This window comes from Phaseolus vulgaris, chromosome 9 (genome assembly GCF_051622355.1).
Source record: "Phaseolus vulgaris cultivar YP4 chromosome 9, ASM5162235v1, whole genome shotgun sequence".
NCBI classification, from domain to species: Eukaryota; Viridiplantae; Streptophyta; class Magnoliopsida; order Fabales; family Fabaceae; genus Phaseolus; species Phaseolus vulgaris.
This window is the reverse complement of record NC_143506.1, coordinates 22,634,320-22,706,408: the sequence shown is the minus strand read 5'-3', so window position 1 is coordinate 22,706,408 and position 72,089 is coordinate 22,634,320. Positions and strand designations below refer to the sequence as shown.

The 72,089-nt window shown below is 30.5% G+C and overlaps 4 protein-coding genes across 4 annotated transcripts; 2 read left to right on the top strand and 2 right to left on the bottom strand.

Moving 5' to 3' along the window:
* The first annotated feature begins 28,205 nt into the window (after nt 1–28,205).
* LOC137823014 (uncharacterized) lies at nt 28,206–34,276 on the top strand. The gene is made up of 3 exons (XM_068628084.2): nt 28,206–28,356; nt 28,846–30,472; nt 33,951–34,276. Exons 2-3 carry the CDS (start codon nt 28,929–28,931, stop codon nt 34,129–34,131), a joined length of 1,725 nt encoding a protein of 574 aa, XP_068484185.1. The 5' UTR covers nt 28,206–28,356; nt 28,846–28,928; the 3' UTR covers nt 34,132–34,276.
* Nucleotides 34,277–34,923: 647 nt separating this feature from the next.
* On the top strand, nt 34,924–35,851 carry LOC150025217 (arabinogalactan protein 41-like). The gene is made up of 2 exons (XM_090295542.1): nt 34,924–35,201; nt 35,606–35,851. The coding sequence occupies exons 1-2, from the start codon at nt 35,084–35,086 to the stop codon at nt 35,677–35,679; spliced, it is 192 nt and encodes a 63-aa protein (XP_090151668.1). The 5' UTR covers nt 34,924–35,083; the 3' UTR covers nt 35,680–35,851.
* A 2,675-nt stretch (nt 35,852–38,526) lies between these two features.
* Nucleotides 38,527–48,019, bottom strand: MTM1 (manganese tracking factor for mitochondrial SOD2). Its single transcript, XM_068627805.1, has 10 exons — nt 47,398–48,019; nt 46,920–47,009; nt 46,591–46,719; nt 46,396–46,455; nt 46,123–46,293; nt 45,034–45,136; nt 39,955–40,046; nt 39,718–39,870; nt 39,167–39,225; nt 38,527–38,837 (listed from the first exon to the last, which is right to left on the bottom strand). The coding sequence occupies exons 1-10, from the start codon at nt 47,590–47,592 to the stop codon at nt 38,702–38,704; spliced, it is 1,188 nt and encodes a 395-aa protein (XP_068483906.1). The 5' UTR covers nt 47,593–48,019; the 3' UTR covers nt 38,527–38,701.
* Nucleotides 48,020–63,534: 15,515 nt separating this feature from the next.
* Nucleotides 63,535–65,507, bottom strand: LOC137821881 (ethylene-responsive transcription factor CRF4). The gene has a single exon (XM_068626674.2). It carries the CDS (start codon nt 64,905–64,907, stop codon nt 63,882–63,884), a length of 1,026 nt encoding a protein of 341 aa, XP_068482775.1. The 5' UTR covers nt 64,908–65,507; the 3' UTR covers nt 63,535–63,881.
* Nucleotides 65,508–72,089: the final 6,582 nt, after the last annotated feature.

Genomic DNA, 72,089 nt, shown 5'->3' with positions numbered 1-72,089 from the left:
AAATGTTTATATTTGTAGTCGAGTTTCGCATTGCAAACTATTCGTGATATTGTCATATGAGTAATCTTTTGACAAAGGATTTTCATGAATCCTAAAACAATAAATTTGAACATATAAATGTCCAAGTTGGTTATAATGTATAAAATGTCTGAATTGGTTATAATGTATAAAAGTTATATCTTCATAAATCAAACTTATGTGAATGACTCCATTTGAATGTAAAATAAATTACTTTGAAAATTTGTTGAAAAACTAAATTAGTATTACGAAAACGATTTCATTTGATATTTCAAAACTTTAAAATGAATGACTCAATTTTGCCATTGAATTCCATATAAGGTTATTGTTAGATTATGTTTATAACAATTTTTTTTTATCAGTAACTAAAAATATATAAAATAGGGAGGATTGGGAATACTCCAACCCTGTAACAAAATATAATTTTTACTTTATATTGTATAACAAAAAAACCCCAACCAGATTGTATCAATAGGTTATCCAATAAACAAAACTAGACTGTTTTCCCAAAGGAACCATATTTCCTTGAGAACATCCTGCATTTCAATGGTCAATCAGCCAAAAAAAGTCATTATCCCTTTCAAATATTAAGAAATTGTGTCGCCACTACTATCCTATTGCTCATCCCCCATAACTATCCACTACCAAAAAAAAATCAGAATTATTTATAAATTTTGGGTAATGATTCATTGACAATCCCAAATTTTTTATACAACTCCCAATACTATTATTTTAATATTTTTTATATCATTTAATTACAAGTTTACCCTTTATTATATATATTTATATCTAAACTCATCACATTAAGGGTTGTATACAACTCCAAGCGTTGTCAAACTATCATTTTCCATAAATTTTTACCCACAAATCTGAATACGTAGGTAAATTTAGCATTATCTACAGATATTACCCACAAACAACATTACCTACGAATATTAGCCACATATTCTGAACCCGTAGGTAAATTCAACATTACTCACGAATCTCTATTACTTGTGAACTATCACTCAGGGATCTCTATTACCTACCAACTATTATCATAATAAATATATACATAATATTAAAAATATTATTTATAATATTAATAATATTAAAAATATTATTTATAATATTAATAATATTAAAAATATTATTTATAATATTAATAATATTAAAAATATTATTTATAATATTAATAATATTAAAAATATTATTTATAATATTAATAATATTAAAAATATTATTTATAATATTAATAATATTAAAAATATTATTTATAATATTAATAATATTAAAAATATTATTTATAATATTAATAATATTAAAAATATTATTTATAATATTAATAATATTAAAAATATTATTTATAATATTAATAATATTAAAAATATTATTTATAATATTAATAATATTAAAAATATTATTTATAATATTAATAATATTATTTATAATATTAATAATATTATTTATAATATTAATAATATTATTAAAAAATTATATTATTATTAATATAATTTATATTATTATTATTATTATTATTATTATTATTATTATTAATAAGTATAAATTATATTAATAATAAGTATAATAAAAATGATAATATGACCAAAGAACTTGTCTGATCTAGTGGTTAATGTTTCTTGCTTTCAACATTAATAATAATAAAAATAAGGCATAAATAATAATCATAAATAATTAAAAAAGATAAAAATAATAATGAAAAAATTAAAAATAAATTTTATTGCATTACATACAGATAAATCCATATGTAATATCCGTATGTAATTACATACTGATTCTGAATCCGTATGTAACACTTACCAACGACAGTTTTACATACGGATTCTTGTTCATATGTAATCCGTATGTAAAATTGTTTTACATACGAATTTTGGGTCTTACATACGGATTTTGACTGTATGTAATTCCAATTTTTCTTGTAGTGAGTTTGTTGTGTACTACAATTGTAAAAAACATTGTTAGAACATTTAAAATACAAATAAACCATTTAGGTTATTTTTGTTATCATTAAAATATAAACTCCTCTTATGATCTTCTGGTGATCAAACCATATAATGGGTCATAAATCGTCTAATGTCTCAATAGACCGTTTATAAGATCTTAGATCGGTTAGGGTCTCAACAATGTTACCAGAGGAAATTGCATCAGAAGTTCAACCACAGAGGTTTGGTTGCATTCACATTAGTATGAGAGTCACACTAGTAAGGAAAATGTGTCAAAGATTCACCCATAAAGGTGTGGTTGCATTCATGTTGTTGTCGAATACATGTTGTAGATCAAATTACATCAAAATTTGGTCGACATAATTGTGGTTGCATGGACATGGGAGTGAGAATGCCATAGTAAATAAAATTGAATCAAATGATCATTTATAAAGGTGTGAGAAACGTTAGGAAAGAAAATTACACCAAAGGTTCACTCACAAAGGTGTGGTTACGGCTACAGAGGTATGGTTGCGTCCATACTAGTGTGGTTGAGTTTACATTGCTTAGGAGATGAGAATAATGATAATCCCTCTCTCTTAACACACCAGCCACCTTTCAATGACAAAATGTTGAAAGAAGCATTAACTCCTAAATGAATAATATCTCAGATGTAGTTATTGATTTTAATGATGTTATGTTACACTTGAGGTTGGAACATGGTCCATTGTTTGTTGGAAGGAAAATAAGTGCTTTAGATCACTCCTACCCCATAGTCTTCGATCAAATACTTATTTTGATATAGTCAAAAGTCACATAACTTAATATTTGAGGCCAATGCACATTGATTGCAAAATCTTTTAGCCTTTGTTTGGATTAGGAGAGAATGTGTGAGGATTTGAGGGGGTATATTTGTTTGATAGGAAAATGTGAAGAAAGTTAGGTTGTTTAGATTAAGGTATGTAGACTGAGTTTGTATGGAAAATGTATTGAAGTTTGAGTGATGTGATATATGTGATTGAATTTTTAATTTTTTTAAAATGTGAAAATTGTATGTGTACAAATTTACCTTTGTCTTTAAAAATAATTGAAAAATAAAATATAAGGTATATTTTCATGAGAATATGTTCATGAGAATATGTTAATTAAGCATGGAATGAAGAACCATGGAACGTGTGAAAAAAAGGAAAGACACAAAGGTAACAACATAAAATCTACGTGGTTTTCACTGATATTTTGTGCATATAAAAGAGGAACCCATTTACTCACATCCTCACTTTTCCATGCTCACATTCTCTCAAATACCCTCATTCACATACAATAAATATGCACTCCTCCTTCCTCTTGCACTTATCAAGCCTTGAAGCAAACATAATATTAAAAGATAAAATTGTGATAGAAACATTAAATTTTAAAGTAAACAATATCTTGAATTTAGCATCGTCTCTTGAGACAAAAAAGAAACAATATTTCAAGGTATTGTAACCCTTACTCCTTAAACGGAGAGTTTGTTCCAAAAGTCCAATAATAATTAAGTTAATGTTAAAGATAATTTATAAATATTTTTCACTCTTAACCATAAAAACATATTTTAAAAATAAAATTGTGACAAAAATATGAAATTTTAAAATGAAACTTAAGTAATTAATTCTAGCAACATTATTTGAATATGTATTGAGTCAAAGCACTTTGATATTCCTTTAAATATAATGATTTTATAAGAAAAGAAATAAGTAGATGTTGAACGAATGCAGTAAATAAAGTGCTTGTATGAATACTGGAAGTGAAGTTATGTCGATATTTAAAATTTGAAATGCATGGTTGTGGTTAAAAGAAAGACTAGGTATGACCTTCTTTATGAGGAAATAGAGCTGCACATATAAATGTGGTTGAAGGGAAAAACCGTTATTTGTGGAAAGCCAAAAGTGGAGAATATTCAGCATGAATGAAATCCGCTTCTCACTGTCCTTCCAGTCGCACCCTACTTTTCTTTTCTGTAAATGCTTTCCATCTGAAAACCCTCCACATATAGCGCCGAGACTTCGTCACTTCCAGAACGTCACACCTTATCTCTCCTATTTACTCTCAATTACATAATTACTTTGGATTCTAGAATGGAAATACCAGGGATGAGTCAACGGAAGGAAGCCTCAGAATTTTGAAAAAAAAATTAAGTATTTGGATTGAGTTAAGTTAAACTGGATAATGGATATGTAAGATAGTTGAGATATGTGAGTGATTTAAGGATATTTTGAATTATTTTCAATGGTATAAAAATAATGTAAGATTACAAATTTATGATTGTAAATAAAATTGAAAAATAAAATATGAGTTAATTTTGTGTACATTTTAGTTAATACAAAATTATAATTATAAATAAAGAAATAAAATAATGTAAAATGAAAATAAATAAATAAAATATGTAAAATATTTTTGTGTTATATTAAAATAATATTTTATTATTCATTTTATTAATTTAAAATAATTTTGTTAGTTAAATTTATGTATTTAGATGATTTTAATATTATTTACGATTATTTCGTTTGTATTATATTATGTTATATATAGATATTAAGTATATATGTTTTATTTATATAATAATACATTATTAATTGCGTCTTATTTATAACATACTACCTAATCAATTATGTCTTTAAAAATTAACGGATAATCATTATGTTTCATTTATAACATACTACATAATCGCTTATGAATAATTAATTATGTATTATTTATAATAGACTACATAATCAACTATACCTTTAAAACAAGTAGATAATTGATTATGTCTTATTTATAACATAGTACACAATTGTGTCAAAAATTAAATTTTTATATTGAAAATTTTAAAAATTGTTTGAAAAGTGAGGCACAAAAGTCATTTTATACATTTTTGCTTGATTTTCTCTTCTCTTTCCTATTTCTCTACAATGGTGAGAGGCACACCTTCAATCAACAATCCACCCATTTTTGCACTTCCCCACTCTTGTCCATTGCCTGATCCAAAGAGGGGTACTCCCTCATATGCAAAAATAGTGCACCTCCTTAAACACAGAGTAAAACTTATATATCTATTTATCAAATAAAAGACTCCATGACTCATGAAATAACTGTATTTTGTATAATTATTTTTAATTTTATTATCTATTTATAACATAAAAACCTAATTATATTAATTTATTAATGTTTGATATTGACATTATAAAAAATTATTAAATAAAAATTAATTTTAAACACAAAAAAATAATCAGTCATTGACTAAATTAAATATTATTTTATAGACTAAAAATTATTAATATCTAAAATAATTTTTATTATCAATAAAATTTATAAACTAGTTTTTAAATTAGTATCTATTTAGTTATCAAAGTTTTATCTACCAAGATTTTAACTATTCATTTTAGAATATAAATTAATTAGTAGTTAAAATCTTGTTAACTTAAAAATTAATTTATATATTTTATTATACAAATTATTTTATATATCAATATTTTTTTAAGTTTTTAAAATAATATTGAATTTAGTTAATATAATAATTAATTATTTTTTTGAATTAGGGAGTGAATTTCAGATAGTGAATTTGAGATAATTTGTAGAGAAAGTGTGAATAAAATAAAGTTGTTTGAATTAAGATAAATAAAGTAGAAAGTGAAGGAAAAGTTTGTGAAAGTTTGTGAGGAATGTAAATTTTAATAAAGTTGTTTGAATTAAAATTATATTTTCTAATTGATACAAATGTAATTTTACAAAATTATTCTTATATTTAAAAATAATTAAAAAATTAATTTGATTGATTTATCTATAAATTATAATTATTTTTAATTAAAATATTATTTTTAGTGAGTTTAAAATATTATTTTCGGTAAAAACACAAAATAATATAAAATTTGATAAAAAATATTTAAATATTTAATAAAAACTTATTTTTATATTAAATAACATTATTAATTTTATCTTTATTTTTTTATAATTAATATAATTATCATATATATTTTTATTTATTTATATTATAATAACTACTAATTATTATAATTATTATATATTATATATTTTTATAACATAAATACATTTACCATTTAATATTTTTATTTTTATTTTTTTATTATATTATATTTAATTGTGTAATTTTGTTTCAAAAATAATATTTGAGTTTAAAATAAAATAAAATAAAATAATAAAAAATTAATTTATATATATATATATATATATATATATATATTTAAAACTTTCTTCCCAAATCTGTTATAAGAAGCGGATAAAGTTTGAAATTACAAAACAAAATTGTTTTATGTGTTTATTCTTTTATTTTCTGCGCTTTTTTTTGCTTACAATAAAACTTTGCGTTTCTCTCGTAGATACAAACAGACGATAAATGAGATAATCATGATCATAATTTAATTATTATAAAAAAGTAGAAATAAAACCTCATAATTATGATAAAATAAATATAAATTGCAACATTTACATAAAAAATGAATACTCTAACATAAAGTATTAAAGAAATATACAAAATAAATGAAGTATCTCTTTCCCATTTGTTCATCATATAAAATAATTTCTACCGGTAAAAAATTAAAAATTTAAACTATTAGATTATATTTGAAATTAAAACTATTTATTGTTGATTAGAATGTAATGAGATATATTTCAACATATTTATAATTATCGTCTAACTTATGTTATGTAGGGATAAATATTTAATTACTGACGGTAAATATTTCATATATCCTTTAAATATTTATAAAATTATGTAAGAAATTTATGTCTAACTTATGTTATGTATGAATATCACATTTAAAAAAAAATATACATGATTATTGTTAAATATGTTATAAAAACTATTATTTTCTATGATTGATTTATCTTTAACTAAAATAACATTTTATGATAATTAAAATATTTTATAATAATTAAAATATTAATTGTTATAGAAAAATAACATCTTATAACAGTTAAAATATTATGTATTATAGAAAAATAAAATATTCTACGACAGTTAAAACACTAAATGTCATAGAAAGTAAACTTTTGATAATGATTGTACAATTGTCAAAAGATACATCATCTGTATCTATAACAGGTCTAGAATTAACATAAAAAATTATATTTTAACAGTAAAAAGTATTATATATGTGCATTAATGTAGTGTATATACTTATTTTAATATTTAATCAGTAAAAAAGATTTTTTTACTAATTATTAAGTTTTCTTATAACTATATTTTTCTTCAGTTAGACATTTAATATTTTCTAATCATAGAAAAATATATATTTGTAATAAATACAAAAAATAGATAGAGACGTTATGTCCAAAATTTTTATCAAGGATTTTAAATTATGTTATTTGATATTATATGTTGTAAATATATTCAAATTAATATGATATAGAACTCAATGTCAAATTAAAACATTTCAATCTACAATAAATTATACGTTGTGAAAGAAAAGAATGATGCAACAGACGGGTTAGATAATCTTCTATATAATTATTTGAAAACTCATATAAATAAATATTTTATTGATTTATGTCAAATTTTCAAAATATTATATATCTGTATTATATAGTGAAGATGATTATGCATAGAACATTTATAACTGTCTTATATATCTGTATTATATAGTGAAGATGATTATGCATAGAACATTTATAACTGTCTTAGTATAAATATTCATACAGAATTTACAATTTTAATATTTATAAATATTCACTAAAAGAACATCATTAAATAAAAATTAATTTTAGAGAAAAAAAAAATAGTTGTTATATTGATAAAATTAGATACTAAAAAAATTATTAGTATTTAAATTAGTTTTTATTATTGATAAGTAGTTTCTAAATTGATATTTAATTAGCTACCTAAGTTTTAGCTACGAATTATTTAGATTTTAAAATTGGTATCTAAAACCTTGATATCTAATTAGATACCAATTTAGAAACTATTTATCAATAATAGAAACTAATTTAGATTCCAATAAATTTTTTAGTCTCTAAAATAATATCTAATTTTGTCAATATAATAATTAATTATTTTTTTATCTCTAAAATTAGTTTCTATTTAATGATTTTCTTGAAATGATTAAAAATATGCAATATAGACCATCTTTAATATATTTAATAATTTATTTTATATTTAAAAGATAAAATATTTACCTATAAAATATTCTTACTCTACAAGATGATGAATATACAAATTATAACCATAAAATTTAAATATTGAATATAACAAAACTATAATTTTAAATATTGTAAATAACACAATTTTAAGTGACTTTCGTATTGTTGCAAATATTAAAATTATTAAATATCTTAAATCTCAACATTATTGCAGTTTTGAAATATGAATTAATAAAATAATTGAATTATTTTATTTCAAATAAAAATAAATAGGTATCTTGCATATAGATGAATATATATTAAAAGAGTTATTTTTTTCATCTTAATACTTTTTTCAATTTAATTATTTAAAAAATAGTTTATCATTAATTGTTAACAAAATAAAATACGTAAACAGGACAAAGAATAATTATTTTAAAATTAGTTTTTCAAAAAATTTATTCCTCATTAATAATTTAATTTTGATATATAGGTAAGAGAATCAATTTTGCTAGATAACTCTCATAAAAATAAAAACAAGGTCAAATTAATCTATATAAACGAAAACAATTCTCACTTTATAAATCCATTTTGTAAGAACAAATTAGACTTGAATTCATTTTTTAATATAGTATCAAAACATGCATAGTCTCACACTCAAGATGCATATGATTTTACATGATAAAGAAATAACTTGCAGGCCTGTGGGCCAGCCCACATAAAATTTTATTTTTCAAAAATTAAAATTTCATTAATTATAAAATAATTATTCATACGTACTATTGAAAAAATTAAATTTTATCCATTTTTCAATTCATTTAATTATGATAAAAAATTTAAATTCAAGTATCAGGGTTGTTAGAAGGCTTGATTAAAAATAATTAAAGTTTTGCTTTGCAACTATTATTTCCTATGTATGTATGTAAATGTATAAGAGTATCTTATCAAAATTTTGCTACAAAATATTTTAATGAAGATGACTAATTTTTTAACTATCCTATTAAAATCTCTTCTTTATATTTTTTTTTATTAACAAATTTTAAATATAAGACTTTACTTAAAACTAAATCCAATGTCACTCTTAATACTAACTCCTTTATATATGATTAAAATAAAACATTCTTTTTTCTTAGTACATTAAATTTATTTATTTTTAAATAAAATAAAGGTTACACTACAATAATGGGAGAATGAGATATGCTTTTTTTTTTTACAAAAAAATAAATAATTACTTTCTCCTAAACAGGAACCCAAGCACACTTTCTCATCACAACAACTTAAAAACACCCCCAACAAACAGCTTAAAACATGTCCAATAAGCTAAAAAGACACCGTTTCTCAATAATTGAAACATGGAAGGAAGACAATATATCTTCGTTATGACCATAATCGCCGTTTATTGTGGACATTTTTTTAGTTCATTATGCCATTTATGTGTGACTTATACTCGATGGTTCTAGAATCGTTGTCTATGCCTCAGTATAATAGACTACGTATTCATAAACAACGGTTTCAAGACCGATATGTAATTACTAAAAAAACCCATTGTCTTTGACCTTTTCTGCACTAATGTATGTTTTGAATATACGTATTAATTAACTGAGTTTATTAGTGAATTCGTTGGGATACGACTTTGGTGATTAGCAAAGTGATTGATGTCAGACAGTCTTCTTTTCTTGAAGGTAGGGGATTGCTGGATAGTGTGCTGGTAGCGAATGAGGTGCTGGAAGAATATAAAAGGAAGAAGAAGAGTTGTGTGTTCTTCAAAGTTGACTATGAAAAGGCATATGACTCGGTTAGCTGAGAGTTCTTATATTATATGTTGGAAAGACTGGGTTTTTGTGCTCAATGGATTCGTTGGATAAAGTGTTGTTTAGAATCTGCTTCAGTCTCTGTATTAGTGAACGACATCCCAACTGGGGAATTTTCTCCTAGGAGGGGACTTCATCAAGGTGACCCGCTTGCTCCGTTCCTCTTCCTCATAGTTGCTGAAGGGTTGGCTGGGGTGTCTAGGATGGCGGAAGAGAAGAATTTGATTGACAGTCTGGAGGTTGGAAGAGCTAAGGTGAAGGTTAATATGTTACAATACGCTGATGATACCTTATTCTTCTGCGAAGCGAATACCAAAAGTGTTTTTAATATTAAGGCTATTTTGCTTTGCTTTGAGCTTACTTCTGGGCTTAAGGAGAATTTTCTAAAAAGCAGAATTGGCGGGATGGGGTTGGATCAGTGTTCGCTTCAGCGTTTTACAGCTATTCTTAACTGTAAGGTGATGGTAACTCCTTTTGTTTATTTAGGATTACCGGTAGGTGGGTGCCACAAGCGCGGTGTTTTTTGGAACGGGGTGTTAGAGAGAGTTAAGGGTAAGCTGTCGAGGTGGAAAGGCAGGTGGTTGTCAATGGCTGGGAGGATCTGTTTGATTAAGTCAGTCCTCTCCTCACTCCCGTTATTCTTTATGTCCTTATTCAAGCTGCCATCTAGGGTGGCTGACAAGTTAGTTCGGATCCAAAGGAATTTCCTTTGGGGATGGGGCTCTGACGGAAGGAAAATCGCTTGGGCCTCTTGGAATAAGGTCTGTGAGCCTCGGGACTACGGGGGTCTTGGAATCATTGATTTAAGGACTTTTAACCTGGCCCTGCTAGGCAAGTGGATTTGGAGGTGGGGTTCGGCCAAGGGAGGTTTGTGGAAAGAGATTCTCGACTCTAAATATGGTGGTTGGAGGAATTTGAGAGCGGAAGGTAAACCTTGCAGGGGTTCCCTATGGTGGAGAGACTTGAAGGAGGTTTGGGCCTCTGAGGGCTGGGGCAGAAGTTTTGAAGATGGGATTGAGTGGAAAGTTGGTGATGGAGGGAATATTTCTTTCTGGGAAGATAGCTGGTTGAACTGTGGTGCCTTGAAGGGAATGTTTCCGAGATTATATTCGCTTAGCATGGCTAAAGCTGCTAAGGTGGCCGAGATCGGGAACTGGTCTAATGGTGTTTGGATTTGGCATCTGTGTTGGCGTAGATCCCTCTTTGACTGGGAGAAGTTGTTGGAAGAGCAGTTGAGTCAGTTGCTGCAAGGGATAAAGATGGATGCGAGAGGGGTGGATAGCTGGGTCTGGAAGGCTGAGGGGTCTCAAAGTTTTACTGTTAACTCAGCTTATATTAAGGTAAGGAGGGTTAGTGATGGGGAATTCTCTCCGATTTATTGTAGGTTGTGGAGGTGTAAAGCCTTGCCTTCTGCTGTTTTCTTGGCCTGGAGGGTGTTGGAAAATAGGATTGCAACTAGGGTTAATTTGGTAAGGCGCGGGGTGGTGGTTGAAAACCCTGTTTGCTGCTTGTGTGGGAAGGTTGAAGAGTCGTCGAGTCACTTGTTCTCCGTTTGTGACTTTTCTTGGAGGGTCTGGTGTCTTTGCTTTGAGTGGCTTGGAGTGTCGTTCGTAATCCATTTGGATCCTATGCAAAATTTTATCCAATTCAGGTTGAGTCAGACATCGGTTTCAGTTAATGATGTTTGGGGGGCAATTTGGGTTGGAATTGTGAGTGAAATTTGGAAGCATAGGAACTCGATCGTCTTTAATGGAGGAGTGACAGATGTGTTAGAAGTTTTTGCCTCTGCGCAAGTAAAGGTATGGTCTTGGATTGCTGCAAAGTCCCGTGAAGTTTACTTTTCCTACCCCTGTTGGGTTATGGATCCTTTGGCATGTATACGGCGTAAAGCTAGTTAGCATTTGGTTTGGTTGGTCCTTTGTCCGACGATTTTGGGTGCCAAGTTAAGAGTTAGATCCTATGTGTTCTTGTAAAAGGGTTGGACCATCTCTGAAGTGGTCCCCATTTATTTATTTTTTATTGCTGATAAAAAAAAACGACTTAAGATCATATAACCTTATTTATACTATAATTTTTTTTTGTGTTAGATGATGTAATATTACATTAGATTTTTTTATAACTTTTTATTGAAAATTTTAATTTGACGGTTAAATGAGCATCATTCAATATTTTGAAAGTAGGACACATATTTTGAAAGTAGGACACGGATGAAGCAACTAAAAATTTGTCGCATCTTTGCAGCTATGAAATCATCCTACTATTGTTCGATGGATAGTAGACCCATGGCTCCCTGATAGGTCAAGATCACAACGTTCATATGCTCCTGAAACTTTAATGCATTTCTTAACAGTGTAATCTAATGGATGCAAGCCTCTAAGAAAGATGTTTTCGACAACTTATTTGTTTTCACGGTAGACTAATTATTATATAAACTTCTAAAAATAACTTATCATAAATTATTCTTAATTTATGAATAAATTATTTTATTGCTTTATAAATTCTTATGAAGAAATTTGTCCAGAACAAACTTTAAGAACTCAATAAATTTGTATACTCTACGATTATTTTATATTTAAAACATCGTATACCAATCACGTTTTGTTCAATTAAACTGGTAAACAACAAGGTTACGAATTTTAGATCGAAATCACATATACTGTCTCTTTTCTATGTTATTTTTGTTTCGAAGAGTCTCACTTGCCTTAATTCTTAGGTGTAGGATTTCTTGTTAATGCAGATTGGTTTTAAGATGCATGATTTTCTATCTCCCAATAAAAAAATAGGTATTGTTAAAATAATTTTTCATTTTTTAATTTTAAATAACAACATTCTCTGTGCCAATTGTTAAGTTCATGAGATGTATTTTAATTGAGCCACAAGTGATTTGATTCCATGAATATCTCTCCATATTAAAGTGATCATCTAACATATATTTTTCATTAATTAGTTATTAATGTTTACTTTAGCCTGTTTTACTCATTCACAGACAGTCTCTAATTAAGAATACAGTCAACAATACAGAACCAATTTATAGTCACAATGCTATTCATTTAACTAGAAACTCTCACTAGCTTCGCACTTTTCATGTAGCTTCACATATCTTCCACATGTTTAAATTAAATCAGGCAAAATCTTTCCTCAAAACAGTATCTGTAAAGTTAAAATTTTGTAAACAAAACTTTGTCGTGTACTTGTATAAGAGCATGTGCATGTAGTATATGTTACGTATGTAAATTAATTTATAATACGAATCGTCATCCTTCCACATGATCGCAAACAAAAAGTGCAACTGGCACCAGGAATTTTGATGAGCAAGTGGAATGAATAACCATAGCAATTTCCCTTGCCCCACAAGCGCATATATTAATTTCAGAGAAGGAAAATAGTGATTCAGAAATGACTATACTTTACGAGCATCGTCAGTTATTTTGTTTAACTTCCTTCTGATTGTCCCAGACGACTGATCTATGCATAGATACGAAAACACGATGACATCTGATGAATTCTGAACATAGATGCATGATATTAGAGCTAGCAATTACGAAGATCACAGGCATATGTGCTAATAACACAGATGATGTCACGGAGGACAAAGCGGAGAAATAATAGATAACAGAAATTAATAAATAAGGATGGTGGCAGGAAAATGCATGTTGCAGATGGTAGTGATGACATGTAGTAGTGAAGCAAATATCTGCAACTTGTCTCATCTCTACGGAGTTCCATATTGGAACAATTATTACAATGATGGTAGGTTTCAATGTTTAGACACGGCATCTCCGTGTCTACGATGATCCGTTTGCAAATTTGAAGCATCGTTCACTGTCTCTCTCTCTTCTCTTCTCTTCTCTGCTCTGCTATGCGGGGTCACTGTGGTCTGTGGCAGGGTGGCTGGTACCACCTTTGTGACAAATAGGCAGCAGTAATTGCTAGTGAAGCATGGGAGTGCGTTTCATTAAAGTAAATTGCAGGCTACAATTTTTTTGTTTTATTACATTTACTTTCCTCCAAATGAGTCCATATTTTTGGTATCATACATCAATTTTCACATTTACCACCCTCAACAACCACCCTCTCTCTCTCAATTTCTTCAGATGACGCCAAACCGTTCTCAATTTAATCGCTATTCACGATGATAAGACCAAATGGCATGCTGTCACCCTTTTCTTTAACTTGGTCTTGAATTGTGTGATGATGTGTTAATTAATAAAGAACATCACTTTTTAGAAGGACATGCAATCACAAAACCTTCGCCGGGTTCTTTGGAAGTTTCAAAAATTTGCTTCAGATTCTAATGCTAGTGACATGGGTAAATGCGCGAGCTTACTCTACCTTGAGTTGACATTCTCACTTTTTTTAGAAAAAAAAACTGGTTGGAAAATGCCAGTTTAAAATAATTTGATGAAGGATCACGAATTAATGATTTTATATCTGACAGAAAGTTCGCAGAGAAAAACTGATTATTGTAACTGGATTATGCCATGAAGTTGTTCTTACGTATACGTGTTGTCCTGTACACATTGATATGGAAATTTTTCGACTCAATGCAAAGGTTTCCCAGTATGTAAGGTAACAATTACAATATCATTTATCACAAACAAAAGTGTGTCAACTCATTTTTTTTTATCAGCAAAGAGTGTGTCAACTTATATAATGCTCTTATAGATCCCACGATAACGTCAGCTAATAACTCGCCTGAATTGTTACATATCCATAGTGTTAAACCATTTACATAATCAAACTAAACTAGGGTTGTGCTGTTCTTCAAAAAAAACTATAGGGTTGACAAATCAAACTATATATAAAAACTATACTGATTTTGTCAAAAAAAAAAAAAATCATCTGAAGTGTTTTGTTAAACCTAAACTGAATTGTTTTAAGAACTGAATTAAACCAAACCACAAAAACTGAATTAGTTTTATATAGAGAGGTTAATTACCTACAATGTGAGTTAAAAACATACAATTTAACTCCAAAGAATTATTTAAGTTCAAAACAAGTGAGTTTAAATTTGAGAAAACAGTTTTCCAAACAAAAAACACTCCGATTCGGACAAACTATTTTCTAGATACGTTCAAACCAACTTTTTGTGAGTTCGATTTAGTTCTTACACAGTTTAGTTTTTCCAAGTTTTTAATCACCCCCAAAAGGAACTATGAAGACATAGGGAGTATAAAATTGTATTATAAATGGTACATTCATTACTTCCCACAAAATGTGATTTTATTATGATATAAGTATTAAATCAAATATGGCATAACATAGTTGGTAGGCAGCAACCATTGTGAAGGCACATTGACATTTAACATTGTTATTTTGTTTCATATCCATGCTTAGAGATTTGGTAGGCTTACGCGGATCTAGATAAGCCACTGAGCATCTTTGTACATACCAACTTAAATTCAAGCATATAACTATCACGATCATTTATGGGCCTGCAACACAAAATAAATGGGAAAGTGGGACAAAATTTGAAAACATATACATTTAAAATGAAAAGAAGTTAATAGGCCGGGTCCTTTCTAAGAAAACTTCATTCATTTCCCAATCTGAGAGCACATTGATGACCACCCACGAAATGTATGAGCAAAACATTACTGCTTTTTCACCTAAACCTCTCATCTTTCTCTCTCTTTCTTTCTTTCTCTCCGGTATTTGTTCATAGTGGGGTGATGAAAATCGAATCAATTGCTAGGGTTCTTGGTAATTGTGCATTCATAATGGGATGGATGTTGAGGCCAAAATGAGTCCCACAGGTTTGATTCTCTGTTAGATTTCCATACCCCATCCTAGATGCCATGTCTCCATCCCCTTCCCTTTGACTATTGGAGCCTATATTCGGTGCAACCCTCCTTCCCATGTTTATTTATTTCCCGACATATGATTGTCGGGAAATATTAATGTAATACTAATACAAAACCATTTTCATCACATATTAACCACTTCTTCATCTCTGTAAACGCAACTACCCAATACTACAAGTTCATTTCACGTCCACGTTTTTTCAAGTTCCAGAACCACGGCTTTCCCAACCATCTATTTCTCATTTATTTTAAACAACCCTACTTAGATACTATAGTACCATGATGAAATGCCCATTTATCAGAAAATACTACTACTGCTGCTTCATAATTAATATTAACGTACACGGTATATAAATTTGTCCTTCTATAGTCAAAAACTATATATCTTACGTTGAAGACAACAGTTTATACAAATTGATAAATCATAGAAATATCAATCTGCGAGGATCAAATCACCTACATGCAATTTGCTATATGAATTTTTGGAAAAATGCAGTTGTCCTTATTTCGAAAGCCATGGCATTACAATTACGTACACAATTGTACTTACGAACTTTTATTCTAAACCTAGCATGCATGAATATATGAGTTTTAGAGGGAAAGAACCGTAATTTTTCTTTCTAGCAGCAGTAACAATGAACATTGGACATGCTTATTTATGGCTGATCAGGAGTGGTGCAACTATCAACAGCTGTTACAAAAATAATATCAGCAGAAGAACACTCTAGAAGTAGAAGCTGAGAAAAATATGCATCCGCTTGCTTTATACTGTCCATTAGTAGCTTACATAAATCAATAATCTGTAGCTATTGCGTCAAAAAGAAAAAGGGGTCTGCCATTTTCACGTGCCACCTTCCACTTATAATAGAATAAATTTTATATCGTAATTGTTCTAGTTAACGAAAGATGAGACAAAGGGGGTGGACCTCGCCACTTTTTCCTAATCAGTACATGTTTCTTACATCAAAACCAACAGAGAGTGATAGATGTAAATGTGTGGCCCCAAGTTGTATATTCCAGCTCAGTTATTATGAGACTAAAAGAAATCAAAATCTTATACTACGTACTTTGGTTAGAATAAAACAGTAAAGTGTTTGTTGGACTGCGTATTTTTACTTTTTTATTACTTTAATAAAATGGCGAGTAAAACTGGTTTGATTAAGTTTTTCTTATGTGAAAATGTGTAACTCTAGTTTGAATGCAATTGATGGCAAATGGCTATCAAATAAAACAAAAAGAAATGTATTATAAGTTTCTCTTTTTGTGATAGCGACTAGAGAAATAACTAACGCTTTTGCTTGTTTAGATTAGCCATGGAATGTTTCAAACCTAAGGGGAGTTTTGCTGTTTCCATCCTTTTTCCCTTGTTTCCTGCATACCCTTCTTAGAACTTTCTCTTTTCTATCGAGTTAACAACTTTGGATGTAATTAGGCATATCAGTGAATAGAGTATATTTCTCAGAAAGAGATGAATGTTTAGTCAAAGAGATATTGTAATAGCCTATGGAAAATGTAATCTAAACGGGAAGGTCTTTACTTACTCTTCACAAGAGATCTAAACAGAACTGATTTCTGCCATGTGTAAAAATTGGTTCATATAGCGTAAATTTTACAACAAAAAATGGAGCTTTCACTTTCAATTCTCAAGAGGACAAATGCGTAGACAGTGTGGGTCCTTTTAATGTTTTTCTTTAGTCCGATGTACGTAGGTCCTCTAAATTTGTATACGTTTGGAGACAGCAATGGTTTTTAATAGAAAGACATGCTTCTTGCAAACTAACAAATCTCAGACTTTGGACCTCTCTTTTATTTATTTATTTATTTATTAGTTGTCTTAAACATATGGAGAAACAGGATTTGCCTTTCTCAAATTCATATCGAATCACATTTAGAACCCATAGTTTTAAAATAGATTTTTTTTAATAATTTTTTTTTTTTTTTATAAAAAAAATGAAAGTAATAGAAGGTACAAAGGGGTGCCTTAACCTAGAGATAAAGTTCCAGACTTATTTCCCAAAAAACATAAATTCTAAACAGACCTACTACATCCATTATTTATAAAAAAATTCCAATAGTTTCAGCTAATCCGATAATTTCTATTTAAAGTTTTGCATCTATAGTATATGGCTTAACTCTTCTTCTCCGTGAAAAGAAAAATTGTCATAACAAAACTAAGTATTTAGTGTTAATTGAGTATTTAGTGTTAATTGCTTTTACAATCCAAAAAATTTAAGGCTCTTAAAAGAAATTGGAGTCTGCAAAACATGAAAATATGTATTCAAAACTGACCAGGCTGAGAGCAGTTAGGAATAAAAGCAAAAACATCATGTAAATGGTACATAATTCATATCCAAAACATAATTTTTTTATCAAGAAAATAAATAAATTAACATTTATTTTCTTTGTTTTATTTGAAAATACCATATTAACTAAAACTTAAATAAAAGAATTATAAAAATAAAATAAAGTATAAATAAAAAATAAAGAAGATCAATGTCACATTATTAAAAATATAAAAAAAAATGAATATTATTTACTAAGAATATGAGAAAGGTATATGTCACCTTATTAAAAATGATACATTCAAAACTAAAAGAATGTTAATATCATTTAATAAAAGAGATTAATAATATTTCTAAATATTACGCCAATCACCATTTGAAAAGCAAATACTATTTCACTTTTAACATTTTACGAACAATCTTGAGTGAAGTCAGTAAGTTTTCTTAGCCCATTTCCATTGACCAATTATTTTACTTTACTGGATTAATATTTGTTGAAAGAGAAGAAAAACAATACAATGGATCTTAAGATTGTTTATATAGACTACACAACAAAATCTATTTTATACTTTATACAAGTCGCTGACAATAAAAATTATATGTTTATGAATTATATTTTCATATATCTTATTACAATCAGATATTATTATAATTATAAATATGCTAATTAAACAAGGAAACAAAGTAAAATATTTTAAAAAATAAATCTTAAAAAATTATATAAGATGCTCTAAAAACAAATAATATTGAACAATTAGTATTTTTGTGAGAGTGTAAAAACAAATAATCATTTAATTTGTTGTCAAAGACGAGTTTAATTTGTAAGTCAATTTAATCCACCTTAAATTTGGGTGAAATTAAGTTGAAGATGAAAAATCGCCTAAAAAATCACTTAACTACAAGATAATATTAAATTAATTTTCTTGGAATTAATAAATAAAATAATATTAAAATATGGAAAAATTAAAATGAGGAAGTTTGAAGAACATATTAATGTATCATTTATAATTATTTCTTATATATAATTTTCAATTTAAAAAAATAACTATTTTAAAATTTGGATAAATCGATTCATTTTCCTATTAATATTTCTAAAGTACATTTATTTGATGAGTAGGATAAACCCACTCAAATATAAGATAGGTAAGAATGGAAATTTAACAATACTATTTTCATATAACTATATTTTTACAGTTTTTTTATCAGTCCAAACATTTAATTGGATCAAATAATAGAAAAGAAACTTAACTTTTATTTTCGTGTAACTATTTGTATCATTTTCATTTTTATTAAAGAGACAATATAATGATGTTGGTATTATATAACATTTTTTCACAAAAGTTTATCTTCTCTTTAGGTATTTTTTTCACTTTTTCCACGCTTTTGGCTTTTTAATCTTTCTTTTTTCGTTCTTGGTATTTCATATCGAATGGGTTTTTCATCTCAAACAAACGAAATTTTAATGATAATACATACATATGTACTTATGGGCTGGTGAGGGACTAGCAGGCCCATATGTGTGCATCCAAAAATTCTCATTATTTTTAAAAGCACAATTCTTGGTTGAAATCTTATATTTTGAATTTCTATAATAACGAATATAATAAATGCCGATGAAAAAACGAGTATAATAAATATAATTATTAAATTGTTGGGAATAGTATTTTTTTTTAACAAATGTAAATATAAAAGATAATTTCAGATATATTTCTTAAATGACATTTGATGTTATTTATGGTCACATGTCATGTGTTCACGGTTATTTTTCACATCAAACCATCCTTTTGAGGTGACATGTGATTTATAATTGTGTAAATGTGTTGGTTTTATATCTACCTTGGCAGAAGCATGGTCCATCTTAAAATTAATCTGACCAGGGTTGGATGTAAATTTAACGCATTGTTTTGTTGGATTGATGCGTTGTTGCAAGGAAGACCGATATAAATGCAACACCTCAAAAATTATTGAAATTTAATATACCATATCATATAATTAATATATATATATACTCACAAAAAAATATTAATTAATTTTAAATAAAAATAATTAATTATTATATTTAATAAGTTATATATTATTTTATATCATTTAGGTATTTTTGGAACATTTTTTTGTTAATGTCTGAACCATACACTGACTTAACTAAGCTTTTTCTCAGATCTCTTTCACTTTTTTTGATCAACAATGACAAATATATAAATACGAATCACTTTAGGGGTGGTACAACCCATTTACAAAAGCAAAAACATAGACCACTCTAAAACCTAAAGAGGTATCACAGAATCATTCGCATACACACCATGGGTTCCAAACACCAACTGGATAAAAAGACCGAAGCAACTCGAGATTTTGCAGAAATCCAAGATCAGACCTTTGTTTGCATCAAAGTAGAAACTTCCGACGCGTCAGTCACTCTCCTATTGAAAATAACCGAGTTTCTGTGAATCCAGATTTCCTCCACGATCCCAACCCAAATAGATCTCTCTCACTTAAGACACTATAGTTTTGCATGAGTCATAAAGCTCTTTAGTTAAATATTGTTTGAAGGAAGAGTCTTTAATCAACAAAGGATAATAATTGTTCCTTTCAATTAAAATTGACTTATTTGCTCCCAAATATAAGATCTCTCACTCGATTTATACCTTAACCCTTAAGTGAGATATGTAAAAAACAAACGTTTTTGCATAACACCAAGACTAGTTTAAAATCAATTCAAAATCCATTTTAACCAAAAGAAACTATCAAAAGCAAGTTCAAAACATAGTATTTTGACTAACAAAACTTATTTTGATCCTTCCAATTTTTGATCCTTCCAAGCTATTATAAAGTTCAAAATCAATATAAATTCTCGAACACACAAAATTCCTATTTCTACACATTAATCATCAATTCAAACATACCTCAATTACAACTAAATCAAATTCTTCTACCAAGTTTCAAATAATCAATTTGGAAAAGTTATCGCTTCTAGCACACACAAATACTAAGTAAATATAAAATGTTATCCATAACTCAATTAATTCTTACAAAATTATTATTTAAGTTATAATTAAAATCAATTATATGTTGATTAGATGATGATTTTGATAATGTATGATCTTTTGGTAATGGTTTCTCTCTCAATTGTTTGTTATCATATTAGGGGACAATTTTTTTAAGAGTTCATTCTAAAAACTTAATCTATTTTTTTATAATTTTATTCATCCAAATCACGAATGATTATTCTATAGTCTCAATTTATTTTTCACTTATTTTCTTCTCTCATAAAGCTAAATGACATATACAAATAAATAACTCAAATCAGTTTTTTATTTATTATATTTCATTTTACTACATGTATTTTATTATTGTTATAATAAGTATTTATTGTTGTTTTTCTGAAATTAAATTGTTGCTGTAAATTATTATTTTTGTAATTCTTTTTCTATATCACAAGCACTTATAGTTTGGACACATGTAACTTTAATTTGCGTTACATGCTAATTTTTATATCTATTTTTTTTTTCTCTAGAGATATTGCATCACTTTTACAATATATTTGTGTAAAATATAATCCATCCATTATTTCCTCAAATATCTAACGTCACAAAACTTCAAACTATCAATTTTTATATGGGATACTTGGTATTTTATTCATATAATAATAAATTTATTATATATTATATTATAATGGTTTTTTATAGTTTGAATTGGTCACATACATATTAAAAGACTCGTAAAATTGACATAAAATAAAAGAAGTTAAAATTATGTCCAAAATTAACTCAATCATCCTAAGACTGACTTTGCAAGGTTTCATGGGGTGTCTTAGATCGATTAGCTAGAATTTCATATTGCTATTATGTTATCAATAAAAACAATAAAACAAAGCAATATTTCAACTTTTGTTTCTGGATTCGCACGGAGTCATTTTTTAGTATCTATGAATCTCTTCAGACCTTCCCAAAATACTCTCTAATCAAATCATATTTTTCCTATAAATATGAGGGCCTTATGTTGGAAATGATAAGTTGTGATAAGCATAAACAAACTAGAAAAGAAGGATTTTCCTCTTTAGTCGTCCTTAACCAAAAAATTTGGTGTTTATTGTGAGACAACGTAAACCTTTTTTCCACTACCAACTTTTTGTTACCCACCTAATCCCATATAGAAGCTCCAACCAAAATTCGAAAGGTAAGGTCAGCAGAAAATATAGGAAATAATAATTATCAAATTATATGTAATTATTGTATGCAATATTGTACAATATTGTACTCAATTATATGCAATTAATTTAATAATAATACAATCACATGATTAATATCCTACCTAATTACATTGTAATTTGGAGAGAGAAACTCCCTATATATTTTCTATACATGAAATGATGTAACCATACACACATAAGATAATAAAAAAACATCTCTTCTTCTTACCATTTTTTTTATCATTTTCTATATGGTATCAGAGCATCGATCTTCTGCATGGATTTGTCACCTGGGCATCATCGACAGGGGAGAACATTGTATGTCGATTCAACAAATCCCTTAATGGTCTCAAACAAGCATCTCGAACGTGGTTTTCAACATTTTCTCATGTGATTAAATCAGTAGGATTTCAACATTCCAAAACAGATTACTCTCTATTCACAAGACAAAATAATTCATCATTTACTGCCCTTTTGATTTATGTGGATGATATTCTTTTGACAGGAAATGATTTGACAGAAATTCAGCGTGTTAAAGATTGTCTATTACAAAAATTTCGCATTAAAGATCTTGGAGATCTCAAATATTTTCTATGGATTGAATTTTCCTGTTCCAAAACTGGTATTTACATGTCCCAAAGAAAATATGTGCTTGATATTTTGATATTTTGCAAGATACAGGACTAACAGGTGACTTGTGGGACGGCTGATATACCTCACGGTTACTCGGCCTGACATAGCATTTTCGGTTCGGACCCTAAGTCAATATATACATGATCCACGGAAACCTCATTGGGATGCCACAATTCGAGTCCTAAGGTACATTAAAGGATCACCAGGACAAGGATTGTTATTGCCATCCGAAAACAATCTGACATTGACAGCTTATTGCGACTCATACTGGGGAGGTTGTCAAACAACTCGGAGATCAGTATCTGGGTATTGCATTTTTCTTGGTTCTTCTATTATCTCATGGAAGTAAAAAAAACAGACAAACGTATCAAGATCATCAGCGGAAGCAGAATACCGCGCGATGACGAATACTTGTTTGGAGATAGTTTGGTTGCAATATCTTTTGCAGGATTTAAATATGCCATGTAACTTGCCAGCTCAACTTTTCTGTGACAATCAAGCGACATTACATATAGCAGCAAACCCATTATTTCATGAACGCACAAAATACATTGAGATAGACTATCACATTATGTGAAAAAAATTACAAGCTGGGATAATCAGTCCTTCATATGTACCGACACAGTATCAGCTCACAAATATTTTTACGAAAGCACTGGGCAAGGAACAGTTTTTGACGCTACGACACAAGTTGGGGGTTCATGATCTTCACTTACCAACTTGAGATGAGTATTAAGGAAATAATAATTATCAAATTATATGCAATATTGTACCCAACTATATGCAATTAATTTAATAAAGATAGAATCTCATGATTAGTATCCTACCTAATTAGATTGTAATTTGGAGAGAGAAACTCCCTATATATTTCCTATACATGAAGTGATGTAACCATACACATAAGAGAATAAGAAACATCTCTTCTTCTTACCATTTTTTATCATTTTCTTATAGAAAGCCGAAGAGTGCAAGCGTAAGTTGGAAGAGGTCATAAAAGCCCATGAAGAAATATAGGAAGCCAATGTTGAGTTACAACAAACACTGCAATAACATATAGTCAACCAAAGAAAGATGGGGTTAGAATTCATCATAGTTCCACTCAACACCCAACCTTTCTCTTAACAAATTCAGAATGAACCCGTACCACCAAACTACATGCTGTCAAAGATCACATATTTTGTGGGATCTATTGGTCATGATTAACATTTTTTAGTCTTCCAAGAACAAATGATGATTTCTAGATGATCGGATGTTCTTCGATGCAAGAGGTTTGCATGGAATCTTTTGAAAACTACATTGTAATGATTTAGTAGTATTCCAAACGAAATCGTTAATATCTTCCTAAAATTTTCACAAATGTTCCTTGTATAGTTTGTGTCAAATGTTGTAAAACCCTTAAAGGTCGTAAATCTCTTTAACATCCAGAAAAGGGAGAATGAACCCCTCAAAGAACACCTCAATCGCTTTTGTGACACCATAGTGCATATCCAAGAACCTAACAAAGAGATGTCATGGATGATTTCGTCAAAGGACTCCAAGAGAATCCTTTTGGTAAATCTAGATTCGCAATTGTGCTGAAAACATGGCAAAAGTTTGAGCAAGAGCATCACCCGACATTGAAGTTGAAGAAGTGATAAGGAAGAAAAAGGTTGAAGAAAAGTGAAATAAAATGTTAATAAAAGTTAGAGAACCCTAAGAATAATGGAGGTTAACGAGAGACGAGACAATCCTGGTTAGAAAACTCGTAGAAAGATTATATTCCCCCTAAATCCTCAAGAGGAAAAGTCGCATATGTCCTTCACTATATGTACCTAGGAGAGAGGTGTTGGCGGGCACCGATGTAAGCAGGAGGCATCGATACCCACAATCGATCGAATGGATCCTTAACCCAAATTGAGAGGAATAATGTGAATTTCATCAGACTCATGGTCATAGTACAAAGGCTTGTTATGATATGGTCGACTAGTTGACAAGATTGGAAAATGAAGGTCACTTACGTTGGTACTAGGATATGCCTACAAGAAGAACATGATCCTCTAGAGGAGTGGATACATCGACAACCTATTGATTATCTAGCGATGAACATGATAAGGGCATCTTGGGTGATTTTAACTCTATCTCAGAAGGACTTGCATGAGGAGGGGTGACCAGTTCTAGAAGGAAACATTATGCCTAAGCCATTTTGTCTTTGAAAGTAAAAACCACATTTTTGCCTCCTACAATCTCTTCCAAGGATGATCTAAAAGATGTAGCACCACATGAGAATGATACTGTAGTCATACCAGTAGTGAAGATGGGACAAAACATACACATGATTCTAGTGGACCATGGAAGCTCAACCGGTATCATGTTTTGGATACATTTGTGGAGTTACAAGTCTTGAAAGATCAACTTAGGTCATTCAAAGGAGTGTTGGTCGATTTTTCAGGGGAGCAAGTGGAAGTATGAGGATTTGTAGATCTTCGAACGACCTTTACTAATGGAGAGTAAACAAGCATTTTCATGATCACATACATCATAGTAAAATCTCTTTCTTTTTGTAACCTTCTACTTAGGCGACCCTCTTTGAACAAATTATAGGTGGTCGTGTCGTTAGTACATCTTAAGGTCAATCTCCTCATGTTGGAAGGAAAGATCACGATCTCGGTGGTAGATCAAAGGACAACTCAAAAGTGTTATGAGAATAGTTTGCTCATATGCCGAATTGCTTATTCGATTTCTCACTCATTTGATATCAATAACTTGGATCTTGACCCTCAGACCATCCATGATGATCGAGTATTACAACCAGTAGAAGATTTAAGGGAGATAGATGTTAGGAAGGGACGAAAGATAAATATCGATCAAGTATTGCCCGAGAAAGTGAAGAGCAAATTAATAAAGTTGATAAAAGCAAACTTGCATGTCTTTGCCTGGACACCTCCGAGATGTTAGGGATAAACCCTAACTTTCTTTGCCATCATCTAACCATCAACTTGGAAGTAAAGCCAGTTATCCAGAGAAGAAAAAGTTTGAAGAAAAAAAGACAAGCGATAAAAGAATGTTATCAGTCAACCACATCCAAAAATGTTTTGAATTCGAAAAGGCAGAAAAACATGTTGGAGGCCCACACTATGTTGAAATGAGTACATAAGATGTGGAAGGCTCAAGTATTAGAATGGAGTTAGGTCGAGATGACATTCATAATAATTATTATCTCTTTCTCAAACAAATCAAAGGACAACCTAAGATCGAGCTTTACGAAAACAGTGTCATAGAAAAAGCAGAACTTATCTTTATGATCATTAGCCTCATTTTTACATATCGACTCATCCATTTCATAAACTTGGAGAATTATATACTTTTTTATAGTCTTACTAATTTCTTGGAGGTTTCAAAATGCTTTTATCTTTTTCAAGTATGTGTAACCTGAAGTTTCCATCCACATCTCCATTTTAGCACAAGTATAGGAAGCATCATAAGTTGTCATTTGGGTGACAAGCAAGAGCAAGATTCAACTACAAAATGGATAAACTAAAAAAATGTTAAATGTGAAAAAACTAAACATTAAACCCATAAAAAACTAAATATTAAACCCATAAAACACTAAATGCTAGACCAAGAAACACTAAACACCAAACCTAGAATGATGAACACTTATAAGTTGAATCCAACAAATGAAATATTACTAGATAAAAGAAGTAAAAGTAACACACACATTTGAGCTAAGACTTACCTAAGAAAGAAGAGGCAAAAATCACAAGATAACTCTAAAAGTTTTGAAGAAGTTCTCGTTGTCGCAAAGGATAAATGGAGAAATGAAGAACTTTTTGTTTTTCAACTTTGCTTTGAATGACCAAATGATGCAAAGAATAAAAGGGGAGTGATGCAATCGATTGAAATTTGTAAACATTAAGAAGGCGAGCAAGTAAAATGTAGTCATGTGGAAGGGACATAATGAGACATGATCCTTAAAGTACAGACTCTTGAGCCGAAACCACGCTTATGGAACTTATGAATATTCTAAATGGTTGTTTAGCCTTTTTGCATAATTGACTCAAGACTGGAGGTTGTGTACCGTCATGACAACTCTCCACCCATGGATCGAAGTGGTCACAGACGGGTTAAAAGACTCGTAAGATTGACATAAAACTAATTAGTTAAAATTATGTCCAAAATTAACCTGATCACCCCAAGACCGACCTTGTGGGAACCCCATAGGACATCAGAGTCTATTAGCAAAAGTTTTACTTAACCAATACAAGACTAGATATATGTTTTGCAATCCAGTTTCTCATTTAGTTTTTGTAGTCTAAACCCAAACTACCTGATCAAGTTGTTCCCATAAAATCCACAAATTAATTTATTACATGACATTTAGTAAAATTTGTATTTAACTTTTTAAAATAATAGTAATAAAAAAACTAATTACTGTGAGTCCTTTACATTAGATTTTACTAACTTTTACGTTTTTAAGACTCTTAAATGTACTTTCAACTTTTATTTAATTTTATTTGGTGTATCATTATAAGAACATATTGTAATCGAAATAAAATATTTGGGTGGTTAGGAGTCAATCTATATAGCATTATAGATTACTATAAATTTTTTATATTACTTGAGACCTTTTTTTGTACATAATTTTTAGAATTTTAAAAAGTTCATACAATTTTTTAATAGAAAATTTATAAAAAAATATTACAAAAATTTAAATTATTTATAGTGATATAATAATTATTTATGGAAAGAGATTTTTATTGTTGTTGTGCTTATTAATGTTCTTGGCATGTAAACATGGTTTCCTATGAAAAATTATATTGATATTTTTTTATTGGTTTAAATATGTTTTTCATTTATGTCAATATGAAAATTAAGGAACTAAACTCAATTTTTGTATTTTTTATACATAAAATACATTTTATTATATGAAAATATTTAAAAATACATTATAATTAAAATAGAAATTGATATTTTTTAAATATTTTAAATATTTTTTATATAAAACTTTATTTTATATAAAAAATAAAGTTAAAAATTTTAGTCCATAAATTTCATGCACAATAACTCATTTTTGACCAGAACACTATAATATACTTCATGCTGAAGGTCGAGATGATACTTGAGAAAAAGTTAATATCATTTACTTTAAACACCTATTTCAATAATTTTCATATTAAAAAAACTTAAAAAATCTAAAGTTATGATTAAAAACGAAAAAATAATTTTGTATAATAATACATTGAAGAAAAATATATTTAATTTTTTTATTAAAATTAGTTATTAACTTGAAAAAATATTTTTGTGTTGATAACATTTGATAATAAAAAACAATAATTAAAAAATTTAAAATAAATTGGGCCGACGGCTTTAGAAGAACCTGCAACTCAACCTAATTACAATCCTGCCTACTGGGCCTGAGACCCTATGAGTTGCTACACGTCACGTTTTCGGTTACCGCGCGAAGTTTCAGTTTCGTTATTCTCACAAACGTTTCTTGTTCTTAATACCCAGTTTGTATGCATTCACACGCTATGGCAAAAGAATCCCCTCAAACTCTAACTCTATTCATTCTAGTAACACACTCAGTCCCCAAATTTCCCAGCTTTATCTCACTAAGCACGCTTTAATGTAAGTTCACTTCAGTTTTTCTAATTTACTTTTTTAATATAATTTTTTTCTATTTTCCTTTTGGTAAATGAAAGTTGAACCCAGGATGTAAGTCACTGTTTTTTTGTTAAGGTAGCTTACGTTCATATAGTTTACTATAATACGTGAAGAAAATAGTGGTATTTGCTTTGGTTCATGTTTGTCCACTCGTTTACTATTGTTACGCGATGCTAGCATGACCATGAGATGAGTACTATTTAAGGAAAAACAAAAAAAGAACAACAACAGAATGAATTGGATTGGAACCCACTTTTTTAAAGGCAAACTATGGTTTAACTAGAGAGTAAGAAACACTGTGAGTTGCTGTTTGTTCTTGTGTTTTTGATAGCGCGCTTTGTAGGTCTTAAAAGTTGCATTTTGTCTCTCTTTCTGAGCTAACTATAAGAGGGTTTTTCAATTTCTAATTATTTTTTATTTGGGTTTTTGTCATATTAAAAATTACGAGCGCAGCGTTTCTGAGACAGGAATGTAGTTCTTCTTCAACGAAAATATTGCATTACAAAGCCCTTTTGGTGGAGTTAGTTAAAAAGAAAATGAAAGAAGATAAAGAAATGTCAAACCTCAATGTTGTTAGCAATAATATGTCAGAAAGTTGTAGGTGTAATGAATTGGAAGAGAGAAGCAAGAAAGTTGAAATGAGGTGTGCCGAGTTAGAATTTAAGCTTCAAAAGAAAGATGAGCAATGTGAAGCACTTGAGGCTAAACTCAGGGCATTTGAAGGTGAGGTGGAGGTTTTGAGGGTGTTTAGTGAAGGACGTAAGCAGAAAAAAGTTTTCAATGTAAAAGAGGGAGAGGTGGACACAGTTATTGATTTGACAGATGATAATGAGGTTGACCAACTAATGATTGAAAACAGTGTTTTGGAATGTGAGAAGAAAAGGTTTGAGAGTGAGGTTGAGGTCTGGAAAGACAGGTACTGGAAACTGGAATCATGGGCCTCACAGTTGAAGCTGGAAAGTGGCAGTTATTACCATGAAGAAAATGGAAAGGAGGAAAGTGATGCGATTAGGACTGGTGGTAGTTCGCATCTAGAACCAATTATAGATTCTAAAATGCTATGTGCTGAGAGAGTTAAAAGGCAATTGACATTTGAGACTGGAGAGAGCCCCGGCAAAAAGATGGCGCTATCTACACCCTCGGTTGCAAAATCTTCTTCTGTTTTTGCAATTGATATCGTTGACAGTGATGATGAACCCAATATTGCCCAACACCATGTGCTACATAGTGAGGGCAGCAGAAATACTTTTGTTTCTTCGTGTTTTACTGCAGAAAATGAGAAGATGTCTAGCAGTTATGTCCAAAACAACGAGGAAGATAGGAATTCAGGTGAAGATTTACCTTTTGTGGTAACACTTAAGAGGAAACGAAATTGTAATGTTGTCACAAGTGAGTCAGAAAGTGATGATGATGATGTGCCGAATTGTAAATTTAAGAGGATGCATATTCAGGAAGTAAGACCTGATAAAGTCAGATGTGACACAAATAACTTAGTGCCTGCTTCTACGTCAGCAGACTACAAGGTTATCGGCTCTGTAACACCCAGGCAGCGAATAATGCCACTGAGGAAATTGGCTAAAAAAAATGAAGGTAGAACAGCTTATACATCTGGTAAGGCCAAACATCAGCAAAGTAATCCGACAAATGATACTAATGGTGATGATGAGTCACAAGAGGATTTGTCTGATTGTGAAGATGAAGACTTGAGTGATTTTATTGTTGACGATTTTGATGAGTTGTCTTGTGATGATACATCGGGCAAATCACAAGATGCATCTAATGGGGATGTGAACTCTGATTCCAGTAACTCACAAGATGTACCAGATAATCACATGGATGATGCAAGAGATGTATCTGATGAGGACGTAGACTTCAGTAAGATAATATCGCAAATTCAGAGGAGGAAAGATGACATGGAGTGGGAATTTGAGGCTGATATGCTTGCAGCTTTTGGGAAAGATTCTGAATTGTGTATGAAGGCTGTGTGTGCTCTCTATCAACAGCAAACTCTCGAGGAACAGATGAGCAAGGGAACATTTTATACCAACCAGCGAGGATTCAGCAAGTTTGATGCACACAGGTAGAGGCACAAATAATAACTTTGACAATGTATAATGTTGGCTATGCTGCACATATTTAACCTGGTATGATTTCTAAAGGTTCATCATTTTTCTATGCATGCCGGAGACATCTACAACATAAATATTTTGTTTGTTTTAGAGTAGAAGTTGCACATTGTCAATTTTTCGTGTGTGGGATGGGATGGGGTGAATTGATGCAGGATCTTAGCTCTCTAAATTGGAACTCTGTTTTGGAGGGAATTGGCGCTTAAGATGAGATCCTCTATAACAAGAGATTCACATAATCCAAATAACCCGAATAATCGCCAACCAGTCCAAGTTTATAATTCTCCTCATGTCTAAAGAGTGGACGTCACAATTTTAAATACTCTAGTCAGAGATTAACATTAGATCGTCATTGGAGATTTTCTGTGTCCAAGAAGACAACTAAAAACTATTTTTTTAAATATAAAAAGCGGATTTAAACCTAACTCATCATCACAAAACTGTCTTAATTAGGTGAGGTTTTTCCTTTACTTATATATTATAATTTGACCTTATCTATAGTTGATGTGTGATCTTCAACACATTTCTTTACGTTGAGGATACCGAACCTTGATATAGAAGGGGTCCTAATTGTGAGGACATGATAAATCTCGACTAAGATAGATTTTGAATGACTCACCATATTAAGAACTAGGTTTAAACTTAACTAGTCTTCACAAAACCGGCTTATAATTTGGTCTTATCTCTAGTTAATTTGAAAACTCCAACAGTAGAGAGTTTTAGAATTTAAGTTTAAAATTAATTTAGTTCCATCTTAGTTGGAAATGTTTTGTTTTGAAAATTGCATTTACACACCAAAAACTAAGAACTTGCAACAACCGCAGGCTAATTCAAATGTGACAAAAACTTAGTTATTTTAGGGTGATGTTGTTACTTCAAAAGTAACTGTTGGTGATGTTGAGAGCTGCAAATAAAAAATACTCTCAGAGGTTTGTTTACATTAAAATGTAACACATCTCAATTTGTATGAGAGTAATATTTCTAAAGAGGATATGTTTGGTGTAATTTTAGAATCTTTCAAAAGAGGAGGTTGAAGTTTACCCTTTAATGATTTCCGCATCATAACAGGGTTATGCCATTTCTTTGAATTGATCTGATGGCAACTGATATTAAAGATAGTATTATAACCTAAGGAAAAAATTTCCTTTAGAAGAGAGAAAGTTGCTTCATGAACACATGATATGTAGTAAAAGAGAGTACAATCAAAAGCTTTGCCCTCCCCTCAGCTTTGCAATCTCATCTCATAGACAAATAATATCTCTTTTGTTCATCTCTTATATTCCGATGTTAAAGACCATTTGCTGGGTTAGTTGGGAAGATGTGTACAAATCTAAAGAGGAGGGAGGATTGGGTTTAAGAGAAATATGAAAGTTAAACCGTGCTCTCCTAGCTAAATGGAGATGACACTGTATCTCTCAAGAGGAGGGAAGGTGGAAGGAGTTATTGGACTCAAAGTATGGGTTGGAGTCTGGAAGCGTCCATACACTAGTCAAACTCCAATCTTGGTGGTGGAAAGATCTCTATAAAGTGTGCAAGGAGGGAAGAGGAAAATGATGGTTTCAAGAAGAACTAAGCTGGAAACTAGGGTGTGGAGACAAAGTAAAGTTCTGGGAGGAGGTGTGGATTGGGAGCTCTGATCTCAAATCCTTGTTTCCTAGACTGTTCTCCCTATCCTTAAACCAGGGGCAAACAGTGGGTGAAGTTGGCGTGTGGATTAATTCGGATTGGAGATGGAGGCTGACATGGAGGCGTGCCAGATTTGAGTGGGAATCATCACTGGAAGCAGACCTCTTTACACTACTATCAAGGGCACTAATGAGAAGGAATGACGTGGATGTGCAGGTGTGGGGGAAGGAAGAACCAGGCCTTTTTTCTGTGAATTCTGCTTATGAGTGCCTTGCCAAACAATCTTGTGGAACCCAATCCGATGTGTTTAATCTTCTTTGGAAGACTAAGGCATTCCCAAATGTGATCGTGATAGCTTGGTGAGTGCTGCTGGATAGAATCCCAACAAGGGTGAGTTTGAGTAGGAGAGGGGTGATGATGGAATCTACGATATGTGCAATGTGTCAGCTTAAGGAGGAGTCTTGTCAACATATCTTCTTGGAGTGTAAATACGCACAATGGGTATGGTCCTTGTGCTTCAAATGGATAGGTATCTCTTCTGTTCAACAGACTGATTTAAATCTGCACTTTATGAGTTTTTATCTGAGCGATGCTAGCAAGAAGCAAAACCTGGTATGGAAAGGTGTTTGGGCATCTGTTATTAGGTGTATCTGGGATCAAAGGAACCTGATTGTATTCAAAAAAGGGCTAGTAGATGCAGAGGAGGTGTTTCAGAAGGCTCAACTCAAATCCTGGCTTTGGATGAAGCACAAGGTGCATTCCTTTACTTATTCTTTCGTAGACTGGATTCTTAATCCAATGCTTTGCATTAGAAGTTATAATTAGGACTCCCAGATGCCAAGAGTTTTAAGACTACGGCCTATATTGGATTTATAGTTGGTTGGAGGTGTTTGTGGGTTTGTCACGGCCTGCAACTGGTGCAAGATGGAAAGGACATATGTGCTTGTATGCAAGGAGTCAAAAGGAATGTTAAGGACATGATGGAGGATTCTGTTTTGATGTGTCTTATAACAGATAGATCAATAGAGGCAGGGTGTATGCTGGTTCAGGGTTCTTTTTGCAGGAAACAAAATGTGTTTTTTATGTGGTGTTTTGGTTGTTGTGAAAATCCCTAAGTGTGTTTGTTGATCAACTAGTGGTCTCATATGTGGTTGGTAGTAGTAGAGGTTGTGGTGGGGATTCAGACATGTTGGGGGATGTAAGTCGAAGTTGTAAACTCCAACCAATCTAAGTGCGAGATGGACCCTGATAAGTAGGAAGTTGGTTTTTGATAAAAGTGAGCTTAAAAGGAGCAAACATGAGCTTAAAAGGAGCAAACAGGGGGAAGCCAAAGTCCAAAAAGGAGCGAATGGAAGATGCTGCATTGAAGTGATTAATTATGTGACAAGTGCTACAATCGTGCCACTGCAAGCTGGGTAGAAGGAATGCCAATGAGGTGATGGAGATAACCAATATTTTGGTGTATTTTGATGGTTTTGTAGCTGCAGTTTGCGGTACTTATAGCATTCCAATACGAGCACAGTGCTAGCTGGAATAGGACGTCTAGCTTATGCAGCAAACATTATCTATCTATTGCTTCTGGGGTGTTTGTTCATCTCTTTATTCTTGGAGATTCTTAATGTGGTTTGATTTATGTAAAAGGGTTGGGATACCCCTTTTGTATCCCTCTTAATTTAATTTAATTCTTTGCTGATAAAAAAAAAGACCATTTGAAAAGTACTTCGAAGGAAAAACTAGCAATTTTAGTTAGTGAGTTCAGAGACTATTTTCTATCAGTTTCTTCCTCATGTTTTCTTGCTTTTACAGAGGCAGCACTTTGGCCGAGTACCTCACTCATGGAGATCCTCGTGGTGGTTTGAAGAAGTCTGTCAAGGAATTGCATGAACATGACCCCAAAGCAGTTGAACTATGCAGAACCTTTGCCATTCGCTACTCAAAGCAGCTATACCAGATTTACATAAACAAAGAGAACCCTTTCTTTCCTTAACTTCCTTCGTTCAGTCTTAGGATCCACATTTATGTCTATACTAGTTGAAACAAACACCAACAATATATATATATATATATATATATATATATATTATTTGTTTCAATTTCTACAAACTATGGTGGCTATATGTGCATGAATATGCTGTCCGGTACTCTTTTAATTGGTTATCATCATATTTTTAGTAATTATCGCAAAGAAAATTGCAATTTTTTTTTCTCTCAACATGAAATCCTAAGTTTGTCTTCTCTGTTCATTTTTAGGAATTAATGGCAATTGTTAGGTACGTGTAGCACATGAATAGAACTGCGAACAACGTGAAACTGCTATCTTATTTCAAGGAAAAAACTGAAAACCAGTTAAACTAGTTTGATTTGTTGTTTAAAATTATGAAAAAAATAGTCCATGCACCCATCATATTTTTTATGTCATTCATTTACGATTATTATAAATGATTAATATATTAGGTTTTATAATAATTATTTTTGAAGTCACATTCTAATTGGTTAATATGGCCAATTTTTTTACATTTACAATACTTAGCAATTAAACTGTGCAGCTATTGTTCAAACTACGGTTCAAAGGGTTTGCTTTTAAGCTAAACAAAACGTATATTAAGTAAATGAGTTGGTTTTGCCAAATTTTGTTAGTAACAATATTGAGCGAAAGAAAAGGAAAACTGAGAATAGTAGGAGACCCCTGAAGGTGCGGGTGCACCCTTCATTCCACGTCTCAGAAGAGGTGCTTTTGTGCCTATGGAAGCCTGCATTGGCATTATAAAAGGGAGTTCATAGGGCCCTTGAATCTCACCACCCGAACATCTTTCTCACACAACCTTTCTTACTTTGCCTTCTCTCTCCTTTCTTTCTCTCTTAAGTTTGAGAGAATAAGAGAAAGGGAGGAGAGAGAGAAAAAAACAATAAAGAAGAAAGACATACATCCAAGGAGAAACATGGCCGTTTCCAGTGCTTCAGTTAGGGTGGCTACCTTCCTTATCCTCATCATTGCAGCTCTCATGACTGTGGCTTCTTCAGAAGTCACTGCTCCAGCTCCTGCTCCAACAAGCGATGGTAATTCTCTCCATTCTGGATTTCATTCTTGTTCCATTGCTTTTTCTATAATATATGTCAATTTTTATATGGGAGAGCATTTATTAGAAGTCAATCTCTTGAACAAATTTCAATACTTTAAAAGATTAGTCTCTAACTCTGAGCTGAGAGATACAAAGTTCATCAAAGAAAAAGAATAGAAATTGATCGTTTTGGATGAATAAAAGCATCATTGAAACTATACAATTAGGAGATTTCAATTATAAAAAATGTTAGCCTTCTTTCATTATCTGATCTGGATTCTGCAGGGTGGCAAAGTAAAAACATTGATTCACAATTGAATATGAATACTATACTGTTTCTTGAAGATTTGCAAAGAGGGGCATAGTTCATATTGCTAACAAATTGTTGTTCATACTTTGCAGGCACCACAATTGACCAAACAATTGCATATGTCCTAATGCTTGTGGCTTTGGTGCTGACCTATATCATGCATTGAGCCACCAAGGGAGTCCTCGTTTATTTATAAATTGATGGATGGTAACATAGCCTTCTCATGCCAAAGAGAGGCATTGGTATCATAAAGACTAGGGAAGGAGAAATTTTAACTGTATTCGGCCATTATTATTGTAATATCTTATGAATTCAATTATATCTCCTAGTTCTCACTACTTCTTTCTACCTATTTATCCCCTTTGTTTTTCTAATACTTAAATAAGGAAACAAGTTAAATAATAATAATTAAAAAATGAAATTCTCTGGGATAACAGAGATAAGAATATGGAAGTAATGTAGGTTAAATGACAGATATTCTGAACTTTGGTATGACATTATGTTCGAAGTTTTACACCTGAACTACCAATATTTTTTAAAACAACACACCAGTTTGGTATTTGAAATCATGAAGTAGAGTTTTCTTTTTCAATTTAATGTTTTTATTATTAATTACAAAAATATCATTTACCTTATAATATCTATTTCACCTATTTTTTATAAATACTTTAAATAAAGTAAATATAGAATTTTTTGTAATTTGTTAAACTGTAATAAACTGAACCTACGAGCTCGAATAGAGTTACCTATGCCTTAAGATTACAAGATTTTGTTTTATATTTATAAAATTTTATGTATTTTTTATAATTTAAAAGGCATTTTCAATGTTTCCTTTTATGTTTTTTATCCTTTATTCTATTTTTAAACTTTAAAAATTATATAAATGAACTAAAAGATCAATTACATAATTATCAAAATTATTTTTGTAATAAATCATAACAAAAATGTAACAAATATTTCATGTTATAATTCTTACAAATTCTAAAAAAATGAATATAATTTGCTCATTAATTTTTAAAACTTTAACATATTTTAACTTTTTTACGTTAAAACATACTGAAGGCAAATTATAGTATACAAATTATTAAGCGTATATTATCATCATATCTTTATCATTTTCCAAAACCATTCCTATTTAATCATTTTTAAATTACGGATTTCAATGTAAAAATTATTTTATATTATTAATGCATCACGGTTAAACATTTCATTGTCACTATGAAACAACTTATTAAAAACGTGATAAAATAATCTATCTTAATTAGATGATGAAATAAATACTAAATTTCTTATTTGCATAATATAAGAGGTTGACAATATATCATGTCAAATCCAAGAAGATGTAAAAAAAAAATTTCATGATGTCTATCATCCTTTTTTACTTTTTTATTTATTTTCTCTCTTCTATTTTAAATTCATTTATCATAATTTGTACTAACATATCATACTAAATAGAAGGTGACGGAGAATATAACATTTCTAATCTAATCAATCAAATTTCTTTCTACTCTAATATCCTTATTATTTATTTATTCTTTGGCTCTATTTGAGTGTTTAGAAGTTTCACTGATTTTACATAAAATATATTATTTTTTCAACTAATTAATCTTTTGATTTGATTTTGGTAATGTTTTATTAGATCTCTAAAAGTCTTTGATGTATTTTCAACTCCATTTGTTATTGTTTAGGATTCAAGCGACTGCTAAGTAAGAGAAATGATTTTGAGTTATAAATAAATTTGATTCTAATTATGGAATGTCTGATGAATACTATTGGTCTTGAAATTGTAAATTTTGTGTCTTGACATGTTAGAGTGATTTTAAATAAGAAAATATCATGAAAAATATTATTAACAAAAATTGTGATAATGAAATTGAAATTTATAGACGTGGAAGAAAATTTGGAAATATGAATAGAATTGATGTAAACTTTTGCAATATTGTTAAGATTGTGTGTGAATATATAACATGTTAAATGATAAATAAATAAGATTAAAATAGTGTGAACTTTGAGAACTTAATAGTGACATGCAATTTATTTTATGCATATTAATCTAAGCGTTTGACAAAAGTCTAAGCATGTTCAAATTTCAAAAAATGTTTAAAATAAATATTGTGATATTATTTATGTTATATGTTAAATGATTTGATAAAATGACATGGTTGTAATGTGATTAGAATGAAGTTTGATCAAAAGATCACACATTTAATGACTTGTGCTTGAAGAAAGTTTTAGAAAAAAAATGTGGAGAAAATCACAATTTGGTCAATTTAACAAGAGAAAAAATTAAGAAGAAAATCACAAATTTATGAATTTAACAAAATTATTTTGGTTTGTATAGTTAATTAAAGTTTGTAGATTAAGTTGGGGTTTAAATTGTATTAAATCTAAGTTTTCATTAAAATTAAGTCTGAGCATGTTTCTACAAAACTATGTTTTCAATAAAATCTTAATATTTAAATGTATTTTTTAAGACAATCACACATGTCATAAATAAAATTGAGTTTTCACAAATAATTTTGCTTACGTTACAAATAATTTCTTTAAAAAAAATGTTGTTCGAATCAAAACATCTAGAACATGATAAGACAATCTCTTTTAACTAAGGTCTACTCATTTCCTATTCGACATTTTTCTAATTTTAAATGCAATATATAAAACAATCACCAATTGATTTATCAATAATCTATATTTGACAAAATAAAATTGAATGCTTTGGTATTCATGGTTAACATGTAAAGAGTTCACATATTATGTTTTATTTATTAGCCAAGTAATTTTTTTTATGCTTGGACTATGTTTCTCTAAACAGTATTATAGTCAATTATGTTCTGGTCTCTTTTTACTCCCATATCACAAAGTATAATTTTTACATTTCATAATAAAAAAATATGCTAAGACTTTGATTTTCACATTTAGAGCTTTTTTTGGGAGGAACAAAAAATTTCAAAATTAATTAATATTTAACTTCATCAAATTTTAGTGAGAATCTCACTTGTTACAAAATTTCCGCTTATCCTAATCAACATATAAAGATTAAAAACACTCAAAAACCTAAGTTTTTCCTATGCCGATCATTTTCCTATTCAATCCTACAAATACAAAAAGTTATTGTTCAGTCATCTCCACAAGTTCGGATCAGAATTTGTTTTTGCAACAAAAAAGTTGGCATAATAAGAAGGATCCAATCATGATGATGTGTTGTAGTGATGATGCAGAACAAACTTTGCAACTTCATAAAATGAAACCACTAATCCAACGGAAGGACCTAATCGACCAACTCGTGGACCAAAACCTGCAAACAATCCTTTCAAGCCTCCATCTCTGAAAATTTGTTTAAATCAAACATATCAGTAATAATTTATATCAACACATTGATCAATTCAAACAATGTTTACTCTGACTGAACTATAATATAACTTATTGTTGTAGGTTAAATAACAAATCAATAACAAGGTCTTTTCTCACTATGGTTGTCAAAGAAGAAAAATCTTTTAGATATTGTACATCTCAAATCAAATATGTGCAGACATGCACCAAAATCAAAGTGAGAGAGTAAAAACTAGGTTGTTAATTAAGGCACTTGTCTTGTCATCCAATTTGTACCATGCAAAGTAAAAATTACAACACTTGAAATCCAAACTATGGCATACCTCCACACCTCCGTTAATGTTTGTCTTGTAGTCATTTTCAATGCCTTGAAAGGATCCTTCTGCAATTTATTTTGAAAATATTACATAAGAATAAGATCAACTTATCAAATATATATGAATTTGTATCATTAATTCAAATAGTTGTTTAAGAAAATAGAGCACAAACGAGGTAAGCAAACCTCCTGTAGTCCCCCACTCCACCCCACAATTTGAACGAAGAAACAGTTAATGACTTAAAAATAAATGAAAATGTCATGAATCACAAATTTCAATGTTTAGTCTTTCAAGGTCACATGAACAATGCTACATTACATCTCTAAAAACCTCTTAATGAAAGATTCATTTAGGCTTAGGTGTGGATACTACACATGCCCACATGCATTATGATAAACTTGACATATTAATAAAATAATGAGGGTAGCAAAATCAAACATTAGACCACTTGGTAATAGAAGCTCTGACAAAATTTAATGAGCAAACAATTCAAATCTTAAACTTTGTGAAGACAAGTGAACAATTTTGTATCTCATTTGTAACAAAAACAAACAAACCTCTATTTGCCTCCGAGTCTTTGCAACATCTAAAGGACATGTAGCTCCAGCTGCTAAAGTTCCTGCAATAAAACCAGCTCCGAAATTTGCGCCAAGAACACTAAACGCATTGGCATCATCATGTCTAACAAAACTAAGAAGTTTTCTTCTAGTCTGCAATGCAAGAGTAATTGCCATTACAAAAAAATATAAAGAAAAACAACTTTACATGTTTAATGATTCATGAAAGAAACTCACCGGTTCAAGCGTTGACCAACAAATGGCAGAGAAGGGTACATCACGGGCAAGTTGAGCTCCCATGCCAGTCCATAAAAGTCGATAACCTTGCACTATATATTATTAAATGAATAGATTCAATGACAATTACATGATTACCTAATAAATCTTTTAGCATTTTACCTTATTAATTTATATTTTATTTGTGCTCAAGAAGGAAAAATATATAATATAATGGGACACTCGAGGTATCCAAACTCTTATTAAAAAAATTACTATATATATAGATACAATAAAATACCTTCCTTATAACTCTCCAACTAGGTAACACAGTTCAACATAATTATTAGATATACAGATCACTCACAGTCTAGAAAAATTGCTTTGTCCCTAATTACTCTTGCAAAGATACAAGATACCCTTCCTCCCCAAGGTGTGTTCTTGTATCCTTACCAACATGAATTGGGTAGGCTTTAACCATATATGTTGTAGGATTGATTCCAAAAAAACCTGTGACAGTTTCCTTACATAAAACCAAAGGTTATTTTAATAGATAAGATTAACAAATGTCTTCACCCAAATAAAGCTTGTTGTTGTGGATCACCATATAAAAATCAAAATAATAACCTGGTATAGCCAAACATGAAACACTCATTATCTTGTATGTAGAAGAACATTTAAATTGTCCATCCATAATATGTCTGTCAGATAGCATATTTATAACCCCGCAATTGATTTTGAATTTATCTTTATTATTGTATCCCTTTAATATAATTTTTTTGACATACAAACCAATCAGAATATACAAAGTTTGCTCTAGATACCTTATTTGTAATTCATGTCCATACTTTCAATTTAGCTAATCCAAAAATTTCCTCATCCACTTTCCATTTTTGAACATAACAGAGTTTCTTTGCTCCATATGCGTTTAATAAGAGTCATCCACATTGTCTTTCAGATATATATTATTACCTTTGCTATTGAGGTCACACAAGCAAAATTGATACAAATGTTGGAAGGTGTTTTTTATGTATAACAAATGTTAATCCCGTCCATTTACAAAGATTCCAATCATGGTTTGATATTTTACATTAAAAAATAAATTCTCAATTGATTCCTCCACATGTACACATAAAACACATAATTCACTGGTTAATTGTACCCCTCTATGTCCGAGATTGTCTTTTGTTGACACACTATTCACTCTCATATTCCAAGCAAAGTGTAACAAACTTGGGATTGCCTTTATTTTCCAAATTAGGCTGAAGAAAGTATTATCCTCCCATCATAATTTCGCTATAGACATTAATAAGTTGATCTAATAGTATATGTTCCAAATTCATCTTCATTCCACACCCATATGTCTTTCTCTTGTCTTTTTTATTCTTTTTGTGATAATTCTCTCATAAGAGTATCAACCTGAGATAATTCTCATTGAAACCATTCATGTCTCCACACCATTTTTCATTCCAATTTACTGTTGATCCATACTCCTATATTCGACACCTTAGCTAACTTATTACAAGAGTTTTTATATAACCTAGCAAAATTTATCCTTAAGAGGGATATTCTCATTCTACCTATCTTCCCAAAATTTGAATTTAGTTCCCTTTCCTATTTGCCATTATATACTTTTATTAAACCACCTAAGTTGATTTCATAATTCAATTATTTTCTTTAGATCCTTCCACCACACCGACTCATTCTTACCTTCAGATTCCTTATGCAACATCCTCCAATACCTATATTTAGATACTAGTATTTCTTTCCATACTCCATTATCTTCATTTGCTAGTCTCCATTTTCACTTGGCCACAAGTGCATAATTAAACACTAGTATACCCTTTAAGCTTAACCCTTCTAATACTTTCGACCTACATATTCTCTCATATTTCACCCAAGCTATTTTCTTTTCTTTTGAACCCCATCCTCGAAGAAATCGTCTTTGTATCTTTCTAGTCTCATTGAAGATTTTTTTTTATCTCAATAAAAGAAAATACAAAAAATAAGGGTAGAGCATAAATGAAAGATTTAACTAGACACACTATTCTAGCAAAACACAACTACCTCCCTTTCCATTGAGAAAGTCTCTTTCTAATTTTAAGAATTATATCGTCTTACATCATCTCTTTTCTTGGATTTACCCCAATAGGTATCCCCAAATATATGAGTGACAACATCATGAATGAACAGGTTAATATGGTATCATACATGTCCAATTGGTTAGTTTGAACCCTTATTCCTTCTAGCTTAGTCTTCCAGAAGTTTATTTTCAGAACTAATGGCACTTCAAAACATCGTAATATACTTTTGAGTGATAAAACATTTTGTATTTGGTTTTGACATATAAAAAGAGTGTCATTTACAAATTACATCATATTTATTCCTATTTCATTTTTACCCACCTAACTCCTTCTTGCATTATTAAATTTGTGACTTGTTTCACTATGCCTGCTAGTCCCTCTACTACAATCAGAAAGAAAAACGATGTTAGGGGTTCTCCTTGTCTAAGTTGTATAGAAAGAGAAAATTTCTATGTTGGGCTACCATTGACCAAAATGGTTATTATCGTTGATACAAGACATCATTTTATCCATCTAATCCATTGATCACAAAAGCATAATCTTTCCATCATATAATAAAAAAAAAACTCATCTTCTTACCTAATAGTAAGCTTTTTTAAATCCACCTTCATGATCAAGCAACTTTTCTTCCTACATTTGACATCATCTATGGTTTCATGCATGTGGAATATGTCAAGTGCAATGAAGTTGCTTCAATATTCATAGCAGAAGCGAGAACGGAGCTGCGGATGAATGACACATTGTTTAGAAAGTTTCTTCCTATCAAGAATGTTGACTAAATTTTATCTATGACTTTGATATGAGAACTTTCTTCAACCTATTTACCAACACTTCAAAAATAATTTTATAAATACAACCTATCAAATAAATGGACTATATTCCTCCAATTGTTGTGGGTTATTTACTTTGAGAATAATAGAGATGAATGACGTGTTACAATCCTAGACCATTTACCATGACAGTGGAATTCATGTAATGCTCTCATAAAGTCCTCTTTAAGTATATCTTAGTAACTTCTACTAGATCTTTCTCATTTACTCCCCTTATATTTTTTTTATCAACAATAAAAATATATATAAAAAGGAAACACTTTACGGTGTCTCAACCTTTATTAAAAAAACATAAAAAACAAATAGGTTATATACAAACCAATCAACATTTACAAGCTAAACAACAAAGAATTTTAAATTGCTATAACAAGAGCAAGACCAAAAAACCTGTAAAACTCCCTAGACCCCGTGTAACATGCAAACTGCACCTGATCCATAGCCTACTCTTGTTGTGTAACTGCAAGCACTGATGCAACACAAGCTTGGCTTCACTCGAACGCTCATACGGTGCCTTTCATCCAAAAGATGTCCAGAACTACAAAAATTCTCTTGTGGTCAGCACCCTTTCTAAGAGGAGAGACCATATTTTTCGCTGCTACAACTTATGGCACATACCAGTAGCACATCAAACCATAGTACAACACTAAAAATCAGAGAAACAACTCAAAAAAAAGACCCTGTAAAGCACCAGAGCATCTCAACAACCTGCTACATCAAGCCCCCTGCCCCAAGATAAGAACTAAGCGAAAGAAGATACCCCGCAAAACAGAACCGCAACTAACCTCTTCAACCACTCATCACAACCACCTAAAGGGACTTATCAGTGGTGTCATAGTGATCATCCAGCCCCACCTACTAAACTTCACCAACCCCCTCTCTTCTATTTCTTAATACACATAATCGGGCTCATACACCACTCAGAAAAGAAGAAATTAAAGACGTGTATTTTATGTTTTAACCATAGCCAGCATTTAAGTGCGCCATATGGAAGATTTCTTCCTCATCCACTACCCCTGCATGAAAATAATAAGGTTCCTTTGTTCCCAAATACTCCATATCACAACCACCCACATACCCTTCCACACCATATTCTGATTAAAGGGGTCTTGTGGTAAGAAAAATTGCTCAAAATGTCTTTCCAAATCTGCATGGTGAACATACAACATATCAATCCACCTAAAGCAGTGGTCCCACACACACTGAAGATTCATTCACACCTTGACACATAACCCACACCAGTGTAGGCATCTTCACCCCTCTCCTAGTGAGATTAACTCTCGTTGGCATACGGTCTACCATGACCCTCCACGTAGTTGTCAAAATCAAAACACTAGGTGAGGCTTTGATCCTCCACAGATGGCTAAAAATATCATGATGTGGTCCTCTTATATTATTTGTTAGCCACTCGTAAACAAATTTCATAGAGAACTTTGGGACTTTAAAGAATGATAAATAGAACAAAGGAAGTGAAGTGAAAACCGACTTTATAATGCATATTCTACTTGTCAAAGACAAAAATCTCCCCATACAAATATTTAACTTTGTGCTAACTTTACTCACAATAGTTTTCCATAACCTTTTCCTTCTAGGATTCCCTCATACTTTCTTTAACCAATCAATTTAAACAGGTGACGTAAATAATTCTATGGAAAAGTTTTAAATCCAGTTTTCGTGTCCTTTTGGTACTTTTTTTCCAATCAAAAGTCGGGATTTGACCTTGATAATCTACATAACAAAGGTTTTCTTAATGCAAAATTTAATTTACCGAGGTGAAACTCCAATTTGGATGGGAGATAAATCCCAAAAAGTACCTAAAGAATTGCATGCATGTTTTGTCCATAACTCTTTCCTCTAGTTGCGTAACACATATAGAGAAGGATTAGAGCTCTAATACCTATTCCAGAGAACTTAACTTAAACTATCAGCTCGTTAATAAGCTAAATTCAAATACTCAATTAACTTAAACATTATAATGATAAACTCAATAACCACAAAAGTATGTATCATTCCGATAAGGAAATATCAACCAATTTTAAGGGTTGCGATAACTAATGTCCATTTCAATTCATTTATTTCTTGTTGATAAAATTCATAAATTTTAAACACCAAGCAAGCATGATACCTTGAACTTAAATTTATTATGTGTTGAGTAGATGTTGATGTTGCAAGAAAACTTAAGCACTTACAATTATTCTGTGGACTATTTATGCTTTTGACATGCGACATAACACCAAGCAGAGTCTGAAACACTCCAGGAGGCTTTTTATCAATTTGAGTCACTTTAAATGCCTACATCCGAAATTAATAAATGAAAACCTGATAATTCTCCAAAGAAAAACAGTAGAAACCCAAAAGGTTTGTGGAATAGAAAATATAACTTGAAGACAAAATAAATGAAAACGTAATTCTTCTATAAACAATAAGCATAAAAAAGATTAGAGAATCTAAAATAAAAATTGAAACACTATTAAATTTAAAAAATTAAAATATGGAATAAATTAAAGGATGAAACATTTGTTACGATAGAATAATATACAATTCTAGTGTATGTTTGAATTGTTGAAAATATGAAATGTGACATAGTATAGTAGGGAGGAATGCAACATAATACACTGAAATCGAACATGATAAAATAAAGACATGATTATAATATTTAGATATTTTATATAAAATGGAACCAAAATTCCTATTCCATCTTTTGAATAAGAATGAAATGACATTAATCAAAGCAAAAACTTATTCTTATATAAGCTTTACTTTGAAAGGAGTTGTATCAATGTAGATACTTCATTAACAACTTTAACAAATGATGATTAGTAAATAAAAAACAGTTATATATGTATATAAATAACAGTAAATATAAATATTTACTCATTTAAACTAGATTAAATTTATCTTCGAATGTGTTGTTTATTGGGTTAGATATTTGTAGGAACTTGAAAAACTTAGTGCAACAATTTCCTTTGTGCTTTAGGTTGTCGTTTTACCAAAGCAAAAAGAGTGTGATGAATTCTGTTGGAGTCTAGATAGTATAACTATATTTTTTATAAGGGTGGGGCATTCCTTAAATGTTTCATGTTCTTTAATTTATTAATTCTTTACTGATTAAAGAAAGCAAAACAAATCCTAAATTACTTGTTTACCTTCTCAATGCCAAATGAATTCAAAAGAGATGGGCAGTGATTCTGACTTAAACAAGCAAACTTCATGAATATGTAAACTCAAAAAAGCCACAAAATTTCCACATTGGGTGCCAAAATATATCTTATAAATACCTGCATTCGAGTTCTAGCAAGTTCAATAGGATAGCAAGTTGCACAAGCTAGAGAGCGTGCCAATGAACCAGCCACTAATGGTACATAAGGAGCTGTAGTTGGAGCATTTTTAGCTGTGAAATCCTCCAACCAATTGCGTAATATGTCATAGCAAGGAAGGTAAATTCCCACCTGATTTCAGCACACAAAAGTTATGTCAGTCAATTCCTTTGCATTAACATATGAAGTGCAATATTGAGCAATAAATCTCTGTTGATTGACTTGTGAACCTACAGTTGGTACTGCAAGAGCCAGACCAGCATTTGTGCCTCTCCACAGCTTAGCAAATCCCTCCTGCAATACCAAATTGGCATTGATTAATCTGTATCCATATTTGTAAATGTAAATATGTAGTACACATAACTTGAAGCACACATGTTCTCAATACACGCAAATGATGAGTTAAACCCATGAAATAAAAACAGCAACCTGATGTATAATTTTGTGGATGACATCCAATGTTCCTTTGTAGCGAAAACACTCAGGAGGACAGATGGACACTGTTCCCTGGATTCCAGCCCGGTGGCATGATGGAGAACATCTTAAATCAGCAAACATCTAAGAATAACATTGAAAATACAAAGTTAATTGCACAAGTTTATCAATGTAGATTGTTTTTTTTTATTCTGGCAAGTAACTAACTATGTTGGATTTAAAACGAAGCAAAATCATTCAACCAAACAACCTAAAGAAAATGAAACATTGCATTTGTTTGTTTTATAGATAGACCAAACAACAAAATTATGTTTCTTGCGTACCATATTTGGGCCAAAACAAGCCATTCTACTAGTCATATTACTGAGTGGATGAGAATATGCAACCCCTGCTGCTTGTGCTTGCAACCTTGTCTGATACATAGGCAAAACAAATCAGAGTACACCAAAAGATAAATAATTAGAAGTAATGAAGCTTACACATTATTGTATATCAATCATCTAATTAGCACCTATAATTTTTCTTTACCTCTCTTCCTATTATATTACATCATTTATCATACTTATATTTCTCTTTTTCTTTTTCTTGGTGCCCATGAATGATATTCGAACAATTAAATCCGAACACACGAAAAGAAAGAAAAGATAACATAAAGCTAGAAGACACCCAGGAAAAACCACCGAGCATAACATTTTGAAGACTCTCAAAACTACAATTCATTAATCGTTACAAAGAAGAAAGGACAGACAAAGAAACTATGTATAGGAGATTCCGCTTTGTAACAATAAAATTGAAAAGCACCTTGGCAACATCGAGGGGATTGGCAATGATGACTGAAAGGAAGGCGGCGCCTGCGGCGGAGAAAGTTCGTTCTATGATTCCCAGATTTTGAGTATTGGGTGAATTTTGCAACGGAGGAAGAGAAGAACGTTCCCTCGAATTTGTATCCGCATTGTTCATTTCAATTGCAGTTCGCTCGATTTTCTCCGAAGCCATCCACGAATTTTGGATTCACTTTGAATCCTACTGTTCTATTGCTTCTTGTTTTTCTTTATGATTCAACGATAAAATGATGAGTCAAATGGCTATGCATTCTTTTTATTAATAGTAATTGGTGAAATTATGCCCTCCAAAAATAATAAATCAACGTAAAAATATTTAAAAAGGTGTTGAATATGCAGGAGAGAAGAGGAGTGAGAAGCATACATAACATATAAGTGCTTACGTGAAGGGCTTATGCTTGTTGAAAAGATTGGATACGTCTTTTTATAGACAGAATAAACCCTAGAAAATGGTTGTGCTGTGTAAATATTCAAATTGTCTCCACCTTAGGTTTTGGAGTGTTGTGTTGCAGCGCAACTTACCGCAACCGGAAGATTTTAAAACTTTCCACTGCACCAACATGTATAGTAAAGTGTCACTTGAGGTCTGAATTATTTTAGGTCTGTTATATCAGGAAGGAGTTGTTTATTTTGCATTTTGAGAATTGTAAAATTGGAAATATTTATTTCCATATCCATTAGAAAGTAATAAAATATTTCATAAATGTATTTTATTTTTAGAAATTTTATACTTTTATGTTTATATAAATTTTATTTCCATGTTAAGGAATAAAAATATTACATTTTGAGAAAATGTAAAAATTTATTTTTTAATCCATATGCACTTTGATTTTATTTTAATGTATTTTTAAAAGTTAAAAAGTATTTCTGAAAATATAAACAAAATTAAGCATACATATTTTTAGGTATATTTTAGAATAACATTAGTTATAACATTTCTGAAAATATGTTTATAAATATCCAATATAAGTTTTGTACCACATTTACTTGATAAGTTAGTTAATAACTGATAAATTAATTTATCAGGTTAAGAAGCTAATTTAATAAATTATAACTATTTGGTAAATTAGTTGATAATTTAAATGATATAAAATAATATAATTATATAAAATATAAATAAAATTTACTTTATAAATAAAATATATTATTATAAAATCATAAATTTACATATTTTTAAAATAATTAAAAAATATTTTTTAACTTAAATTGCATGTGAAACTCAAAGTCAAGTTCCTTTATAAATGATAAAAAAAAAACTTTAATCATTATAGAAATTTTAATCATTATACAGTTAAGTTTGTTGTCTTATTATAATTATTATTATACTTATTAGTATGATTATCAATATTAATATAATTAATAATATAAACATTAGTAATATTATTAATAAATAATGATATTATTAATATTATTAAATATTATTAGTATTATTAATATTATTAAATATTAGAATTAGTGTTAATATTATTAATATTAATTTTATTAATATTATTAGTTTTTTCATACTATTAATACTATTAATATTACTAATACTATTAATATTATTCATATTATTAATATAATAATAATATTTATATTATTAATTTTATAATATTAATAATATGTATATCTATTAGTTATGAGCATTATATTTATTATTATTATTATTGTTTATGAATATTAATTATAATTTTATAATTATTTATTTTATAATAATATTTTTAATATTATGTATATAATTATTATGATAATAGTTGGTAAGTAATAGAAATCTGTGAGTATAGTTGGTAGGTAATAGACATTCATGGGTAATAGTTGGTAGGTAAATAAAGATTTGTGAGTAATAGTTGCTAGGTAATAGAGATCCATGAGTAATAGTTAGTAGATAACAGAGTGTGAGTAATAGTTGGTAGGTATTGTTGAATTTACCTATGAATTCAGATTTGTGGGTAATATTCGTAGGTAATGAGATTTGTGGGTAATATAGGTAGGTAATGTTGTTCATGAGTAATGTTTGTAGGTAATGCTGAATTTTTTTGCAGTGTTTATTATATTTTGAACATAATTACCTAACATTTTCAACTCCCAACAGTTGTGTAGGAAACCTATCATCAGCAGTTGAGGGTTATATAATCATATCGTTCTGAAAGAACAACTTTTGTTGTCCGTCAAATAGATGCAGCAAGAAAGTTGCAATGCTGGAAAGATGTTTCTGGAGGAAATAATACAGGTTGATCTCATGTACTGCAGACTTAGCTGCTAACTGCCACCATGGACCGTCATCCCTCACTCAGCCATCCTTGTTAGTTTCTACCACTAGTTGCAGTAACCAATTGGCTAAGAATGAAAAACTTCGTTAATAACTTTAAAAAGCAAATGAAAAAGTTGGTGCAACAACTAAAAGAACTAACTTAGCACATCAAAAGATTGCATAGTTAAATGACACAATTAAGTTGATGCAACAACAACAAGCTATGATAATGGAACGACATCTTGACAACAATTTAATGGGTATGAGTCAAGTCCACCCCTACTATGTTAAAGATTTCGATGACCTGTCACTTACTTGAGGTTCACCTGCAATGTGAGTTTAATTATTTCATTTTTTTTTTCATGTAACAAGTTTTGTATTTTTTCTAATGGTTTTCCCTTTTTTTTTAGTATGATTGGCTGAGATTATTGAGTTTGATTGGTTTAGTTTAGTTATATGTGGTTCAAATAAGATATCAATTGATTTTATTTTTCACATGAAAGAAATTCATTGAATCTCTACCTAGAATTTCATTGGAATCATATTCAAATTTTATTGGAATTTGAGAGATTTAAAATAGGATAATTGAGATTGGTTTAAAATAAGATAAATGGGACAGATTTGAAATATGATACATCATTAGAGTTGGTTCTATATTTTTAATCAATTTTAGCATTGGTCATAGCCAAGCAAAGTATTTTTTTCAACTTAGAGTCGGTAAAGTTCATTCTAATGCTCAACTTTTTATTCTCTCGGATCAATTCTCGATCCCAACCGCTAAATAAAAAAAAGACATGAATTTTCCAAATGCCAGGTTCTTTATTCCAATAGGGACAAAGACTGATATCGATCGTGCCTTATTATTTTACACGTGTTTGCATGTTCAACAACACCACACCTCCTATTAAAAAAAGATAGACTTATAATCTTTCAAGAGAACAATGTGTTCAAACCGAAGCTCTTAGATCAAAGCCATAACCTGACAGGTTTGACATCTCTCCTAAAATTGGATCTGATCCTATCCTACGAAAAAATTATTATATTTTAACTATTTAGTGTGGGTTAGACTCACTTTTTTTTCTCATTTAACGTAAAATTATACTATTAAATACTTTTGTGTCTAACTAATCGACTATAATAGTGTCGGTTGAATAGACCAACAGAAATTTGTATTTTTTGTTGACACTAAAACTTTGAATTCTTGTAGTGTTTTATCATAATACTCCTTACATAATAATTAATAAGAAAATTTTCATCATTAATTAAGCTTTATTTTATTAGGTTTAGGTATTCACATATGGCATTCAAAATTATACCTATAATTAATTTATTTGATTAAGGTTAGACGGAATTAGGTTAAGAGTTTAAACCAATATAACTACTTCAATTTGAATTTTTGGATTCATTCAAATTAGTAATAGTAAATGAAGATCAAGCAAATTGAAAATAAATGAAAACAAATATAAATTGCTGAAAATTAAGTGGACGAATTAAATTAAAATATTTACTTGACAAAGAATTAAAATGTATAAAGTAAATTATTGAAAGGAAATGCATAAATTTAAATAACAAAGGTTAAAAATTGTAGTAAATTTAAAGAAAAGCAAATTATTGAAATCAAAAACCTCAAATTGATTATAGATATAAGCCTAGTTTTAGAAATCTAAAACATGAACTACTGACTCATACAATAGAACTGGGCCGAAGCAAAAAGAGCAAAGCCCATGATTTGATATTCGAAGCAGCATTTGGGCCGAAAACAAAAAGTTTGCGGCTGGGCCATGAAAAGAAATGATTATTATAGGGTCGCTATCTTAAAAGGTGAAATGAAAAGAAAAAATATATAGTAGGGTACCCAAATGAGGCAATTGTGAAGCACATTCCCTCACAAAGATACGTCTGAAAGGACAATGACCCCAGATTCTTAATCATCATCATCATTTGGTCATATATATCAATTCTGGAGTAGCTCCAGGTGTAACAAGCTTTCACGCATGTAACAAGCTTCACTGTGTCATAACTCTATGCCCTACTTCAAAAATTTCCAATCACCTTATCAACAACCTAAAATCATTCTAAGTCAATAACAACGGCTAACATACTAATCACTCTCTCAACATCTTCATTCTACACTCAAAACCATCTTCTTTCACCATAAATTAATTTAGCTACATGTTGCCCATTTTTCAAAACTAATCCACCATTACTTATACCAAAATTTATTTTGTTCAACTTTAGAACAAATATTTCATTTTTTTCACTAAATTTTACTTTCTCACGTGGGTGTCAAGTCGTAACTTTAACATTTTGCTTTTATCAATCTAAAATATAATATATATATATATATATTAAAAATATTATAAATTTAATAGTTTGTGTTTTTAAAGGTATTTGTCGATTTTAATTATATTAAAATAAATATTTATCTCGTGCATTGTAAGGTATAAAAATATAATAGTAAACAATATCAATTGTGTGTACTACTAATATATTAAATCAAATATTTGATATAATTTAAAGCAACGTGAGGGTAACTAAAATTGTGCCTTCAAAGTCCTTGAAAACTTTTTTTTTAAACAAAACATTCTATTTGAAGACCATTCTAATATTAATATTTCTTTTACTGAAATTAAGAGTTTGTGAATACTTAAAAATAATTTTCTTTTTACTAAATTAGTACAATTTGATAAATTAATTGATAAAATAAAATTAAAAAATTATTGAAATTGATAAGTTGTGTCAAATTAATACAATATTTTGACATGAAAATAAAATCATACTAAAATGAGTTAATTTAAACTGAAATTGTGTCAAACGAATTGTATCTATTTTAATAATTTCTTAAAATTTCAGTTATTAACTTATCCAATTATACTAGTTCAGTAAAAAATCTAAACATAGAATCTGTTTAATATCCTTAAATAGCTAAGAAAAACTCATGTATGATTTCTCTGATGATATGCACGTTTAACGATTGACCAACCGTTAAGAAGATGAGCTAAGGGTCAATATGCGAGATTTCTGTGTCACCCGTGCAACACCTTGATGCAAGGAATGTCGGAAAGTGTTCCACTTTCCTTTTCTCCTTTTTCTTTCCAACTTTTTGACTTTCCCTTTTTAATTATTTCATGGCCACAAAAGTAAAACAAATAACAATTAAGAAGTAGAATGCAAAACAACCAACTAATCAAATTCTAAGACTAATTACCCTCATCATATATAATCACGTACGTATAAACACATTTTTTTGATTTCCCATTCAATGGATAAGCTTGACTAGAACACAATCCAACTTGGTGCATTAATTGAAGAAATTCTCATAACTGAATCCAGCGTTAAGATATGATCGACATTAGACACCAACAAACATTCCTCCTTTGTCCAACTCTTTTTCAACATTCTCTTATTGCTCTCGTTTTTAATCTATTGTCTCACGCTTTTAATTTGTTATAGACTTTTATTTGTCATCTAATGCTTTTATGACCTTTAAAGTGGTCACAAAGATTGTGTTTTCGGCAGCTGATGCAAACTAATTGGAAATTAGACAAACTATTTCACTTTTAGTCGTTATTGATGTTTGCGTATAAAGTGATACTTCAAAAAAAAATTACAACTATAAACTAATCATAGTGTAAACACCAAAATGTTGTTCATACTCACTAAGTAATTAAAATTTATTCTCTTGGAGATAGGTTAATCTAATTGTGTTGAATAACTATATTATTTAAACACTGCATTTACTTTACACGTCATTTCGCACCGGTCTAACATTTGATGTTGCCTAATATGGGTTTTTACGAATTATTTGTCAGTTTTTAATACTAAAAAACGATATAAAACTAAAATATATCCTGGAATTAAACACAGAGGAGCATAAGCTATTTATTAAACATAAAATTGATGGGTTTACTTATGAATAAGTTGATGGGTTTAATTTTGACATTATGAATAAGTTTTGATAGAGAAAAAATGATGGTTAGAATATATTTTGGAAGAAAAAGAAGAAAAGGAAAGGGAAGGAACAGAGTTATGACTATACCACGTGTTTGCTGAAGATGGTGCTGACAAATCCTCATGATTGCCACGTAGACATCCGAGATAATTATAAAAGGTAATAAATTTGGAAGACAGAATGAGTTTGGGTGCACAGAAACGCCATATGCATTTCACATGCTTCCCTAGCCACTTTGTCTTCCCCTTCCTCGTTTTATCATCATCTAGCATTTCAAATTTAAATCACCATTTTACTTCCGTCGACAAATAAATAAACAAACAAAATTCTCAAAACAAAGAGATAGAAAGAAAGTAATAAGTAAGAAAAACAAAACCATTCTGATTCATAACATGTGAGGGTCATCGAAGGAGCTGATTTTGTGGGCCCAAGGGGCAGCACAAGTCAGAGCTGCATTGGTAACCGTACAACGTACACGTGGTTGACACAGTATTAATGTTTCAAATTGAGTTTAGTAACAATCCTCCATCCATCGTATTCGTCAATCATATACTATACTGTCTTCGTAGAGTTTCACTTTCGTATGTCTTGCTGCTGTGTGTGGACATTCCTTCATTTTGTGATCAAGATCAACGGTTCGGGTGCAGTGGGGACACTCCTATATAAGCTCAAATTTCCACTTCGTTTAAGAATTACTCTAATAATACCTCCAAATAATTACTTCTAAATGCGTAACTTTACTTTTTTTTAAATATTTCTAATTATATTAATTAAAGAAAGGTGAATGGGCACTGGCCACAACACAAGTGATTTTTGCGTGCTAATAATATGTACCCTCTTTGAAGGTGCAAGCTGGGATTGCTGGGCCTTCACTTCACCAACCGCAATATCAACCAAAGATTTTTTTAAATCTTTGAATATTTATCACCCCTTGCTTGTGTTTCATGGCTATATTTTGCTTAAGAAACATACCTATATATTTATTTGATTTGAAACAGTAAAGTAAAATTACCTGGATTTATGTGGGTGAATAAATGAGGTAAGTGATAAGTAGTGATAGAGTTTTTAGGAATTAACGAGAAGGCATGATGGTGTGTGTGAGAGGTGGAAACTTGAAGAGGAGCATATGTAACAGGGGGGACCAACCATTGTGACATACGCTAGCTGGGTGAAATGAAAGCTGCTCAATGCTTTTGTTCATTAAATTGAAGTAGCCCACAGCTAAACAAATCAGAGAAAGTGTGTCGCATAGCATGCAAGTTGGAGAGATTGCGAACTCTTTCTTTAGTAAATTTACTAAAAGCCTGCAACATTACCACTCACTTGTCCTCGACCCAACAAGTGGCTTGGTTTCCATCTCCACTCAAACAAAACCATTTCATTTTCTCTGACAAACGTCTATTGCTATAAGGCTAATAAATACTAAGAGGTAACGCTATCAATACTTCGTATACTACCCATAACCACCCTTTCTAATTTTCTTCATTGCATTACTTGTCAATGTCACACGATATTTTCTTTTCACAAACAAGTCACCTACAATTTTACATTACAATACGTATAAAAAAAAAAGTTGTTTCATTGATTCTACATTAATTTCTTACAAACTAAAACAAACTGGTCAGTCGAAATAAAAACCTTATATGGGACCATGTTAACGTAAAATTCCTTGTTCTTGTCTATTGTAGTTCATCTCTATCAACATACTGTCCCGGTATTACGAATAAAACAGCACAAAATTCAAATTCAACACTGTCCTCTGCTCATCCTCTTGTGACTCTGCGTTTGTTCGATACTGTGGCAAATTGTAGCACTGCCAAGACAGATAATGTAGTCTTTGGATTTTCTGTGACATTGTTGCTTAACCTAAATCTCTGATGGCTTACAAGTTACGACTATCTTCTCCTCAAAGTGACATGTACTGTGCTAGCTGTTAAATGACCGACAATAAGTGGTTGCTTTCCTTCATATACTATATTTTTGTTGTTACCTTTCCCAAATTTCAAATACTCATTATTGCTGCCGCAAACGGAACCCAACAAGGAAGATAAAGGTGCTTCTCAAATTAAACCAAATTAGTGATAGTAAGCTCAAGATAATTAATCTTTTCATCTGCTTTTGAGCTGAGTCAAGAACATTATTCAGTCAATCAAATTAAACCGAAAACCCATTCCGTGAACTTCACACAAAACTGTCACGCATACTAATTAACAAAAAGTGTCAGGATGTGATATATTTGTGTTCATGTACTTTGGTACTGCGAGCAATATTATTAATACCATGCATTATACTCTTAAATTAAATGTATATTACTGTACAGCTAGGTGTGTGAATGTATTTACCAAAAAGTTTGTCACAAAATCAATGTATAACCTACACCGTCAGGTCCTTTTACTGCTATGTAAACCTGGTGGACAAAATGTAATAATTGCCCCAACCTGGTAAATTTAAAGCAACTTCTGTAAATATATTTAAATGGCATGTGAAATAAGATACCAAGAATCTTTGAGAAGTGAAAATGGCAACAATAATATTGCATTGAATACTTTAATTTAGAGAGTAGCTGCAAAATAGTAGTATTTAAACTTGCGATGAGGTGCTGCAATGATGAGGCAATAATTTGAAAGAGGTCCTTTTCCCCAACCATGACTGAAGATAATTAATAGAAGGGAGCGACACACATGTAGTATGTAGGAGTAGGAGGGCAATAGTAATATGATGAGTGGGTGACATGCTTTCAACAAGCATAATATAGTGTCTCAAACCTATTCCTACCTATGTATCTGCCTCCATCACTCATATGTAAACCTTGCTCTTTCTCACCACACTCTTGCAGTTTTTTTTTTAATTTAATCTTTTTATGCATATCTATAAAGTACATACCAGTTTAGCCGACAGCCATCAATCACCATAAAAACAAACTATAATCTTAAACCTATTTAATTTACAACTTCTAAATTTTTTATCAGATAAGATTTTACCCGTTCATGGTTTTCATTTTAAAAACTAAAATGATGTCTAGACACACAAATGCTTTTCAACATCTAGTTAAACATGTAGTAGATGATATAATACGATACAAAAAATAATTAAAATATGAAATGTGTTAGTAAGATGTTTAAAAAAACAAATGTCTAAATATTATTATTATTTAAAAAACTACTCTTGCAATTATAGATGTGATAGTTAATTTCTTGACGTAAAAGAAATAAAGACAAAATCATATGACTTACAAGTTAGAAGATCATATTACTTTCCTAAATATGTACACGTCTGATATGTTTATACATAATATTAAAAGGCATGTAAATTTCACTTCGAAAGTTAAGAAAAATGTGTGGTTAAAGTAACCATTTCTTATACTCTCACTTAGTTTTAATAACTAACGATTTCAGCTCGTTTTTCTTCCTTGGTACTAAGCTTTCTTCTAAACTTTTAAAATAATATTATTGCTATAATATTATATCATAAGATTTTGTAAAATACTAACACAGTTTCACAATGGCATAAAAACTTTAATATTAATGAATACAAATTGTGAAGACTAATAATCACAAAATAGTTACAGTCACCAAAATAGGTATCTCACAATTTTTATAATCTTGGCACTGGTATAGAAAAGGTTAAAAACGATGTCTCTTTTAACTGTAAAATGGCAAAGAAGACGGATATTTAGCCGCCTTATTAGATTCAAACAAAGATGACGGCTATTTGCCTTAGTCACCCTTATAAAACATTGTTGAGCATCTAAGAAGGCGACTATGGTTTCACTGCAAGAATTCTGAATCATTCTCTTGAAGTTCATCCTCTTCATCATAAATGATCTGCTTGCCCCGAAATGACCTGGTGCAATAGGGAAATCCCAATGAAATGTTCATTTCAATACAATTAAATAGAAAACCTCAAAGACACCATATTCTAGGAGCTTAAACGATGTGATTGAAAAAATCATCATCTATCTATTGCGGGTCGAGGACTCCTCCCCCTTCTTCAAACTCCGATTCATATTTTTCATAGAGAAATCTCTGATTGACAATAGAATAAGATTAATTTTGAATCATATTTAAGTAATTCTTGATTTGGACAAAAAACAATGTCATCCGATCCTTATCATTATCAAATTGAATGTAATTTTTTCGGTATGTGAAGAGTCCACCAGAGCACATTTTACTTCTAATAAAATATGAACTAAATCAAAATTATTCTTAATGAGTCCATATAAGATGTGTCCACTTTATTGCTAAAAATATTTTGTTACGACCATAATGATATTATAGTAGTTGCTCTGGCAAAAGATTCAATACGAGACATTTGTAAAACGTGAAAATACTATATAAAATTTAATAAGGGTTACAATACATATACATTAAACGGCTATATACTCACTAATAACTTTTAAACATTAATTATTATTAGCGCAATAGTAAATATTCGTACAATTTGGATGCATGGTGAAGCATATAAAGCAATGAAAAGTAAGCAATGAAGTTATGACTAAGTTATACTTTTAGAAAATAAAACAGCTAACAGTGCAGTAGGTGCTTTATCAGAAAAGCCTTCAAAAATGAACATTGCATATGTTGAGGTAATTAATGGAATAACTATTTGGAATGTCGACAGAATTTAAACTTTTATATAAAAGCCAGAAATATAAAAAGGAAAATAAATAAAAAAGAAAAAAGGGAAAATAATGTGTATCCAAGTATTTCGTTTCAAAAAATTGTTTGATTTTACACTACATGCCAATTTCGTGGAATCTGTGTTTTTGGAGCCATTTGTAAGTATCCCTTTAAGATTCCTTTGAAATATTGGCACAAGTTTTTTATACATAAAATGATAATGATAATGGTTTTGTAGAAATTGTAAAAATATGAATAAACAACGTGTACAAAAATATAAGAGTTTATTAAACTCCTCTATTTTTTTTTTCTTCTCTAATTTCTATCACATCTCATATTATATCTCATTTGTATCTTCGTCTCTCTCATTTTTACTATCTCTCTTGTTACTAAAATGGATACATATTTTATAAAAACAAAAAGAGTATACAAAGTCGATCCTCTATAACTTTTAAGGAGTTTCTATTTTTTCTAAATGATTCTTTATAAAAAAAATATTTATTATTGAAAGTGAAGAACTCTAATTGTTGCTAAAGATTGAATGAAGGGTATCTAAACTTAAAAAGTTGGTTACTAAAGTAAGTATAATCTGAATTAAAAATAGCTAAAACATTTGCTTACTAATTTTAGAAATTAATTGGATGAGTAGCTTAGAAAGTATAATGCGGTGAGGAAAAATAAATTGAAAAGAAATGATTGAACGCAAAAATAGGTGTAAAAAATATAATGGGAAGGAGAAAGTAATATAGATGAATTAACATATTTGTGTGGCTCCATGTTGGGTAACACGAACAACAAACTGCACTTTAGGGACCAAAATGCGTTGATATAGAAGATACATATGGGGAAGGTGCAGGTTGTCATTTCCAGAGATGACACATGCCATGGGACACTAAAGCAAGAACATAAGTAGGCACTTATATATCATACAGAGACAACCTCATTTTCCCTTTTACCAACCGGCAATCACCACAAACGTAGCCCAACTTCTGCATATCCCACACACCACCTCATCTTAATTTCACCAACTCATCTCAGGCCATGCCTTTAACTCTAGTGTGTGTGTATGGGCATATGGAGCCCATTTCGCAATTTCATCAAATGCCAATTAATACCCATCAATATATATATATATATATATATATATATATATATATTATGTTGTAATAAACTTTGCCATAAAAAGAAATTTGAATTCTAAGAGGAGGAAGCAGAAACACACTCGAATGGTATGAGTCTTACATGAGCGAGCATATTGAAATAAAATTGATGAATTATTTCTCTAAGGTGTGTGCGTGGGAGAGTGAGGGGATAGTAATTAGTAGGTCTGATGATCGCAGTTTATAAGCAAAGAAGTAAAATGAATTAATAAATGAAGGTTTATGATGTTATTACAAGTTGAAAACACAATAATGAGAAGGGAATTGAGAGGAAAGAGTGTTGAGATGCGCGAGTGGAGTGGGTAAATGAGCGCGTGAGAGTAATGATAAGGGTAATTGGGATAGTAGAATGAGATGAAGAGAAGAAACGTAAGTGTAATATTGGTTGGGAGATGCGACATAATGATTCAGTGGAGCTTATCCCTTATTCCCTTTTTCTGTTGATTCTGTTCTCTCCCCCTACACACATGTCATGGAGTAATAGTGAAGCAATTAAATACTTTTCTGAGATGCTCGCACTCTCTCCCACCACGTACACCACTCTACCCATGCTACTACTTTCCAATGCCAATATGCATCGCCACCACACACATTCAATCTCTCTCCATGCCAATTGCGTAAACTCTTCTTTCCAAATATTTTCGACCCACTTTTTTTCACACATAATTTTTTGTATTAACATCAATAACTTTTTTTCAACTTATGTCAAATATCATTTTTTTTTATTAACATCAACATAGATCGTCTTTAACAATGTCATTTAGGGTTATTTTCGATGAACGTCCACTATTATATAGATTAAAATAATTTATCGACCAACATTAATCATAGTTTTCTTAATCAATATAAATTAGGATTTTCTTTTTGTCAACATCAATCAGACTATTCTTCAATTAAGGTAAGTTAATTTATGCTGATATAAACTATTTTTAGTTGATAATATGGAGATTATTTATCTATTAACATATATCAATTTATTTTTATATCATTGGTGTTTGTTAGAGTTTTGGCAACTAATGTTAATGAGATATTTTCTCCATTAACTATATATTTTTGGTTGAATGCTATAGTAATTTTTTCTATCAATATGTAGAGTTGAACTAATAGTTTTCTATTTTATATTTTTATATTTAGTGATAATATATTTTATTTAAATAAAAATAAATAAATTTTCTTGTCTAAGAGCATTTTAAAAAATAAAAAACGGCTTAAATTCAATATATTTAAATTTATTGAATCCTTAAGTTGTTTTTTTAAAAGAAAGTTTGGTTAAGTGCATAAGATAAAGATGGTTTTGCGGTCAACCGAACTAATCAACAACCATGTTGAGGGTAAGTTCTTCGGTGAAATAAATTTTTTATATACTGATACATTTGAGATGATTAAATTTCACATCAATGTTTATTAAATGGTGCATTCAGTTTCTTTTTATAACATAATATTTATTCAATTAGGCCTTGTTTCTTTATTTTCACCTGAAAATTAGTTTTTTTTTTGCAAAAAATAGTGTAGCATTTTTAAATTATTAAAATGGATAAAATTTTAAAAATTATAAAATTAGATAAATTGTAAGATTAGAGACTATTTTAAACTTCATGCTTACAAAACATGTTTCTCATTTTTATTTTTAAAATGAAATCCAAAGTCCCTATTAAAGAAGTACAAAAAAAAAAAACGACTTCAATATTGAAGTATTGAAATTGTAGTTGATTATATGACTTCAGTTTAATTATAATAATAATATTAACCATAATTAAATAATTATATTATATAAATAATAATTAATAATAACAGTAATATAAAATATTAATGGTAGATATTCTAATATTAATAACTGTCGTATTAATGTTAATAATATTATCAGCAATAAAATTATTAATTATTATTCAGATTAATCATTAATAATATTAATTTTTATTCATATTAATCATTAATTATTATTATTATATTAGTAATATTAATATTAATGAATAATTTCATTAATATTAGTAATTTTATTATTAATTATAATTATTGTTTTATTATGATTAATATTCTTCTTATAATTAATATTAGTATTATTATAATAAAACTGAAGTGGTCAATTCAGTCACAAATTACCTATTTCCATAGTTTTTTAAAAATTTATTCGTTTGGATAATTTATATAATCTATACTAATTTCGTAAAAATAGAGAAAAAAAATATTTTTTAATGGGATAACAGTGAAAATATGAGAATTCTTCCCGTTCCTTTTTTTTTCAGTTTAGATAACTGCATACTAATTAAAAACTTTTCGCTGGTGTTAATTTTAAAAATACCTTCACTTTTAAATAAATTGAAATTTAATAAAATAAATAAATTATTATTGTTTTTCTATATTTTTATTTTATTTAGTTAAGTTATTAATAGATTATCAATAATTAGTTAAGGAAATCTAATTAAATTAGTCAAATAGAATGTGTGAATTTGATAAAAATTCACTATATTAAAATTCCTACTAATAAAAAACCAATAATTAATAAAAGTTGTCAATAATTTGAAGAAAGGCTCTCTGATCTATTTCTCTCTCACGCCCTTTATATGGTCTCTTTACACTGGCGAGGTATCATCTTTTTACACAAAAATATCCTTAAAATATACACGCATTTTTAGTAAATAAAATCAAATTAAATAGTATTTTCAGTTTAATGAAGTGAATGCAGACGAAATAATTCAACCACTGAAAGCAACAGTGGAGTATACTAGGAATCTTCAATTGTGTCAATTTTAAGCTTCCTCTTTTGTCTGGCACATAGGCTGCACCCAAGTTTTTTTTTCTTCCCTCCTCGTGTACAAATAATTTATATCACTTTTATGACAACAAAAATACTCTATCTTTCATATTTTATATTCTAAATAGTAATGCATTATTATATTATCTGTTACAAATGAGTATCATCAAGATGATTTTCCAGCATTAAATATTATTATTTTTGTATTTTTATAGTTAATTAAAAACAAACATATAGACACGAATATAACCTTACTTTCATGTTTTGGCCAATATCATATTAATGATGTTGTGTCATATCATTTAAACTCGCCTTTCATTTTTGTGTCATATCAATTGGATAAAAATTCAAAAAGAAGAAGAAAATTATATTTAGGATTCATCTCTCCATCATTCCTTGGCCAGCTTGCTGAACTTGACTTTTCAGCCCCACCTTTGCATAGTTTATGGGTTGACTGAAAGAATACACAATCTAGCAGGGACTTTTAGATTGAAGCTGTTCTTACTTTGAAACCTAATGTTTGTGTGATTCTGGGGAGGGGGGTTGTTAGAAAATAAAGGGAAGCGACGACTTTGAGAAGTGTTGTGTTATCAAGTGTTGAATTATAAGGAAATAAAAACTAAAAACAAAGTAAACAACCGTTTTGAAAACATTTAAAATGCCTTTTTACAAGTAAAAGCAAATTCACTTGTGTCACAAAAAAATCATATTCAATTGGTGATATTTATATGCCGAAAAAGCAATTATTTGTATTATTTGGAGACCAGTAATAATGAAGGGTGTAAGTTAAAAAATGAATCCGGAAATAAATGGTAGTTAAGTGGCAAGTTAATGTGATTTGAATGGAAACGAAATGGGTGAATAGATGAAAGGGAGTCGAATTTGAAGAGCTTAACAGTTTATTGGTTTGGGTGAGGTAAAATTGAAGCAGTCTTGTGAAGATAAAAAGGGCTAATCGCGACAATTGATACAGTCCCATGGAGTTTGCACCTTTTGATGTACACACGCACTCGTTTCTCTTTGGACCTTTTGTCTTTGCGGCAGCATGGCATGGCATGGCGCTTGCACCTAAAGGCTCCAAAGATTTTATGTTCGCCCCGCGTGCGCTCCGTAACGTTTTAAACATTGTTTTTTGTTTCTTTCAAAAACATTAAGACCAAAACAAAACCAATTAACTAAAGTCAAGTCTCAAATTCACATTATCTCGTAACATACAAAAAAAAGGACCAACTCTTCTGTCCCTCACCGCACCCACCCGCCGACTGACCGGCCACGACCGCAATCAGCGCCCCTTCGCCGTTCACACACATTCGTCAATTCATGTTTCCTTGTGTTTCTTTAAAAAACGCAACTTAACTTAAGAGAAGAGAAAATAAAATGGAATTGGAAAAGAAAAGAACTCCACTGCACTTGGATTAACATCTGGACAAATATACATTACAACATTCTCGCTTCTCAACCATCCTACTTATTAAGCAAAGGAACAAGTATTACAAATTCAAATTTAAACAAAACTTCACTCTCAACTCATCCCCGTTCGCTATTTGTAACGAACTACCTAAAACAACTGAATAATAAATACGGAAATAAAGCTGAAGATTTGTGTTTTTTTTTGGCTTTGAGAAAGAAAAAGAAAAGATGAAGTAATTTATTTAATATTTTTACCACCGGGACCAAAATCTGCCGTGAATAGGCAGGGCGGAAAAGGAAGGATTAAGGAGTGAGAAATCTCAGAGGAGAACGAGAGGATCAGAAGCCAGCAAAATGTCTTGGAAGTAATCGTCCACTTGGCAGAAGGTGGATGGAGGGCACGCTTTGTCGAAATCTATGAGGGAATCCGCAAGCAAAATACTACTAGTGTCGCTGAAACCTTCGTTCGAGGAAAACGCTAAGGTTTCGCCCAACATCTGGGACTCATCTAATACATGCTCTTCTTCAAACACAAGAGGGTACTCCGGGGTTTCAAAATTGAACACGTCATCCCACGCAGGCAAGTTGTCCAGCGCTAAAAACTCCCCCGTTTCGTCGAACAAACTCGTTTCTGTCTCGCCCTGGCACTCTCTCAACACTTCCTCGGTTTTCTCTGAATTCTCTTCGCTCGAGTTGCTTCGGAAGTGGAGCACCGAAGTTGGAGAGGCAAGGTTATGGTGGCAGTGATCGTCGCCAGAGTCGTACCCGTACATGGACCCGGACGCCTCTTCAGGGACGCCGACCTTCAATTCCGAAACGTCCTCCGCCGCAGCCGGCGGAGGTTCTTTTAGCGGCGGCGTTACGAAGTTTGTCAAGGCGTCCGGGCCACGAAGCCTAATAGCGGCATTGTCGTAGACCATGGCGGCTTCTTCGGCAGTGTCGTAAGTTCCCAACCAAAGACGCACCCTTCTGGCCGGATCTCGAATCTCCGCCGCCCATTTCCCCCACGGTCTCTGGCGGACACCGCGGAACTTCTTGCCGGAGTGGAGCTTGACTTGGCGGCGGCATGGCTCGGCGGCGGGCCTCTTGCGAGCATTGGAAAGGACGTTGGGGGCGGCGATGGTGGCAGTTTCTATCTCAATCTGGTTGACGTAGCGCTTGATTCTTTGGCGGACGAAGGGAAAGGGTTCGTCGTCGCTGGAAGAGTCGGTGGCATCCGGATCAGTGTATGATACCCGGACTATCCTGCGGTCTGTGGTTGGATTGGTTTGGGATTTTTTGGGTGACAGGAGCTTCTTGGTGACGGTGTGATGCACTGTGTGTTTGCATAGGATACTCTCTTCCATTAGTAATATTATTATGAGTGTTACTATTGTGTGTGAGTGAGTATGTGTTGGTACTGTAATGACTGTAGCGGGAAAGAAACAGAAATAGGCGTGGTTTGGGAATAAAAGAGAATGAATCGTGAAGGAGAAGGGTTGGGGGTGTGGGATAGGGCGTGGAGGGGTTTTATGTTGGGAGAAATGTTAGAAAAGGCAAGGGAAGGTTAAAAGGAAAAAAGAGGAAAGCAAGAAATATTAAAAACGGAAGGAAGAGGAGATGGTCGGGAGTGATAGGAATAAAGAGAAAAGAAGAACTTTTGACATCATGGGGGTTGAGAGAAAGAGAAAGGGAATTATTGAGAGGATGGTGATTCCAATAGTGTTGTGGTGGTGAGATATGAGATGAGGTGACTGGGTGGTGGAGACTTTCCTTGAAGCTTCTTCTTCTGCTTCTAGTGGTGCCCTTAAATGGAAAGGATATCTCTGGATTCAAAGTGAGGAGAATAGAAGGCAAGAGCAGTGCAGATTGTGCAGGTTGAAGGGTACTGCCTCTGCGAAATGTAGTTCAATCGGAAAAGAAGAAGCAAGACTTCAGTTGCTGCTCTTAAGTCCGTAACACTCCACTCAATTCCCTCTTTTATAGGATCCAACAGCCCAAACCCGAAGGATTACAGTATCACTCGCTATTAAATTAAATAAAAATAAATTAAAGAATAAGACGTACTACTACTGTATATACGGTCATTTTTATTTATTTAAATTTATTTTGAAGGGAAGAAAAAAAGGAATGGAGTAGAGGAGGAGGTGTGAGAAGGGGGAAGAATACGGGTCGCCGCATCCATGCGATTGAAACACGTTGCTGATATGGTTCCACATGAGCCCTGGACACCAATGAGACAACATCTAACGGTTATTATTAATCATATGGCACATGGTTGGGTATGGTGTGATGTGAATCACGTGAGGCCCAAGATACCCGCCCTTTTGCCATTGATGAGTCAAAATGGTTTGACTAATGAACCCCTATTTATCCTAATTCAACCTTTTTCCCTGGGGGATGCCAAAGGAATGGGGTGGGTGACTCACAATGTTTTTATTTTTCTTCTTAAATGTTAAATCATTATTATTATATTTAACTTTTTACAGCTAGAGGTAGAAGTTAACGTGGCGGGCAACCTAGAATTTGCGGCCATTTACACTTCCACTCTGTACATCTCTGGGTTTTTTCTGCTCACTGTTATTTCGAGATAATCCAACTCTCCAACTCTACGCGCTATACAACACGTGCTAACTACACTCTACTCCATCCTAGTATCAAATACTACAACATACTTTCTTCTTCTACTACCTCCTCACACCCAAATATTAATATCTCTTTTTCTTTAACCAAAACTCCTTTTCATTAAATCAAACATTTTATTTAACATGAATTAAAAACATATATATCTTGAGTTACGGAGCCGTCTACACACGCGGTGATATTGGACACGAATGCCAATCACATGTAACGCTGACTAAGATTTGTTAATCAGTCACCCATCACAGTTTGACCCTTTGTTTTTAATCCAAATTTCCAAACTTAATTTTAAAAAAATAATTGTTCAGTTGCATTATTTCCATATCAAAAATATTTGGACAAATAGAAAGGTCATTGAGATTAAACTAATTGTAATTGCTTTTTTAATATATAACTGTTGAAAGCAGTATGAGTTACAGATTATCAAAGAGACAAAAAAATCATTCATCAAATCGATTTGATTATGATATTAAATCAATGGACCACTCCTAAAAATAATTAGACACTATAATTAAATCGTAAGTGTCTGTAAGAATTCAATTTATGAATTTTACAATAGTTATATTATTTACCTACTTTATTTAAGCCTTTAACTTAATATGTTAGGAGAGCACAACTCCTTTTAAAATCTTAAGATTTAGACGAAAGGAAATAACGTCAAAAAGATGCAGAAAGAGGAAAGCTAGGTATGGTAGTAAATGAAAAAATTCCATTATATTTGAATGAAATATATGGAGTTCCCCAAAATTGATTGTGATCATTTAAGTTAAAAATAATAATTTTCTTCGAAATTATAAAAACGTATCAAATGCCTAAAATATACTTCTCGGCGTATAATCTTGTTAGAATTATAGAAAGGTAGATTAGTTACATAAAAAGTTAAACCAAGAGATGTTATAACAATTTTGCTTAAGATATTTGTTAATGACGAGTATTAAAGCATGTGATTGGAGTATTACTTGTTCTAAAGGATGAAGACATGCAACAACGAAGATAAGTAACGTAAAATTGAAGGATTAGGAGATAACAACATTCAATTGTCAATTTCAAAATAACTGATGAAGATGGGGTCAAAGAGTATTTTCAGTATCAAGTAATAGCCAAATGATAGAAGCCATTTTTCAAAAACAACAGTGACATTTTTGAAGCAGTTTTATCTTGTCAAAGAGACAGATGCGAATCTTATTAAATAGTCATAATTTCCAATAAACAAGGTTGCTGTATTGTTTAATCATGGGTTCTTAAATATTTAAAAACCTATGTACACCACAGTCCATTAAAAACTTTCAATATAGATGTGTATGTTGTTTAATTTCCTTTCAAGTGACCCAGTAGAGTTGAAGGTTTTGATGAAAGCATTTCAAAGGAGACCTAGTCATTTGGTAGACAGTAACAGTTATTTAAATTCTCTTGATAAAGTTAGATTTTTGTTTTGTTAAAACAGACTACATTAATCTGCACAATCACAGCATGGCATATCCAACATTATTATTGGTTCAGAGAGCAATGTTTAAGTTTTTACCTAATTTTAAATACCACCTTTTACATGTGTCATTTCTTCTTCTCCTTTGGTTTATTGTTAAGTCTTTAAGTTTTCAACATTTAATTCTTGTTCTTCTTCTATTTACTCTCCACTTTCTTTTCTTTTCAATTTACAATTCAATTGCTTTTATATTTAATGTTTATTTATTTTCCTTGACAAGTTATTTCTTTGCCTTTTTACAATTCAGTTCATTTACTTTTTCACCTTTACATATTCCTGTATTTATGTTTCAAAGTGGTTTCAAGTTGTATGAATGCCTTTTTAAGTTTCAACCATTTAACATTTTCGAAGTTATTTCCTTTCCTGCACATCCATAATTTCAATTTAAAAGTATTATTTGTATGTATTCATGGCATTTTATGTATGGAAGTTCTTTTCTATTAACATTCTTGTTAAGTAAGATTTCAAATTCAATCAAGTTTAACATTATAAATAAATAAAAAGTATAACTAGAATAAAATAGTGATTTTTTTAGGTTGATTAGACTGTATTTATTTTAATAATAAGTTGATGATAAATTTCTGAACAAAGGAATTATTTTATTTATTTAGGTACAATTTTGTATATGGATTGGATTCTATAACCTTAAAATGATTTTTATTTATTTATTATTATTGATAAAAATATATATTTTTTAATATTATTTATTTATTATTACTGATAAAAAAAATATTTTTTAACAAATATCAATAGTTAATAAAGCAAGTCGATAATTCATAAATATAATCATAGTTAAAAAAGTTATTTCACTTTAATTTCCTCTATCTAGGGTGAATAGGTAAATTTTTACGTTTATTTTCAGTATTAAATTGAGTTCCATAGGTTTTTTTTATTATAACTTTAATCATTTATTCAAAATTAGAAAAATCAGAAAACCATACTATTGCCGAATTTCAATTTTAATAAATTGAATACTATGAATATGTGTGAGAAAATTGTGAAATTAAATTATTTTAATAATCAAGTATATGTATGATTAATTATATTTATAATTGATTAAAATCATTATAATTTTTCATTTGGATAAAATTGCAAAAAAATATTTCAAGAAAAATAATTTTAGCTTTTATATGTAAGAAAAAGAGTAGGAACCAAATTGAAACACAAAAACTTTTGAAAAATAATTATATATTACAATCTTTTAGATTCTTATAAATAACTTTTTTTGTTAAAAAAAATAGTTCATTTGAGAAGGTGTCAGCATTCAACTTACATTAAAAAGAAAAATGATTTAAAACTTATATTAAGTAAACTAAATTTATTTTTATTAATAATTTTTATTTTTATTATCCTAATAAAATAAAATAAAATAACCTTATAATTATATACATATATAAAATGACTTAAAAATATTTATTAATTCAATAATATAATCTATCATCGTGTTACATGTTTATTTTCTCTTTCTTTTATTATCATGAGGCAACTCAATGTTTTCTTTCTTTTTCACCACTTTTGTAAGGAAAAGACTCTAACATAACTCTTGAATAAATAAGTTGTAATTATATATATATATATATATATATTAAATCCTTTCACCATTGTATATGTTTCTTTTGTGGTGATTGTAATAAAAAAAATTCAATCTAATTTTCTTTGTAGTTCGGGAGAGATGGTAGGAAAGTTAATTAGATCTTCCGGAACAATATAGGATGAACTTGGGGTGAGAGACCTAAGAACTTCTAATATTGCATTGCTTGAAAAATGGATATAGAGACTAAGATCGGAGAAGGAAGGGATACGGAATCAAATTCTTGACTCTAAATGTGGGGGATGGAGAAAGATCAGAAGTGGGAATGAAATAAAATCAAAATCATTGTGGTGAAGAGTTCTAAGAAAATTAGAATGATTGGAGGAATGAAGATACTATTTTCAAGATAACATACAACAGAATGAAGATACTTACAACTTTATATCATCTCAAATTGTGAAAATGCAAAGTTGTGTGAGGTTGATTATTGAAAAAATAATAGGTCAAAATGGACCCTTCAATGGAGAAGAAGTCTCATGGGGTGAGAAGTTCTGTTGTATAAAAACTTAATCAATTACATAAATGATATTCAACTAAAAATGGGAATGAAAGTTAGATAGATATTGTATACATGGTGAATTCAACTTAGATAGTAGGAGATGATGGGCATGTATATAAGAAATTTTGGAAGGTTGAATACCCTCATTACAGTTGACAACCTGGAAAGTCATACTAAATATAGTAGCAACTAGTGACAATCTCAATAAAAAGGGAATAAGGTTAGACAACATGATGTGTATTTTCTTCGGTAAAATAGAGAAGTCAGCCAAACATCTATTTATTACATGTGAGCTTGCAATGGCATTTTGAAAATATCGCTATAACTGGATTGGAGAAGTCACTATAATGCATTGTGAACCAAAACATCACTTGAGACTAAATAGGGTTGAAAACAAGGCATAAGGGTGTATGTGGATTGTTGTTATGGCAGGAATATGCAAACAAATGAATCATATTGTGTTTATGAATGCTCGACCCAATCTGCTAGAAATATTTTCTTTTTTTCTACAAAGTGTTTTAGGTGCCCTTGATTATGATTTCGAATAATGTCTTCATTGGGATATTTATATTTTGCTACCTCAGATAAAATAGTCAGATAACCAAGACCAAATGGTCATTGGATCAAGAATACTTATCCAAGTTAAACACGAACATCGATCTTAAACCAATTAACGGACATTACTCGAAATCGAAATCAATGGTCGACCTACACTAAACCCTAATGGGTCCAAACCAAACTCATTCGCCCTTTGGTTGCTCATCACCAGATTATCACCTCGGCTTCCGAGTTGGGGGACTTGCCTTGTTCCAGTCCGATCAATATAGTCACACGTCGCTCAAGAGTCGAGGCAAAGGACAATTTAAATACAACTTCCTCCCTTAACTTATTGATGCGCCTTTTAAAGACAAACATGTGACGGTTCAAAGCGAACAATACATCAAATGCGGTGATTGACCTTAACAATACTATCTTAACGAACTTAAGGTCGGAACAAGATCTATTTGACAAGATCTATTTGACAAGATCTATTTCTATGTTGTAGTATTATTAGCTAATCTACCATGATACAACAACTATCTATATCACAACAAGGTTGAATAAGAAATATAAATGAACGCACTTCCAACTCAATGTTTTGTTGGATGTCAACATTTTTGTATGCTAAGGTGCATTTAAACTTTCTCAACATTTTTTTATGTACGGAGTTGTAGCATCAATCAAATATTCTAATATATTAATTTTATTCTTTACCTACAAAAAATGTATCAAATGATTTCTTTTCACTTTCATCCAAAACATTAAACAACTCGTCCAATTACTGGGTAAATATTTTTTATTAATTCAAAATTTTAGTAGAATTCTTTTAGTTGAGATTTTAACTTATAACTACAAGTTGAAAGTAGAACTTGCTATCTTTTTAACAAACAAATAGCATGGAGGGTCATTACAATGGAGCCAACAATCCCAACTAGATGGACGTGGGTTTACTGAAAAAATCTCAAATAATTTTTTAATTTGAAGGGCCTCTTTCTAAGAATACTACTTATGGTTAGAAGTCATCCTTTGAGTTAGTTTTAAAATGAATCATTAAAATTGAAAACAAATTTTCACCATCATCACTAACATTATCGAAAGTTTTCTTTTATCGGCACATTATTGAATGTACAATGATGCTCCAAATTGCATGTATAATGCATATATCCCCATTAAATATTATTTTCTTTAATACATCAAACAATTCTTAAAATTTTATAAGTTTGTTTATTTTTTTGTTGTTTTTCTTAAGCCGAAATAAACTAAGTGTGCATTGAAAGAAAAAATGCAAAGAGTTGTTGAAATTATAAATCAGTAACACTTAGCATAATTCAAGTGGCTCACTTGATTGTGTCTGGTTAACTTGCTGTTTTTGAGAAAAATCCAACATTGGAACTAACTGGTAGGAAGATACAAAAGTAATTATATGTACATATTGAAATTTGTCCTGTAAAAGAAGACAACCACAGCTAAGAATTGAAATTTTGACCTTAATTATTTTTCAAAATTTCTAGTTAATAAGAACTAGAAATGAAATAGAAAATGAGCTTAAAAATTGGAACGTAAATTTATGGGCGTAGCTAGAAGCCAAGACCGGCTCCATGGAAGAGACATGGAAGTACGTGAAAGGCAAACAGTACATAAAACAAAATTGCCGACAATTTGGTTTTATTTCAAGGAAGTAAGCAAACCAAAATAAAGGAAAAACAGGACAAAAAAAAATTATAGTTTGTAAAGTTTAGTATAAACACCTGTGATCTGGCTTCTCATAAGGCAACTAAGCATACGTCTTTTTATGT

Excerpts from the sequence above, each read along its gene's own strand:
- LOC137823014 (XM_068628084.2), top strand. The coding sequence starts at position 28,929 with ATGAAAGAAGATAAAGAAATGTCAAACCTCAATGTTGTTAGCAATAAT. Across the intron at positions 30,473-33,950 it reads AGCAAGTTTGATGCACACAG|AGGCAGCACTTTGGCCGAGT; the intron begins GTAGAGGCACAA and ends TTGCTTTTACAG.
- LOC150025217 (XM_090295542.1), top strand. The coding sequence starts at position 35,084 with ATGGCCGTTTCCAGTGCTTCAGTTAGGGTGGCTACCTTCCTTATCCTC. Across the intron at positions 35,202-35,605 it reads TCCTGCTCCAACAAGCGATG|GCACCACAATTGACCAAACA; the intron begins GTAATTCTCTCC and ends CATACTTTGCAG.
- MTM1 (XM_068627805.1), bottom strand. The coding sequence starts at position 47,592 with ATGGCTTCGGAGAAAATCGAGCGAACTGCAATTGAAATGAACAATGCG. Across the intron at positions 39,871-39,954 it reads GTTGGTCAACGCTTGAACCG|ACTAGAAGAAAACTTCTTAG; the intron begins GTGAGTTTCTTT and ends CTTGCATTGCAG. Across the intron at positions 38,838-39,166 it reads ACATTAACGGAGGTGTGGAG|AGATGGAGGCTTGAAAGGAT; the intron begins GTATGCCATAGT and ends ACAAATTTTCAG.
- LOC137821881 (XM_068626674.2), bottom strand. The coding sequence starts at position 64,907 with ATGGAAGAGAGTATCCTATGCAAACACACAGTGCATCACACCGTCACC.